Source organism: Nicotiana tabacum, chromosome 17, assembly GCF_000715075.1.
Source record: "Nicotiana tabacum cultivar K326 chromosome 17, ASM71507v2, whole genome shotgun sequence".
In the NCBI taxonomy this organism is placed as follows: Eukaryota; Viridiplantae; Streptophyta; class Magnoliopsida; order Solanales; family Solanaceae; genus Nicotiana; species Nicotiana tabacum.
In genome coordinates this window covers 15,044,030-15,116,118 of record NC_134096.1, presented here as the reverse complement: position 1 = coordinate 15,116,118, position 72,089 = coordinate 15,044,030, and the positions used below count along the sequence as shown (strand labels likewise).

Sequence of the window (72,089 nt, the reverse complement as noted above, 5' to 3'; positions counted from 1 at the left end):
GGGTAAAAGGCTAGTACGTAGTCGAGTGTTTCTCTTTGCCATACCAGTAGCTTAAGTATTATTATCGTATTTTCTTAACCTTAGATTTATACTATTACATGTTGTTTCTTTTGCTTATGTTGTCTTATTATCTTGTTATTGATACTGCTTCTCTATCATGACTTTTTTTCACTACTGTATTTCTTTTTAAAATTGCTATGACTGTACTTTGCTTGAGCTGGGGGTCTATCATAAACAGACTCTCTACCTTCGCAAGATAAGGGTAAGTCTACGTACAGACTACCCTCCCTAGACCTCATTTGTGGGATTATACTAGGTTGTTGTTGTTGTTGTTGTTGTTGTTGTTGTTATTATTGTTGTAGTAGTAGTTGGTTAGGTCAACTCCATGGTCAATCTGCCTAAAGCCTGTCTAGGCACAAGAAGAAGATGTGGGGGTGGGGGGCAAATACATATGCTTTGTTTACCCTGAGTTAGCGACAAATCCTCGAGGGTTATCATAAGAAAGAGAATATATCAACCAAATATTCTATACGAGCATATTTGGAAAGTCATCTTGTAATTGAATTTGGCTATAATGATACAGCCTTAAATTGCTTGTCAGGCTAAGTAATTATTTGTCCAACATAAACTTGGGTATAGTCAAGGAGAGCAATTATATTTTCAATTTTCAAGGGAGATATGATAATTATTGATAATTATATGGTGTATGACAAGGTGATTTTTCAAAATCACTTTTAAAATAATTTCATGTTTTACAAACTTTTTTTCCTATTTATTAATTTATAATATTTATTATAGAAATATGTTTTCTAAACTCATACATATTTGTTTGTTATTTAAACAATTAAACAAATCATGAACTTCATTATATTCACATGGGTGGGAAAACACCAATTATTCTTTATGATATCAATTATCAATTTATAGCTAGTAGATATATTTTTTAAAATTACTTTAAATACCAAGTAATAAATAAAATTTAATATCTCGATCTTACATGCATATATTTATATTTTTTAAATGTTAATGTTTATATACTAATCCATCTAAAAAAGTTTATTTATTTTAAGATAAAAGATCTAACTATGTACTAATTATACTTGTGCAACCAAATATGAGATATAAAATTATATTATAATTGTATGGGCCGAAAATTATCTTTGATATGAGTAAGCTGCGTCAATATTAAAAGAGCCTTCATAGGTTACCACACGTTATCAGTACGACTTCGACAAAGGCCTGCCCAAGGTCGAAGTGGTCCCTTAAGAGATGAAGGGTGAGGTCGACGAGTCAGTGAAGACCAAGGTCCAGAAGTCATCGTATATCAAGGTCGAGGTCGAACATCTTAGACAAAGTTATAACGGCTAATTTTAGGATAAGACACAAAAGAAAATATTGTAGTGAATATTCTCTGTACGTGTACTATTAGGGTTTTTAGGAATATGTTCCCTATAAATCGAAAGAGATATAATGATAGGGGACATAAGATATTCACTTGTAAGAAAACACATTGACTTTTTATATAAAATCTGGCTTTATTGCAAAGATAAAACAAATACCTTTTTTCTAAGATTCTTGCCTATACTTTTCCACTCGATCCAAGAACAGTCTAAACATTCGAAGGCTCGTCAATCATTCATCACTGTCAGAAGGAATATTCGCAAATCTCATCCTTTTTCAGGTGACTCAGACGTTCTTATTTACTTAAAAGCCATCCTTTGCTATTTATTGTTAGTTAATGTTATCCCCTTCTTTTTGTGTCATTGAATATTGTTAGTGTTGTCAATATTTACTGCCATTCATATAATATACATATTAATTTACTACAAGATTAGTTAACGTATCTTTTGGACATTAATATTGGCTAAGATTGACTCTATTTTATTAAATATAATTAGTTAAGCCCATATATAGCCGTTTGTGGGAACTTCTTAGATAATCTTTTAGTTTCCATTAGATTCACAACTCACGTGATTTGCTAACATAACAAACCACAAAGTTTTTCTCCTTCTCTGCACGTATAGAAATTTACATGGCAGGTAAACAAGGATATAGGCTTATTTGTTGATTGATTAACTTGTTTGAGGTAAGTATCTTGTCTAACTTTGTGAAAAACTACCCCTTAGGATTTTGGGTTGTTTGTACTATTTGAATGAGCACCAACGACCATTGTAGCACAACAAAACCAAATGGAAAAGGGGCCTCCACGTCCACAGGAGAAGGGACACCAATGGCCATGAAAAAGCTCCTCGAAGAATGGTTGACCGATACATTAATAAGTGTGCTCAACAAAGCTGCTCCATGCACGACCATAGAGACCACGAAAGCCCATATGGTACAGCAAGGAGACGAACATGGCGATCAACCAGACCCTCCAACGCCAGATATAACTCACAATATTACTGACAGTGCAGGTGACGGCGTCCTCGCCACTATTATGAAGAGAATGGAAGAAATGGAGAATGAGAACAAAACGCTCAGAGACCAAATGAAGGACACCAAGAACGAGTCGACAAGATACCAGGCAACCCTAAATCATTACCGAAGAGGGACGCCGGCAGGTTCATAGAGCAACCGTATAGCGAGGAAGCAGCCCCACATGCCATAACAAAGACCTTCAAAATGCTACCATATCTCAGGATATATGATGGAACAACCGACCCCGAAGATCACGTGATACCAAGGAACAAGTGCCCTCCATTTTGCTGAAGAAATTTGGCGAAACCCTCACCCGAGGGCATTAACATGGTATTCACAGCTATCTGGACATTCCATAGAGACCTTTGAAGAAATGGCCGATACGTTCGTGACGGCGCATGCCGGGGCCAAGAAAACTGATACAAGAGTAAATGACATCTTCTCCATCAAGCAATCCCTGGGAGAGGGACTAAGGGACTTCCTCGCTCGATTCAACATGGTAAGGATGGCCTTACCAAATGTATCTGAAGGGATGGCAGTCGTAGCCTTTCAGAACGTGCTGAGTAGGGAGGATTCAAGAGCGACTAGAAAGTTGCTGAGCCGGTTGATAAAGTACCCTCGACCACTTGGGACGAAATCCATAATTCCTATTGCGCCAAAGTCCGGGTAGATAATGACGACCTTAACGGGCCAACCCGATGGCTCATCTCGGTACAAGCCGAACCCAGGAGAGAACTAAGAGATAACATAAGGAGGGATCACCCAGTCTCACGGCCAAACAGGAAATGACATCAGCCTTACGTCAGGCTCCCCGCCCCTCCTTCCTTCTGCTATGATGATGGACCATCTAGGCCGAGGACGGGGATGGGGACTCACAGGAATGAGAGAGGTATGCCCCCTATTTTCTACTCACAATTTTTGTGCTTCACCTACAGAAATAGTCTATGCCATGGAGAAACTATGAACAAAGGTAAAGTGACCGCCAAAGATGAGGTCCGACCCAAATACCAAACAATCTGATTCCCTCTGCGAATTCCACCAAGAACGTGGGCATAAGACAGAAGATTGTATCTTCCTAAGGTAAGAGGTTATGAACATTTTGCAGCAAGAGCACCTCAAAGAACTGCTGAGAGACAAGGGAAGAAACACCTTCGCTAAAGGTCGAGAACATTAAGGCCCGTCAAAGCCGCCCTAGCCGGATCGCACCATGAATATGATTATTGGCGGCAACGACGATGCCTCCATCAATGGCATCAAGTTCACTGCCACCCACAAGCTCAAAAGATCGATCACCCACGAACGGTATGATGGACTCAAAGAAATTATCATCTTCGACGAGTCAGATACCGATGATTTGGCTTTCCCTCACAATGACGCTCTCGTCATTACATTACAAATTTTAGATATTGATGTCAAATGTATCATGGTAGACGATGGGAGTGAAGCGTGCATTATCCATCCCCGATTCCTCACCCAGATAAGATTCGAGGACAAGATAGTGCCACGCTGCATCACACTAATCGGTTTTAATAATGTAGTTGAATGGACATAACTCTAGAGACAACGTTCCATATCATGGACTAGGCCACCGCATACAATGCCATAGTAGGACGACCATGGATACATCCCATGAGAGTCGTCCCCTCCAGCCTATACCAAGTGATCAAGTTCCCAACACCTTGGGAAATATTCAGCATACGAGGAGAACATCGCACGTCCCAGGAATTCTACCGCATCGCCATGGATCACATGACAACCCAACAAAAGAAAGATAAGGAAAAAGAAGCATAGTAATCAACAGGGTCAAGTTCGACGCAAGAAGAGACCAAGGATGTCATCATGGACCCTGAAATGGTCGAAGCCGCGGACTCAACTATAGAAGACCTCGACCCCGTTCAATTAGATCCTAGTGACCATGGCAAAAAGGCCTACATCGGTTGCAAACTCCGAGAATTAGGTAAATTTAGTCAATTTTAATAACTAACGTAGATTTGTTTGCCTTCAGCCATGCAGATATGACAGGCATCCCCAAGGAGATCGCCACACACAAGTTAAATGTCTACCCATTCTATCCCCTTGTAAGGCAGGTCAGACAAAAGTTCAACCCCACTATCAATGATGCCGTCCACGAGGAGGTAGAAAAGCTATTAGAAAATGGCTCCATTAGGGAGTCGAAATACCCCAAGTGGATAGACAATGTGGTGATGGTCAAAAAGAAAAACGGGAAATAGAGGATATGTGTAGACTTCACAGACTTAAACAAAGCTTTCCCGAAAGATTCATTCTCGTTGCCACACATCGACCAGCTCATCGACGCAACAGCCGGGCACGAGCTGCTGAGTTTCCTGGATGCATACTCGGACTATAACCAGATACTCATGGAAGAAGAGGACCAGGAGAAAACCAGATTCATCACCCACAGAGGAACATATTGTTATAGGGTCATACTGTTTGGGTAGAAGAACGCAGAAGCCACCTATCAGAGATTGGTCATAAGAATGTTCAAAGACCAACTCAGCAAGACCATGGAGGTATATATCAACGACATGCTGGTTAAATCTGTAAGGGCAGAAGGCCATATTGACCACTTAACGAAAGCTTTTGACATACTAAGACAGTATGGGATGAAACTAAGCCCAGAGAAATGTGCATTTGGCATAGCCTCGAGAAAGTTTTTGGGTTTCTTAGTGTCACAACGAGGGATCAAAGTCAACCCGGACCAAATAAAGGCTATCGAAGGGATACCCAAACAACTGACTACTAAGAAGCATGTCCAAAGGTTGACTGGCTGAATTGCCGCCCTTTCAAGATTTATCTCGCGGTCGTCCGACAGATGTCACCGATTTTTTGGCATACTCAAAAAGGACAACGACCTCGAATGGATGCCCGAGCTCTGTGAGAACTTAAGGTGTATCTTTCGTCACCATCTCTGCTCTCAAATCCTGAACCCGGAGAACACCTCCTCGTCTACCTCGCCATCTCCGAAGTAGCGGTAAGTGTGGTCCTGGTGCGAGAAAATAAAGATACGCAATCTCCTATTTATTACATTAGTAAAACACTTGTCGATGTCGAGACGAGGTACCCACACCTTGAAAAACTGGCCCTGGCACTAGTCGTAGCTTTACAGAAGCTTAGACCCTATTTCCAGTGCCACCCTATCTCGGTCGTTACCAGTTTTCCTCTAAGAAGCATTTTACATAGACCCGAGTTTTCGGGGAAGTTGGCCACGTGGGCCATCGAGCTAAGCGAGCACGACATAACATATCAGCCATGGACAACGATAAAGTCACAAGTGCATGCCGACTTCGTCGCGGACTTCAGCGCAAAGATAATGCCTGAGATTGAGAAGGAAATCACTCAAGCTTCTATTCAAATACAAGACCTTTGGGTCCTATGCACCGACGACACATCCAGTGCTTCAGGATTCGGACTGGGACTCATACTCGAGGTCCCTATCGGAGAAATAATTTGCCAGTCCATAAGATGCCCGGATATGACTAACAACGAGGTCGAGTATGAGGCCGTAATTACAGGGTTGAGACTAGCACTCAAATACGGGGCGATGAGGCTGAAACTCCATTGTGATTCAAAGCTCGTAGTCAACCAAGTCATAGTGACATTCCAAATCAAAGAACAAAGGTTGCAAAAATATCAAACCGAGATCTGTAAGTTACTGCCTAATTTCGACGAATGTCTGCTCGACCAGATCCCGCGAGCTCAGAATGTCTAAGTGGACAGCCTCGTCAAATTAGCCGTAGCCACCAAAAGCATCACAACCGGGGATAAAAATGTAGTCCACCTCCTCAACTCGTCGTTAGACCAAATCGAGGTAAGATCTGTAAGTTTAACTTGGGACTAGTGCAATTGTATTATCACCTACTTGCAGAACGGCACACTCCCAAATGACAAAAAGGAAGCTAAAAACTAAGAATGCAAGCAACCAGATACAACCTCCTTCATAACGTCTTGTACAAAAGGACATACGGCGGCCCTCTAGCAAAGTGTTTGGGTCCAAATCAAGCCTAACGCGTTCTCGAAGAAGTCCATGAAGGCCACTACGACGCTCATTCTGGTAATCGAGCACTCGTTAGGTGCATCATACGAGCAGGATACTACTGGCCCACCATGAAAAAAGACGCTTAAGAATTTGTAAGGAAATGCGAACAATGTCAAAAATACGCCCCAATAACTCACCAAGCAGGCAAACATCTTCACTCGGTCACTTCCTTGTGGCTGTTTATCAAATGTGGAAAGGACATTGTGGGCCCTCTCCTGGCAGGGCAAGTTAATGTGCGATTTCTTTTAGTTTTAACTAACTAATTCTCTAAATGGGTGGAAGTAGGAGCGTTCGTCCAAATACGTGAACAATAGGTAATCGTCTTCATAAGGAAAAACATCACCTGCCGATTCGACCTACCCATGGAGATCGGCTGCGACAACGGACCCCAGTTCACAGGAAAGAAAATCGCTAAATTACTTGAAAAATGGCACATTAAGAGGATACTTTCAACCTCTTATCACCCGGCGGGCAACGGGCAGGCAGAATCCTCCAACAAGTCCATATTAAACATTATGAAGAAAAAACTCGAAAACGCCAAGGGATTATGGCCGGAAATACTCCCAGACGTATTGTGGGCGTATAGAACCACCCCAAAGACAAGCACAAGAGAGACACCCTATTCTATGATCTACAAAACCGAAGTAATTATACCAGTCGAGGTCGGAGAGCCCAGCCTAAGATACTCCCATGAAAGCGACACTAGCAATGATGAGAGTAGAAGGCAAGAGCTCGATGAGATCGATGAACGAATAGATATGGCATACATAAGAATGGTCGACCAAAAATAACAAGTGGAACGTTACTACAGTAAGAAGGCAAAGGTTTGGCTGCCCAAAGTTAGAGACTACGTACTCAAAGCCAAAACCTATGCAAGCAGAGATCCACGAGAAGGCAAACTGGGAACGAACTGGGACGGTCCGTACAAAATTATAGCCAAAGCAAACAAGGATTCGTTCCAACTAGATACAATGGAAGGAAAACAATTACCAAACAATTGGAGCATCAGCCACCTCAAATACTTCAACTTCTAAAAGGAAGGAGCGCCATACAAGTCGTACTCTTTTTCCCTCACTTGAGTTTTGTCCCATTAGGGTTTTCTCAAAGAGGGTTTTAACGAGGCGACGAAAGGGACACTTCGAGTCGAAGTATGCAACGAGCGGACTGATTTCTCTTTCATTGCCTGACTCCTCAAGACTCTCCAAGTCGAACAATAAAGAAACTAGATAGACTGGTACTGGGACTGGAACGCTAGCCAATGCCCAAAGTTGTAACTTTCTCCAATTATGTAATCAGATCAATAACGTCAAAGTAATAAAAACTCACGTTTATCAAAACAACCTTAACAAAAGGTTAAGTTCGACCGTCTCTTCGAACAATGCATATCGGCCCTCGGTCACAATTCAAAGAAAGGTTAAGTTCGACCCAGCTCAAACAAACACTTATCGGCCCTCAGCCGCACCTTAATAAAAGGTTAAGTTCGACCCAGCTTGAACAAACACTTATCGGACCTCGACCGCACCTTAATAAAAGGTTAAGTTTAACCCAGCTCGAACAAATGCCTATCGGCCGACGGTCGCATCTTAATAAAAGGCTAAGTTCGACCCAGTTTGAACAACGCCTATCGACCCTTGGCCCCAATTTAAGGAAAGGTTAAGTTCGACCCAGCTCGAACAAACACCTACGGCCCTTGGCCGCAACTTGACAAAAGGTCAAAAACGACCAAGTTCAAACAACACCTATCAGCCAAATCTAAATGAAGAGACATACTCAACCTATGTAAACAATAGGCTGATATGGCCCAAGATATTCATCCCCAAGTCTACGACTAGATAGAAGACAATAACAATAAAAAGAGCAGAAAGCATAACGAGCAAACAACAGAAGCAAAAATATACAAGTGCAGAAACAAATCACAGGAATGGAAGAAGGTACAAGAAACATCTTTAATATTTCACATATAAATAAAGAATTTTTTACAAAGGCTCTTGAATACATCGGAAAAAATACACAAAAAATTTTAAAGAAAAATTATTGGCCATCGCCATCATGGCCCTCTGCGCCCCCCTCATCAGCTTGATTTCTAACAACATCACCTCCCTGACTACCGATGCCCTCATCATCTCGGTCCCCAGCATCCTCTCCACCCTCGCCCTGAGGGTAAACGGTATCATACTGGGCATCCCCTTCAAGCCTATCTATGCTTGAGCCTTAACCCGGGCATCCTCAAGGGCCACCTAAAAACAGAGCCTGCCACATATAAGTCCCGAAACACACCTAGTCGGGCTTCGACGTGGATCCACTCCTCGTATAACTCCCGAGGGACACTGGGGAAATCAGAAGAATGCGATCACGCAAGTAATTGGGCCCTCTCAGCCTCTAGGGTAGTAACTCGGTCATGAAGGTCGGAGTTTTCCTTGTTCAGTTCTCGATCTTCTCATCGAGCCGGTCCTTCTTAGCCCTCGCCATTGACTGAGCATTTTCCCGCTCAGCCCGAAGAGTCTTATTCGCTAACTCTAGGATTTCCAACATCCTCTGACCGTTCAACCGAGAGGACTCCGCCTTCTCGAGCCCCTCCTGCTTCTCGGCAACTTCGCCGACTAGGGCCTCTGCCTGGGACCTGCACTCTTCTAGTTGGACTCACAACTGGACTACTTGGGCTTGAAGATCACTGCATTGGGCCTCTACACCCCTACTAACCTCGAGCTCCTCATCTTTACTCCTCAACGTCCCTTCAAGGAGGTTACACTTCTCTACAGCCTGCACCAGCTCTTCATCCCTCTTCTTCAAGTCTTCCCTCAAGGCCTGCACTTTGCCGCCCTCACGAAGCCGACTTCAGAGATCCCGATATTTACTGTGGTACTCAAGTATATTTCCCTTTCAGCTTTACAAAGATTTTTTTGCACCTTTTTTCCCTTTGGGCTTTAATTTCCAGAATTACCGTCTGCAAATCAAAGGAAAAATGTTAGAACTTAGAATGTTCTAAGACATTAGAAAAAGGTCGTGCATAAGTACTTACCCTGAGAGCAAGGCATGCATTGCTCTTTGACAGAGCACTAACATCTATCTTATTTAGGATCTTACCCTCGACATTGGAACAGAGAGGGAAAAGGGTAGAGACTACCTCCTCGGTGTTCAGCAACAAATCACGATCCATTGGGATCCTGATGGTCCTCGAACCCCCCTTCAATCTCACCTCGGGCAGGGTGATCCCCTCGTCGATCATTCTCAAGTCGTCCAAATCGACATCAGAACCTAACTCGTTGCCATCTTCAGCAATAGTTTTCTCTCTATCATCAGTAGGCGAAGAGGCATCCATGGTTGTATGAGAGGTTGAAGCCTCCTCTTGTCACGAAAGTGCATGGCTGCCGCCAACATCGACCTCTTCGATCTCCCTCCCTCGAAATATAAGGGCAAGCCTACATCAACTTCTACCAGCCTCGGGGCCTCGAGACTCGGATCAACATCATCATTTAGAAAAATTATTGTTGTCTCACGTAACGTGAAACCTCCTTCTGCGATGTCAACTGCCAAAGAGACTCTGCCACCCACATCCATGGACCTTCTTTTTCGAGGTTGAAGATCCCTGTCGTTGTGCGAGTGTTCATCTTCCTCGTCAACAAGTGAAAATAAGGGAGGAGCGGAAGTCGCGATAGCCGAAACATAGATAGGGGCGGGAAGTGGTGACAACTGGAATTGGGACAAAGGTAAAAATGGCAATGGCTAAGACAGGAGCGGAGATTGAAGGTGTAGTGGCCCTTCTCTTCCGGAATGAGGGTACGGGTCCCTCGACCTCCTCGCAGCCCGTCTGACCGAACCTAGAGAAAAATTGAGAAGGAATGGATCAGCATAAAGGACAGACATAGATGGCAGAAAAACAATGTCGACAACAGGGAAGAAGTTACCCGTCGAGGGAAGAGACAGTCTGAATTTCTGAGAAAAGCTCGACCAGTCACGTATTTATTAGGAAGGATTTTTCCGACCCAGTCGGCAATATGGGTCACCAATTGGAGAAGTCGTATAGTAGCTGCAGAAAAAGAAGAACTGATTAACCAATCTACAGCAGGAAAAATATTAAATAACACAAATAACACGAGCACTTACGGTTGGGGTTCCAGGCCTCAGGGAAGCTGGCGGCAATAGATACTACGACCTCGGTCCTAATAAAGAAATAATTGAACCACCAGAAGTGCTGACTAGCCTTGTCGTCTATCATCACTACCAAGCATTTCCCCCCACAGTGGTGAAGATTCAACAACATCCCTCGATAGAAATAAGGGGCGAAAAGGTGAATTAGGTGGCATACCGTAATCTCGATGTCGGCTAATTCGGCGAACTTCGCTAACATTTTAACTACCTTGAAAACGTAAGGGGCAAGTTACGTTGGACACACATTATAGTAGCGGCACAATTCTTCTATCAACGACGGTAAAGGGAACTAATAGCCGATTATGAATGGATATGCGTAAAAGGTGAAGAATCCGGGAATATGGACCCGCACTTCGTCGTCACTCATGGGGACCAATTTCACGTGATCAGGAAGGCTTAGCCTAGCCTTAATTTTGGCTAAACGCTCAACTGTCATTGTAGATCAAAACCTCTGAGTAACCACTTCTGGCGTCTTGTGGAAATCGAGTTTGGCGTTAGGGTACCGAGGTACAATCTCCTCTACAGTAAGAAGGGTTTCCTCCTCAACATCAACTGCAATGTCTTCCCCCTGATCAGGGAAAACGACGTCTAAAGGGATAGAATGATCTTCCATATGGATATCGGATGAGAAGTTAGACATTATTGTAGAGGAAGACAAAGAAGTAGAGAAAGCAACAGATAAGCAGTAAAATCCTACGAAGGATAAGAATGATTTTTGCTTAAGAAATAGAAGAAGTGTGGAAAAACTTCAAAATCAACGAGACCTCCCCTATTTATAAGATTTGGGGACACCAAAATTGAAACGGGTGGTCATGATTATCACAGAGATCGAAACAGCAGAACCAATCAAGGATCATACGAGAATAGATGCAATGCGTCGGGAATCAGAGTCATCATAACGCATGACGTCATGTCATCACCCATTCTCTTGGACCAGATGGCTCCAAGAAATTACACAGAAAATTTAAGGAATTTGAACAACGCGGCCCACAGAGAGCCAACTTGCTTACTCACTATAATGACTACGATCCGTATAGTCTGCTCGATAAGCTCGACCACGAACGACATTATCTGTTCATCGAACTCACCCGCGAGGACGACCTCAACAAGTGGAGGGACTAACTGTATGGGCCAAAAATTATCTTTGATATGAGTAAGCCGCATCAACATTAAGAGGGCCTTCATAGGTTGCCACGTGTTATCAATACGACTTTGACAAAGGCATGCCCAAGGTCGAAGTGGTCCCTTAAGAGATGAAGGGTGGGGTCGACGAGTTAGTGAAGACCAAGGTCCAGAAGTCATCGTAGATCAAGGTCTAGGTCGAACATCTTAGACATAGTTATAACGATTAGTTCTAGGATAAGATACAAAAGAGAATATTCTGGTGGATATTCTATGTACCTGTACTATTAAGGTTTTTAGGAATATGTTCCCTATAAATAGAAAAAGATATAATGATAGGGGACATAAGATATACACTTGTAAGAAAACACATTGACTTTCTGTATAGAATCTGGATTTATTGCAAAGATACAACAAATTCCTTTTTCCTAAGATTCTTGCCTAAACATTTCCACTCGATCCAAGAACAGTCTAAACATTCAAAGGATCATCAATCATTCATCATTGTCAGAAGGAATAACCACAGATCTTATCCCTTTTCGTGTGACTCACATGTTCTTATTTACTTAAATGTCATCCATTGCTATTTATTGTTAGTTAATGTTATCCCCTTCTTTTTGGGCCATTGAATATTGTTAGTGTTGTCAACATTTACTGCCATTCGGATAATATACATATTAACTTACTACAATATTAGTTAACGTATCTTTTGGACATTAATATTGGCTAAGATTGACTCTATTTTATTAAATATAATTGGTTAAGCCCAGATCTAAATTTTGGGTCAAACAATAATTACGTTATGCCAAACAAATAGGAGTATGATCATGGGCGGAGATAGAACATTACCTATAGGTTCGGTCGAACCCAGTATCTTTTGTCCAATTGTGTATTTATGTTAAAATAGCATGGGTTGGCCACTTTTTGAATTGGTCACTGAAAATAGCCACATATTAAAATATAATTGAAACATAGACATTTTTAATGTGGAAATAAAATTTGGTATTGTCCCAAACTTCAGAGCAGTATGTCATAACATGGTACTCGTGCCATGATTCCAACATCGGTTGCTCCACCACCCACTCAACCAGCTTGACGCGGGATCAGGTAGCCCGAGGTAGAGGTCAAATAGTTAAAGGTAGAGGTCAGTCAGTGAGAGGCCGTCCGGGAGGTGGAGGTCAGGTCGGTAGGGCTCAACCCCCATTGTTATGCATTTCCAGCTAGACTAAGGCGGAGTCGTCTGATATAGTTATTTCAGGTATTATCTTAGTCTATCATAGAGATGCTTCCATGTTGTTTGATCCGGGTTCTACATATTCTTATGTGTCTTCATATTTTGCTTCGCATTTGAGTATGCCTCGTGATTCCCTTGATGTTCTTGTTTCGGTTCTACACTAGTTGGGGATTCTATAGTAGTTGATTGGGTATATACGTCTTGTGTTATTACTATTAATGGTTTCGATATTGTAGTTGATCTTCTATTGATGGATATGGTGGATTTTGAGGTTATTATTGGTATGGATTGGTTGTCCCCGTATCATGTTATCTTGGATTGTCATGCTAATATTGTGACTTTAGCCATGCCAGTTTTTCCTAGATTGGAGTGGAGAGGGATTCTTGGTCACTCTACTAGCAAGGTGGTTTCATATTTGAAGGCTCGGCGTATGGTTGAGAAGGGATGTCTGGCATATTTGGTTTATATTATTGATTCTACTACAGAGGTTCCTTTTATGGATTCGGTTCCGGTTGTGAATGAGTTTCCCGAGGTATTTCCTACAGATTTGCCGGGTATGCCACCGAGTAGGGATATCAACTTTTACATTGACTTGTTTCTGAGCACTCGGCCCATTTCTATTCCACCGTACCGTATGGATCCTGCTGGGTTGAAAACATTGAAGGATTATTGCAAGATTTTCTTAACAAAGGATTCATTAGACCTAGTGTCTCGCCTTGGGGTATGCCAGTATTGTTTGTGAAGAAAAATGATGGATAATGAGGATGTGCATAGATTATCGGCAGTTGAACAAGGTCACTATTAAGAACAAGTATCTGTTGCCGAGGATTTATGACTTATTTGACCAGATTCAGGGTGCCAAGTTGTTTTCCAAGATTGTTGTGAGATCTGGCTACCATCAGGTAAAGATTAGGGCATCGATGTCCCTAAGACAACTTTTAGGACTCAATATGGCCATTACGAGTTCTTGGTGACGTCATTTGGCATGACTAATACTCCGACAGCCTTTATGGATTTGATGAACCAGGTATTCAAGCCTTATTTGGATTCCTTTATGATTGTGTTTATTGATAACATTATGGTTCACTCTCGTTGTAGAGAGGAGCATGAGCGGCACCTACAGATTGTACTTCAGACATTAAAGGATCGCCAGTTATATGCTAAGTTTTCGAAGTGTGAGTTCTGGTTAGACTCGGTTGTATTTTTGGGTCATGTTGTGCATTCGAGGGTATCAAGGTGGATCCTAAGAAGATTGAAGCAACTTAGAACTATCCTAGACCTACTTCAGCTACAGAGATTCGGAGCTTCTTGGACTTGGCAGGTTATTATCGCCGGTTCGTGGAGGGTTTTTTATCTATCTCATTCCCATTGACCAAGTTGACCCAGAAGGGTACTCTTTTCAAATGGTCCGACGAGTGTGAGGCGAGCTTTCATAAGCTCAAGACTGCATTGACTACAAGCCCAGTGTTGGTGTTACCCACAGGTTCAGGATCTTACATTGTGTATTGTGATGCATTGCGTATCGGACTTGGCGCGATATTGATGTATGGCAGTAGGGTGATTGCCTAGGCTTCTCGTTAGTTGAAGGTTCATGAGAGAAATTACCATATGTATGATTTGGAGTTGACAGCCATTGTTCACGCGCTCGATATTTGGATGCACTATCTATACGACATTCCATGTGAGGTCTATACTGACCATCAGAGTCTCCAACAAGCAGAATGACCTTAATTTGTGGCAATGAAGATGGTTAGAGTTACTAAAAGACTTTGATATTATCATATTATATCATCTAGGGAAGGCCAATATAGTGGCCGATGCCTTGAGTAGGAAGGCATAGAGGGTAGTTTGGAATTTTTACCGGTAGTGGGAAGGCCATTAGCCATGGATGTCCAGGATTTGGCCAACCGGTTCTTAAAGTTTGATGTTTCGGAGCCTAACCGGGTTCTTTCTTGTGTTGTAGGACAATCATCATTGTTGGAGCATATCAAGGCTTGCCAATTTGATTATCTTCACTTGTTGGTGTTGAAAGACATGATGCAGCAGGGTGGTTCTAAGGAGGTTGTGATTGGAGATGATGGTGTTATGCAGCTTTAGGACCGAATTTGTGTGAATATTGATGGGTTGAGAGAGTTTATCCTCGAGGAGGCTCATAGTTCACGATATTCCATTCACCAAGGTGTCACGAAGATGTATCGTGACTTGAAGCAACATTATTGGTGGCGGAAGATGAAGAAAGATATTATTGATTATGTCTCTCGGTGTTTGAATTGTCAACAAGTGAAGTATGAGCATCAGAAACAGGGTGGGCTGGCTCAGAGATTGAAGATACCAGAGTGGAAATTGGAGTATATCACTATGGACTTCGTGGTAGGCTTACCACGAACCTTGAGAAAATTTGACATTGTTTGGGTTATTGGGGACCGGTTGACTAAGTTCGCACACTTAATTCCAGTGATGACTTCCTATTCTTCAGAGCGATTGGCTAAACTTTACATCCGAGAGATTATCTACATGCACAACATGCAGTGTCAGTTGGGCACGCGGGTCGAGCTGAGTACCGCATTTCATCTTCAGACGGACGGACAATCTAAGCACACCATTCAAATTTTGGAAGACATGTTGCGGACATGCTTTAGGGATTTCGGGGGTCAGTGTAACCAGTTTTTACCTCTAGCAGAGTTAGCCTACAACACAACTATCAGTCGAGTATCCAAATGGCTCTGTATAAGGCCTTATATGGGAGGTGATGTCATTCTCCGGTTGGTTGGTTTGAGCCCGGTGAAGCTAGATTGTTGGGCACAAATTTGGTTTGTGATGCTTTGGAAGAGGTTAAGGTGATTCAGGAGCGACTTCGTACATCTCAGCTCAGGCAAAACAGTTATGCGGACCGGAAGGTTCGAAATGTGGCTTACATAGAAGATGAGAAGGTTCTACTCTGAGTATCGCCTATGAAGGGCGTGATTCGATTTGAGAAGAAGGGCAAAATGAGCCCGGAGTTTATTGGCCCGTCTGAGATTTTGGAGAGAGTTGGTGAGGTTGCTTATAGGCTTGCATTGCCTCCTAGCCTAGCAGGGGTACGTCCGACATTTTACATTTTTATGCTTCAGAAATACCATAAAGATAGGTCACATGTTTTAGATTTCAGCACGGTGCAATGTGATGAGAGTTTGACCTATGAGGAAGAGTCGGTGTCAATGTTAGACCGGCATGTTCGAAAGTTGAGATCTAAGAGTTTTCCTTCTGTGAAAGTGCATTGGAGAGGCCAGCCGATTGAGAAGGCTACATGGGAGTCCGATTTTGATATGAGGAATAGATACCCGTACCTTTTTGCCAGTCCATGTATATTTTTATGTCCGTTTGAGGACGAATGTTTCTTTTAGAGGTAGAGAATATGATGAGCCGATAGGTCGTTTTGAGTACTAGCTCTCATTTCTATATTATGAGATCTTTCATAGCTTTATTTAATGACATATGACTTGCGTACATGGTCCGTATCATTTTTCGAAAAGCTTACATGTGAAATTTTAAAGAAAATGTGATTTTTTGCTTTATAAACGACTTGAGTTGACCACGATCAATATTTTTGGTAAACGACCTCGAATCGGTATTTTGATAATTTTGGTAGGTTCGTATGATATTTTTGAACTTGTACGCATGTTTGGTTGGGGTCCCCCCTTGACCCGAGGCCGTTTTGGCACATTATGTGAAAATTTAGAAAATTGTGTTTCAAAGTTAAAATCTTGAGTTTTGATGATCAATTCTTGATATTTGATATTATTTTAATGATTGAGGTAGCGAGCTAGTTTGTATGATATTATTACACTTGTGTGAATGTTCGGATTGGAGCCCGAGGGGCTCGGTTGAGTTTCCGATATGTTTTGGCTAAGTTTAGAACTATTGTTGGGTTGTTGGTGTGCGTTGCTTGCATATGTCGCATTTACGAGGTACTTCTCGCAAATGCACATCATTTTGCGAGTAATTGATCGCATTTTCAAAGAGGGACTGAGCACTTTAAATTTGAGAAGTCTGAGCCATATATTTTATTGGTGGGATCATCGCATTTGCGACAATGGGACTGGTAGAGAAGCTTCGCATTTACGAAGCTTGGTTCGCATTTGCGATTGGGGGGGGGGGGGCCTTTGAAAATGTGAAGAATATGTTGCTTTTGCGACACTGTTTGGATGGGACACTAATTATATTTGCGATCAGTGTTTCGCTTTTGCGATGGTCAAGTTCGCAATTGCGACATCTGCAGCTGGGTAAAGGTTGGGAATTTTGAAACTTAACTCATTTTATACTATTTTTCAACCCTAAACTTCATAGAGGATATTTTTTAAGAGCAATTTCTTCTCAAATTCATTGGAACTTATTTTCAATCAATTTCAATTACTTTTTCATGAATTTTATCATCAAATCTATGAATTTCAAAATAGAAATTAGGGGGTTTGAGTAAAATTTAGGAATTTTGTAAAATTATGATTTAGACCTCGAATTGAGGTCAAATTTCAAAAAAAATCATATATCTGAGCTCGGGGGTGAATGGGTAATTGAGATTGGGTCCTAATCTTGGATTTCGACCACGTGAGCCCAGATTGACTTTTTGTTGACCTTTTCAATTATGTTGAAGATAGAACCTTTTTCATTTGTGAGGTAGTTTCTAAAGCTTGTTTTGAATTATTTGAACAATATTTGACTAGAGTCGATTGGTTTGGAGGCTTGTTCCAAAGAGAAAGTCGTGGTTGATTGTTGATTGTGTTCCGGAAAGAGCTAAGTGTCGTGATTAACCTTGACTTGAGGGAATTAGGAGTTGATTGGTCTATTTTCTATGTGATGTATGTGTGGGGACGGCGTATATGCAAGATGACGAGTGTATATGCATTGTAATGGGTTTAAACATGCGGGGTGGACTATTTAATTGCATGTTTTTAATTATATCATGCCTTCTTTTATTCCATGTTATTACTTTCATGCTTTAATTACTACATGCCTACACTTGTTAAATACATGTCTTCACATTCTACATGCCTCTATTTGCTACATGTTCCATGTATCCATGCCTTTATTTATTGTCCGCTTTTACATTTTCTATGCTCTATAAGTTATTAGATAGATGCCATTATTTGTCGCATGCCTTTACTTGTTCATTTGTATTTACTTGCTTTCTATTTCACTTTAAATTGTTATATTGGATTGTCTTAGAGAATTTATACATTTTGGTTCCTTTTTATGTACATTGTGAGATACGTCGTATGTGGATCGGGTTGTACGTCGTAATGATACTATATATTTGTGGATCGGGTTGCATGCTACAATGGTATTACATAGATGTATCGATCAGGTTGTACGCCGCTATGGTATTAGTATTATATATTTGGATCAGGTTGCACGCTGCAACGTAGAAGTTGTATTATGTTTAGTCTTGCCTGTTTGGTTTTCGTTACCATATTGTATTGTGAAATAAAGTAGTGATGATATTCTGAGGCCTTCTGTTATGTATTTCTTGTTTCGGTTATCATGTTAATTAGTTTTTTCTCTATTTCATTATTGATTTTCTACTTATACTCGCATAAGTTTTAGTGAGTGTCTTGTCTTAGCCTCGTCACTACTTCATCGAAGTTACAGAGTATATGGGGTCGGTTCTACTCATACTATACTACTGCACTTCTTGTGCAGATTCTGGTGTTGATTCCAGCTGAAAGTACAAGAGGGGTGAGTTGTAGCCTTTTTAAATCTCTAGTCGACTACTCTTTAGACCTAGTCGACTAACACGGAGACAACCTGCACAATACTATTAGTACTTCGATTTAAATAAATATTAATCTCAATAAACAGTAATGGTATATAATAAATATAGGAGCAATAAAGTAAATGATACCAGGAACTTTATATTGGTTCGGAACCAATGTGGTATCCTAATCCAGTCCCCTTGGGTTGCAAGGAGGCTATCTCTTTAGCTCTTTGTAATTTGGGTTGAGTACAGTTTGTATGATTTTCAACGTTCACCACCAACGTTTATAAGGTTGGTTTTCACTCGCTCACCAATAACGAACAAGAGTTGGTTTTTACTCGCTCACCAACAACGATCCTTTGGTTTTCACTCACTCACCAAGAAAATGAACAATGACACAACCTCCCAGGATGCACTGTCTCTCCAATATTTTTCTCTCTCTTCACTCTCTTGTGTACACAGTAAATCTACTAAAAGTGAATTACAATGCTTGTTAAGAGTAGAATAAAGAACTTATAATTGGGTAGACAATTGTATAGAAGGTTGTGTGGATCTTCTTCTCGGTTGCTCTTTAACTTATATTGTTGCCTCCAATATGACCGTTGCTGATTTTTCTCATTAATGCAGAATATATAATTCTTATATCATAGTCAATAATATGATGGATTTCCTTCTTCTTTGTGCTCCTTTAATCAGATTCGTCCTAATCTTGATTCTTTCCCATAAATAAATATTCTTTCCTTGTATAATAAATCCCACGCAATCTTTTTATTCCATCAATATTGCTTCTTCTTTTCTTCATAAATGTAAATTTCCTTTCCAAGCTTTGCTCCTCTTCCTTTATGGTCAATCTTGTACAACTTCATTATTTTCCTTCTTCTATCCTTGTCTCTAAATACTTTTGAATTTTAGCTCGATGCTTGCCTCTTGGCTAGTGGAAATAAAATCTCGCTTTGTCTCCTTCTTTACTTTCAAGATTGATTTGCAGTTTCCTTCTTTACATAAATCTTGGAAATATAATTTATTTCCATATCTATAAGTCTTGCCTTGAAATTGTAGTAAAACCTAGTACTTCTCTTTCAAACTCATAGTAGATATATCCAAAATTGAATAGGATATCTTCCTTCAAGAATAGATAATATTCTTCCCATTAATACTTGTGAACTCTTCTTCCGGCGATACAAGTATGGGTTCTTATATAGACAACCCAAGAGAATTTCAAGATCCTCTTCCTTTGACTTTGGATCTTGAGTATTGTCTTCAATATGAAGATCTCAATAACCATTTATTATCTCCACAACTATGAAAATAATTTTCTTTTGAACAGATCTCAATATATCTTTGAACTTCTATTATATTGGAAATATCTCTTTCTTGATCTTGAAAAATAATCTCTTTCCATAATATAGATTGTACTACATCCATAATATATTTTCTTTCCATAGAAAATATATTCTTCTTATATTAGAAATATTCCTTTCTTGATCTTGAAAAATAATCTCTTTCCATAATATAGATTGTACTATATTCATAATATATTTTCTTTCCATAGAGAATATATTCTCCCTTCGCCTTGTAGTATCTTTCTTGCACAAAATAATAGATTTTCTCCATGATTTTAACAACCTTTCTTTCAAGAAATTTAAGAACTTTTCTTCCATAATTTCCGTAGAGTCTTCTTCTGATATTGTAGTAAACCATTCAATATTTGAAATATGACTTTCAAATACTATTACTTTCATGACGCTTGGAGATTAAATATTTGAAAATAATCTTCCTTAATAAATTCATCACATGATATTCTCTTTCTCATATTTGTTTGGATCTTTACCAGCATCTTCTTTCTTGAATAAACCTGTGTAAGAATAAGATTACCAGTAGTAAATGTTCTTTGATTAATAATTATGTTGGTTTGTTATCATCAAAATCAATACGTGAAACTTTGAAGCTAACAATCTTCCCTTTTTTTGACGATAGCAAACCATTGATTACAAAATAAGAAAATTTAATCAAAGACTTAATTAAAGGCAGTAAGGGGATATGCTAGATAAACTGGTTACTTCCCTGAAGTAATCTTCTCGAAATGTAGATAGTACATCAAGTGAGAACTCCCCATCACTCTATGCATTCCTCAGTTATGCTCCCCCTGTCTCCATGCATTCCATCTGAAATTTCGGGCTTTTGTACACATTATTTTCTCCCCCTTTTGTCATCATCAAAAGGGTGAAATATGATATAAATTACTAGAACCAATAATAAAATATACGCTCAAAGCACCAGAGATTATTAACATAATTAAAAAAATCTATGTTCCAAGGATCTCTTAATTAGATAAATGCATAATCTATTAATTCATCCAGCTTAAAGTAAAACCAACAAAGGTACAATAAACACTAAGCAGTCAATACAAAGGTTTGATTCGGTTTGAAAATTTTTGAGTAACCAAATCATTGTAGACCACACAAAGCACCTCATTTTAGGTCAACCAATAAACAATTTCAAAATATTAAAATAAATTGTTAAACTTATAAAAATGTAGAGTATTACGACCTAATTTTGAATTTACTGAAAATAACTCTAACATGATCGAACCGCATAAATACTATCAGATACTTAAAATCACACAAATGATAAACACAAAAGAGGTAAGATGATAATAAGTTATTTTTACCAAAAGGATACATAAGGATACCATTATGATACCAATTTATTTTCTCAAAAGAGAAAGTGCTTCAATATCCTCAAGGCATGCTTCCATGTTACCTTACCTGAAGCAAGCCTCTAGAATAGTTCTTTTGAATGCTTGGATTTATGAGAGAACTTCCTTTTTTGCTTTGCATTATTGAGAGATTTGAAGAAAAATGTTAATTCTCACTTGTACTCTCAAAATTAATCACCTTGCAAACTCTATAAAATTCTTCTTGTTGTGAAACCTTGAGCTATAAGTTTACCACTGCTTCTCGATATCTTACAATTTCATCAAGCTCGATTTTTTAATATACTTGGTTGTACATTTGGTCGACTTTCATACTGTCTCTCTTTCGACTTTATTCAGCTATTCTTGTATTTCTAGAATACATCAGTCACCGCAATGCTCCTCATGGATTTGCTAGATCAGATTTTATGAATGTACCAATACCAATCTATATTCACACTTTTGCTCAAAGATACATTAGTGCAGTAAGATAAATTCATGTCCATGAGATTAGCTAGTAGCAAAGGCTAATGAAGATACTGTCAATCTTACCAACTTTTATCCTTTCCATGATATTGGATAGACATTTAACCAAAAGGATGAAATAATCAACAATTGACTTTTCTTCATATCATATCTCATATGAATTATTCTCCAATATATATTCAGAACATAACCCAATTGAAGTGAATAAACATTAATAGTAGAAATACATACCTTTTGTCTTCAACTTTTTGAGTATTGCCCAAAAATTTCATGTGCAGAAGTGACCTCAAGGTTGAATAAACTTCTTGGCTTGAATGAAGCATTAGTATTCATACCAGAAAAGCAAATATCACACATATTTTCACTTCAAGAATAATCTTAGTGATACCACTCACTTCTTTAGATCATACGTCGTATTTCCTTCATCCTCTGTTGAATATATAAGAACTTTGAAGTATCTTTAAGCATGTGTCTCGACCAGCCAATATGCAAACATCATTGATCCTTTTATGGCTGGACTTAGGAATTCCTGCAAAACAAATTAGTTTATTTTTGGTACCCAAACCTTTTTGGGTCCTTCATAGTTAGTAGCTTGTATAATTCGAGATACATGTAACTATTTGGGTCTCCAAATAAAATTTTATCTAACATGACTTTTGGCATAATTACATGCAAATGCCTTATGTCCAAAATTATCACATTAGTGACATGTAACAAATAAAGTAGAGTATTATCAGCAGCTACCTTAGTCGACTTGAAGCTTTCCTGAGTCGACTTGTTTAAAGTAGGGCGTCTACTGGTAGATCTCTTGTCAGTCAACTTGAAGTTATTAAGAAAATGAGCCCGCTTGTTCGGTCGATCAAAATAATGGCGGGAATATTTTTGCAAACTATTCATTTGTTTACGAAGTTCCATATTTTTTTCTTGAAGTAAGTCATTTTCAACCTCATATTCTTCGAGTAGAATATCCCACTCTTTCTTTTCCTTTTTCAACTTCTTATATTCTTTAAGTTGGGTCTCCCAGTTCTTGTTCTCCCATTTAGTCTTCTTGAGCTCATCAAGAATTTTTTTCATATCTTCTAAAGCTTGTTCTACGATATTTTGAAGTTCATTACATTTATCACAGTCATAGGATCTTACCTCACTTGTTTCACTTGGGACCATGAATCAGTTGCTTGTAGATTTCTCATGATCGTTGTCTGGTATATCTTCATTACTCCAGGCACCAAAAGATTTTCTTTTCTCACTTGTTTCACTTCGTGCCATAAAACAAAGGTTGGCAGCTCCATTATGATCTTAATCTGGTACATATTCATCACTCCATACGCTGGAAGGTTTTCTCTTTCGATCGCCCTTGGATAGTTTCCTTTTTAGTTCTGGATAGTTGACTTGAATGTGACTATAATTTCGCATTCGAAGCATTTTCTATCATTATTTTTCTTCTCACTTATTTTACTACCTTTTCTAGAACTTGATTTGCCTCTTCTATTATTTTTGCTTCTTTGCGTCGTGTTAGAGACAACTCTAGAAAATAATGCAATATCATCTTGATGTTTGTCTCATTCTTCTTCGTCTTCACTTTCAGACTCAACAATAGTTTATTTAGAAGCAACACTCTTTTTCTTCTTTTCATGTCCATGCCTTTTGATATGGGTTTGCTCAAAGGCTATAAGGTCTCCATGAAGTTCATCATATGATAATTTGTCGAAATCTCCGTATTCAAGAGCAACAACATTTGGTTGCCATAAATTAGGTAAACTTCTTAGAATTTTTTTGATTTGTTCACCACTTGAATATGGTCTTCCAAAGGATTTTAGATCTCCAACTATTTTACTAAATCGGTCAAACATGTCTTCAATGGATTCATCATCCTTCATTTGAAACAACTCATAATCACGAATCAGAGGATTTATACATATATCTTTTACTTTACCGGTACCTTTATAGGTAACTTTAACTTTATCCAATATTTCTTTGGTTGTGTCACAACTTGATATTTTCTCAAATTCTTCTCTGCTTATAGCATTGTATAATAGGTTTTTTTCCTTTGAATTTGTCCGTACAATCGTCATATGCTCATCAGTATAATCATCAATATCAAGGGTTTCAGTAGATACCTGTCGTTTTGGTTTCTTTTCTGGTTTGGACTGTAGGAAAGGAAAGTCACCCTTCTTGATGACGCTTCATACTTTGACATCATAAAATTTGATGAAAGCTTACACTCAAACTTTCCAGTGAGTGTAATACTGTCCGTTGAAGTATGGTGGTCTTAATGTAGAAGTCCCCTCTTGGTGTAAGACTACGATAACTGTGTGTGCTAACATAATATTTTCTCACTTGCTGTGAAGCAAAAGTAAAAATGTAAGACCTGCTCTGATACCAATTGAAAGTACAAGTGAGGGGGTGAATTGTAACCTTTTTAAATTTCTAGCCGACTACTCTTCAGACCTAGTCGACTAACACGGAGACAACCTGCACAATACTGTTAGTACTTCTGTTTAAACAAATACTAATATCAATAAACAGTAATGATATATAATAAAATATGGGAGGAATAAAGTAAATGACACCAGAAATTTTATACTGGTTTAGAACCAATGTGGTATCCTAATCAAGTCTCCTTGGGTTGCAAGGAGGTTACCTCTTTAGCTCTTTGTAATTTGGGTTGAGTACAGTTTGTGTGATTTTCATCGTTCACCACCAACGTTTACAAGGTTGGTTTTCACTCGCTCACCAACAATGAACAAGGGGTTGGTTTTTACTCGCTCACTAACAACGACCCTTTGGTTTTCACTCGCTCACCAAAGAAACGAACAATGACACAACCTCTCAGGACACGCTGCCTCTCCAACATTTTTTTTGTCTCTCTTTTCTCTTTTGTGTTCACAGTAAATCTACTAAAAGTGAATTACAATGCTTGTTAAGAGTAGAATAAAGAATTTGTAGTTGGGTAGACAACTGTATAGAAGATTGAGTGGATCTTCTTCCCGGTTGCTCTTCAATTTATATTGTTGCCTCCAATATGACCGTTGCTAATTTTCCTGCAGAATATATAATCCTTATATTATGGTCAATGTGATATATGATGGATTTCCTTCTTAAGGAAATCTTCTTTGTGTTCCTTTAATTAGATTCTTCCTAATCTTGATTTTTTTCCCACAAATAAATATTCTTTCCTTGTATAGTAAATCCTAGGCAATCTTTTTATTCCATCCATATCGCTTATTCTTTTCTTCATAAATGTAAATTTCCTTTCCAAGCTTTGCTCCTCTTCCTTTATGGCCAATCTTGTACAACTTCATTATTTTCCTTCTTCTATCCTTGTCTCTAAATACTTTTGAATTTGAGCTTGATGCTTGCCTCTTGACTTGTGAAAATAAAATCTCGCTTTATTTCCCTCTTTCCTTTCAAGATTGATTTGCAAATTCCTTTCTTTACATAGATCTTGGAAATATAATTTATTTCCATATCAAAAGCTTGTAGTGACTTGGCAAATCTTTTTAATAGTCTTAGTGTCATGACCCAAATTTCCCTCCGTAGGGTATCGTGATGGCTAATAATTTGTGGAATAACTGAATATAAAACTAAACTCAAATCTCAACACATGAAATATAAATACGATCTATGATTCGATTAATTTACAACTCCCAAAATTTAGTAGAAATAAGTCGCAAACTTCTAAGAGAAAATATTAAGTGTCTCGATACATCAGAGTTTAAAGAGAATAAGGAAAACAACATAAAAGGGATAGATAGGGACTTCGAGATCTGCGGACGCTGGCAGATATACCTTGAAGTCTCCATGTACGGTCTAGCTCACTAGTATCTGGCCTGGTAGGAAGAACCTGGATCTGCACAAAAAGAAGTACAAAAGTGTCACGACCCAAAACTAACCCCTGTCATGATGGCGCTTATCGTGGAACTAGGCAAGCCGACTCATTTCCAAACAAATCGATATTTTCATTTTAAAGATAATTTCAAGGTTATTTAACATAAAAACCTTCGTAAAGGAGTTCCAATCAAAATAAAAGTGCGGAAAAGAATAAGCCCGACATCGGGGTGTCACTATTCATGAGCATCTACTGCAATCTGTCTAACAATATCAAGGCTAACTCAGCGTGGAAAATAGATAAATACAACTAGAGGAAGATAAGAGGGAGAAGAGCAGGGGCTGCGATCGCCAAACAGCTACCTTGCTATCTCCAATAAAATCTGCAACCAGAACACTCAATAACCGCTACCGTGTCCAGCTACACCTGAATCTGCACACAAGGTGCAGGGAGTAATGTGAGTACGCCAACTCAGTAAATAACAATAATAAATAAAGACCAAGCAGCAGTGACGAGCAATAAAGCATATAACATTTATATCATGAAATCTCAGTAAAGTACAACATGCTTTAAAAACCAGTGTTTGAATCAATCATCTCGTTTAAACCCAATTCCAGTAAAAATCATTTAAAGATATTTTTCCAACAGTTTTTCAAACAAAGGCTCAATGCAAAAGTGAGCAAAAATGATGGAATCATAAACAGCCCATCGGGAAAAATATCACTCATATACAGCCCCTCGGGCAAACCTCACTGTCACTCGTGCCACTCGGGCATACCTCGCAATCACTCTTGCCACTCGGACATACCTCACAATCCCTCATGCCTCCCAGTCACTCAGCACTCGGCACTCGCACTCAGTAGGTACTTGCGCTCACTGGGGGTGTGTACAGACTACGGAGGGACTTCTTCAGCCCAAGCGCTATAATCTGCACGGACAACTCACGTGCTATAATAATAAAGTATGCTGCAGGCGGGTAGCCCCGATCCATACTCATCCTCGCAATCAGGCCCTCGACCAATATTAACATACTGCGGCGTGTAACCCAATCCCATAAATATTCTAACAAATCAGGCCCTCGGCCTCACTCAGTCACAAACCTCTCAAGCCACTCGAGCATTTCAGTAAAATAGGGCATTCGGCCCAAAACATTTATATGCATCAAAATAAAGTCATAAAACTGAGTTATGCGGTAAACAAGTACAAACATGACTGAGTATAGGTTGTAAATCGAAAACAATGAGAGGATAGTAAGAGAAAGCCCCTAAGGGTCCAAACAGTACTGGCGCAAGGCCCAAACAAGGCATTCAGCCCAATTTACAAAAAATCTTTCTAAAACATATAAGTATCATATAGTTTCAACAAAGTATGCAACTTTACAGTTGCTACGGGACGGACCAAGTCACAATCCCCAACAGTGCACGCCCACACGCCCATCACCTAGCATGTGCGTCACTAAAAATAGTAGAATGATACAAAAATCTAGGGTTTCGTACCCTCATGACTAGATTTACAATCGTTACTTACCTCAAACCGTGAAATTCTTATTCTGCAATGTCCTTTCCTCGTGAATTGGTCTCCAAACGCCTCGAATCTGGTCATAATTAATTCGTTTCAGTCAATAAAATTCATTGGAATTAATTCCATAAGAAAATAATGATCTTTCATAAAAATCCGAAAATTAGCTCAAAAATCGCCCGTGGGGCCCACGTCTCGGAACTCGATAAAAGTTACAAAATCCGAAAACCCATTCAACCACGAATCTAACCATACCAATTTTACCAAAATTCGACCCCAACTCGACCCTCAAATCTTTATTTAAACCAAGAGGGTTTTCAAATTTTTCCAACTCAATTCACCAATTAAATGATAAAAACAACCATGGATTCGGGTAATTTAACCAATATTGAGTTAAGTACACTTACCCTGTTGTTTCCTCTGAAAATCACCCAAAATCGTCTCAAATCCGAGCTCCAAATCATCAAAAACTGAAACTCACTGCCCAGGCTTTTCTTCTTCGCGAACGCGGTCAGTGCCTCGCGTTCGTGAAGCACAAAACAGCTCCCGTCCAAATTCCTCTTTCGCGAACGCGACATCACCCTAGCATTCGCGAAGCACAAAATGACTCTGCCTCAATGCCTTCTACGCGAACGCGTTCAACCCATCGCGAACGCGATGCTTTGTTCCCCCTCACTACGCGAATGCGACACCTCCCTGTGTGAACGCGTAGACCAATTGCCAGCCTCTCAGTTCCTCTTCGCGAATGCGAGGATCCACTCACGAACGTGATGAAGGAAACCAGATGTTGCATCAGAAAAATTCCAGCAGAGATCCAAGTCCAAAAATCCTACCTGTTAACCATCCGAAACTCACCCGAGCCCCTCGGGACCTCAACCAAATATACCAACAAGTCCTAAAACATCATACGGACTTGGTTGAACCCTCAAATCACCTCAAACAACGCTAAAACCATGAACTACACCCCAATTCAAGCCTAATGAACTTTGAAATTTCTACAAACGACTCCGGAACCTATTAAATCACGTCCGATTGACCTCAATTTTTGTACACAAGTCAAAAATGACATAGCAGAGGTATTCCAATTTTCAGAATTGGATTCCGACCCCGATATCAAAAAGTCAACCCCCCGGTCAAACTTCTCAAAAAATAAACTTTCGATATTTCAAGCCTAATTCTTCTACGAACCTCCAAATAATATTCCGGACACGCTACTGAGCCCAAAATCACCATACGGAGCAATTGGAATTATCAGAATTCGAATTCGAGGTCGTTTACACATAGGTCCATATCCGGTCCACTTTTCTAACTTAATTTTTTCAATTATGGGACTAAGTGTCTCATTTCACTCAGAGTTCCTTCCGGACCCGAACCAACTAACCCGATACAACATAATATAGCTGAATAACACAAAAGAAGTAAAAATGGGAAAAACGGGGCTATAACTCTCGAAACGACCGGTCGGGTCGTTACAAAAAGTGTAGTATGAGTACACTACAACGGAACCCAGTAAGTGTCAAGCCTCAGTAGAGTAGTGACGAGGTTAGGGCCCTATTGGAATAAAAGGTAATGAGGTAGAAAAAATAATAATACAATGAAGTGACTAAGAAATAAATAACGAGAAATTTCAGAAAGGAAACAACACAGCAAATAGGGGAAAACAATAGGGGCGCTCCCGAGGTATTGCCTCATAGTCCCAAATGTAAATGCACAATAGAGGGATCTCCCGAGGTACCTCCTCATAGTCCCAAAAGTAAATATGCAATGGGGAATCCTCCCGAGGTACTGCCTCATAGTCCCAAAAGTAAATACACAACTCATAACCTACAGAACAACGAATTTACAGTAAGGAATCATACAGTTAGAGACTGAATACAAGATCACAAAAGCAAGTAATTCAACTAAGCATGTTGCACGAATTTCAAGTAAAGGTTAAGACACGTAGACAAGCGATACTAGGCTAAATATGACACATGCTAAGGCAATTTAGTTAAGGAATTTAAAAGAAGACTACTCAGCAAGAACCAGAATTTCCATAATTAGCTCATGTACGCACTCGTCACCTCGCGTACATGGCGCTCACATTTCAAAAACTGTTACAACAGTACCAGATCCTAAGGATATTTCCCTCACACAAGGTTAGACAAGTCACTTGCCTCAAATCTCGCTCAATCAATCGATAAGGATGCCTTTCCCTCGACTTTCCAACTCTAAACGACCCAAATCTAGCCAAAAGCAATTACATACCATGAATACAACTACAATAAACTAATTTAAATAATAAATCTACGACTTTAACAAAGAATCAAAATCGCCCCAAAAGATCGACCCGGGCCCACGTCTCGAAATCGGGTAAAAGTCACAAAATACGAACACCCATTCGATATCGAGTTCACCCATACAAAAATTACTCAAATTCGATACAAAATTCTCGATCAAAACCTCAAAATTCGGCCTAAAGATTTTTCCACCCTTTTCACAATTTTAACAACCCAAATCCTTAATTAAAGGAAGAATAAATGATATCTTAGTGTAAATTAATCAAAAACAAGTCAAGAATCCTTACCCAAATATTTTCTCTGAAAAACCCTCAAACTTTCGCCTCAATCCGAACTCTCTAGGTTCACAAATGGAGAATGAAATTAAACCCTCGGAATTGGCCCTTTTCTGCCCATCGAAATCGCTTATGCGAGCCCACAGCCTCATCTGCGGCTCCGCACCTGTGGAATTTCCATCGCAGGTGCGGTTCTAACTTAGTCCAGGCATGTCCACACCTGTTGACCCAAATGCGCATCTGTGCTTCCGCTTCTGGGGCCAAGGAATGCTTCTGCGCACGCGCTCCTGCGGACCGCTTCTTCCATCAACAGGCCTCCCAGGCCTTTCCGCTTATGCGCTCATTCCTCCGCAGAAGCGACTCCGCTTTTGCGGTCTTCACATCGCACCTGCGACCACTGGCCGTCCTCATCATTTTTGCATATGCGATCGTCCGCTCACTTCTGCGAGCTCGCACCTGCGATCAAAGCTCCGCAGGTGCGGTTACACCAGTAGAGCCTAGTCTTCAGCAATCTCATAACTTCAACTTTTGATCCGTTAATCATCCGGAATCCACCCTAGGCCCTAGGGACCTCAACCAAACATGCCAACAAGTCCTAAAACACCATACAAACTTAGTCGAGCCTTTAAATCACATCAAACAGCGCTAAAAATATGAATTGCGCATCGATTCAAGCCTATTAAACTTTAAAACTTCAATATCCGATGCCGAAACCTATCAAATCAAGCCCGATTTGCTTCAAATTTTGCAAACAAGTCATAATTGACATTACGAACCTACTTCAACTTCTAGAATCGGAATCCGATCCCGATATCAAAAAGTCCACCCCCAGTCAAACTTTTCAAAAATTATCCAATTTTCCAACTTTCGCCAATTGACGCTAAAATGATCTACGGACCTCCAATTTAACATACGAACACGTTTCCAAGACCAAAATCACCCTACAGAGCTATTGGAACCGACGAAACTCCATTTCGGAGCCGTCTTCGCACAATTCAAGCTACGATCAATTTCTACGACTCAAACTTCCATTTTAGGGACTATGTGCCCCTTTTCACTCTGAAACCAAAAAAAAATCCTCCCGGAAAGTTACGTAACCACAAAATGAAATAAAGGGAGAAATAATTAGGGGTTCAGGACTAATACTCTCAAAACGACCAGCCGAGTCGTTACACTTACCTTAAAATTGTAGTAAAACCCAAGACTTCTCTTTCAAACTCGTAGTGGATATATCCAAAATTGAATAGGATATTGATCACGCCCAACTATGCCTTGTAAAAAGGACTAAGCGGTTGCTGCAAATATAACCCGGTTCAAGTTCGGAGTCGAATCCCATAGGGAACTACCTATTTACTACAACTTTAAATAATGCTAATGATAAGCTCAGACAACTTCCGAGTGCAAGAGTTTTATGAATAATCAGTGGAATTTATTTAGCTAAGGAAAAATGACAATAAAATTAGCAATAATCAAGACTAAAATTGAATTCAAGGGTAAAAAGATCGAGGGCTATTGATTTTTTCAATTGCCGGATTAATTCTTAATTCTTTAGCTATAATATCGCCGTAATACTCTATGAGGATTATGAGTTCCGGGCTACCATAATTACCTCTCGATCAATTACAATAATTTACTAGAAATATTCTCTCGAACTACTCTGGTTAACAATTTATGCAACTCAGAATTATTCCACCAAAGCTTCGTTATTTCTAACCCCACTTTTAAATTCAAGAAAATAATCTCTTAACTTACCCAAAAGTAGTGTTGTTCAACAACAATCTAACAAAGTTTTATTTCTCAAGCAACACAAGATAACTAGACATGATTAATCAATGTCCCTTTCAATTAACCACAATACAATACATAATTAACCCTGCTTGTTTGGCTTTCGTCCGCCCATCTGCGGCCACGGATTCGACCGCAGATTTCCACTGTCTCACTACCTTAAGTTTGTGGACCAATTCGCGGCCCACTTCGCGGCCGCACACCTGGAGGGGTCGTCTCGCTTGCTTTTCTCGCTTTGATTGGCCTTTCACACTCCATGTTGACTCCAAAACACTCGTTAGCTCCCTTCTAGCTTGGAGTAGCTCCTGCAAAACATCAAATTCTTAATTAGAGCATTTTGTTATCTTTTAGCATTTAAATATCAATAAAGTGAGGCTAAATTAGAGTGTAAGTAGTGTCTAAATTGCATAATTATAGCCTACTATCAACATCCCACACTTAAACCATTGCTCGTCCCCGAGTAATCAAACCACACTCTAAGAGGCCTAACTTCACTGAGCGACTTCCTTACTTGTCACACAAAGAATATTTCACATAAATTGAAGACATTAGTGCAACATCTACACCTCAAGAGTTGACTCCTCCTAGCCATGCAATGTTCCTAACCGGCTTACTTACTTTAATTCATAAGTCCAGACTTACCACTCCTTCATGAATCAAGTGCCTGCTCACAACAAAAGAGACTCATTTCACAATTAGTAAAATTCACACACATTGAGGAACTTTAAAAGGAACAGAATTCACTCACCCTCAGAAATGACATTCTTGTGCCACAGAAAATGCACCATAGGCTTGCCCGTAGTGTACGACTCTACTAATTGAGCTCGCTCAGTCTAGGATCAAGTAGGACTTTATTTGGATGTAATGTAGGCTACATGTTGGGTAGGATATATTTGAATATGATAGTGACTACACCTCCCTAAGCACTTTAATACATTTATTTTACAATCAAATCCACACCTAAGTTAAACTAATATTTTCATCTTTAACACCACATATACCACCCATACACTTCTTCTTTGAGCACCATCACCTTAAAAGCCACCAAAGAATTATTACCAATCAACATGATACGCTATTAACAATGTTCTTTTTTTTTCACAAGTGGCTTTTCCAACAAGATATACCTTTCTCCTTATTTCCCTAGTTCCACTCAAAAGTTCCACCAACTACCCCACACTTTATCCTTTGTAAATCCATAGTATCTCAAGTGCTTACGAGAGGTAAAGGGTTAAAAAAGATGGTCAATTCAAATAAGGGATAGGGCTTGTAATGTGGTTGCCAAGGAAACAAGATTACAGGCTCAACGGGGTTAACTATGGTACATAGCAAATAGGTGGGTGGAGTATGTATATATATGGTTTAACAAAGAAATGCCTATATCACTTCCCAGACTAAACAAGACAACCATTTCGCTTTGCAGACACACAGGGCAAGTTCTAGGCGATAAATGTCGTGCACGGAATATAACAAGCCTCACACACATATGGCACATGATTCATTCCAGATTAGATCACCAAACACTCAGATCAGGGTACTTAAGCCAAATTAAGAACATACATTTTAAGGCCTTCTTACAAGAGTCAACAAATGAGCCTAAGCGTTACACTAAAGTAACCGCTATATTCAAGGCATTATGAAATTACGGGATCCTATTCTAATTCTGCCCATAGCCTATAAGTTCCTAACTAAAAATAAAAAGCGAACTACACCCAGTTCAAACAAAACCCTTGGAAAAGAAACGTGGTTTGAAGAAAAACCAATGGGGATTTGATACACTACTACAAAAGAAATCTTTTTGGTTTTTTTTTTCCATCCCTTAAGAAACCCATCGAATGATATCCATCATTAGGCCAAGTTGAAATTGATTTATACAAATAAACTACGAAACTATCTATATACGACCTACAACAAAGTATCCCCCACCCCACACTTCAAAAGATGGCATGTCCCCATGTCATACAAAGTAAAGTAGTGTGAGGTAAAGGAACTTACCTTGGATCAGTCTTGATCGGAGACAGTACCAGGGTCGAGATGACATGCTCTTCGCACCGCACGCAGCCAGCCCATGATTTTCTTTTCTGACTTCGCATTTTAGGTGGCCAAAGCATCAACTCTAGTCCCCAATTCCATGATGGAAGTGCGCAGTCCTACCATGTTTTGTTCTAGGGTTGTCATTCGCATGCTCCGTCTGCCCTGGGATGGTCCTTCAGCAACTGCAGCTTGTTCCTGTGGGGGTGAGGCATGTTGAACCTCCTCCTTCCCTTCATCGCCCTCTTCCGACGTATTAGAATCCTCACTATGAGTTGCCCCTGGTGTCATCGGGTCTTTCCCGATGGTCACTTTGTCTGCCCAGAACTTTGCTTATTTTTTTACCATGCCATCCGCATTTGGGTTCTCAGGCACCCTTGCTGCCTGGCATAATCTATTGATCAGAGAGGGGAAAAAGAACCCATACCTCTTTTGTGGTGAACGGACGAACATCTCAGACTGAATAACCTTGGCCACATCGAAGTCATGGCCATTCACAAAGCACCATATCAAGGCAGCCCTTGGACCATTTACCTTTATGGTGTTGTGGGACGGCAGCAAGCGACTGTTGATGATGTACAACCAATACTTTCCTTCAAAAGTGAGTGAGGAAAAGTGTAGCTTCGATCCCGGCACAACCCACACTACCTCTTTGTCTGGTGCACAGATTGTTCTGAAAAACATGTTCCATGTGATGGGTTCTCTCCTATAAGTATCATAGAAATACTCCTCCCCATTGAATTCAGGCAATCGATACACTCTTTTGATGACTTCTATCGAGGCATCCACCCTCGTGTGTCGCACAGAGCATATTCTATCCTCATGTTCGGGGTAGTTGGCATAGAACTCCCTAACAAGCATCAAGTTACCCTCCCCGGCTCTTCGAAAAAGTTGTCCAATCTGCACTTGATCAACTCCCGATACATATTAGGGCACTCATCCTGGAGGGACGCCCTGCCAATACCCCTTTCCGGTACAGGTTTTTTAGTGGCCTTCAAACTGAAATGGTCTTGGGCAGCTCTGGAGACAAACCTGGTACGATCAAACTGAGTTGCACTGGCCAGTTCCCGTCCCCGAGATGAGCCTCCATGACCACTTGATGAGGCCCCGGTAGCGCGTCTCTTCCTTGAAGGTTGCATGTTATCTGGACAATAAAAACTACTATCAGTGGAGAGAGGAATATGCGTCCCAATGGCGGTTACTCAGACTTCACTCACACAATTGGTCACAATTTATATTGAACACTCATTAAGGCAGATCAACAAACAGGTAGTGTGCATATGTTCTCCCAAGTCACCCAAAGACCCAATTGGACTACCATTCCTCACAAACCCAACAATGGCTTCCCTCAAATCAACCAATTCAAATAGCCTCCATATACCACATATAAAACACAATCCAAATTCCAGACAAAAGTACCTATGATTTTACTACCCTATACAGCAAAGGAAAAAAAAAATACTAAGAAAGAGGAATAAAATCATGTACTTACTTAGAGATCTTGAGAAGAACGGAGGTAGGAGAGTGGTTTAGTGGAGAAGAGAAGGAAGGAGAAGAGTCTTGTGTTGAAAGAAAAATATGGGGGAGAGGAGGGGTTTGGGTACTTGAAGTTAGGGAGGAAAGAAGGGAAGTAGGAAGGGAAGTGGGGGTTGGGGGCGTTTAAGTTAGGGAAAAATAAGGGGGGATAAAAAACAAATTACTAAAAAATAAGAAGAAACTTACCTCGACACGCCCAAAATCCGCGATTCAATCTGCGAATTCTGGGCAGAGGGAGAACAAAAATCTGCGCCCCAATCCGCGGTCTAATCCGCGGCCACGCACGGGGGACAGAACACATGCCAAAATCTGCGGTCCAATTCGCAGCCGCGGATCTCCGTCTCTGGCCAATATTTGTCTTTGCCGCATTTTTACCTATTCTCGGGTTAATTTCAACCCCAAAATCCTTCCGATGCGCATAATTTTTGCCATGTACATTAGTAGATTGGTCAAAGTCAATCAAAATCAATTACAACAACCAAAGTAAGAAAATAATGGGTTACTTCCCAAAAAGTGCCTAAGTTTACGTCGCGACCCGATGATTTACAACAAACCAAGGGTTTCCTCCTAGGAAGCACCTGATTTAACGTCGCGGCACGACACATGCTTTCATTATCACTCCTCGTTCGCGTACTGGGGCTCTTCCAAAGTTATCACCACTCTATCCCCTTTCTCTTCGACCATTCCAAGGTAATGTTTCAGCCTTTTCCCATTTACTGTAAACTTGTTTGTCCCATCTTCGGATTCAATCTCTACAGCTCCACTTGAGAGCACTTGCACCACTCTAAAGGGTCCTGACCCTCGGGACTTCAACTTACCCGGAAACAATCTCAATCTTGAGTTGTATAACAACACTATATCTCCGGGCTTGAAGTTCCGATCTAGGATGTGCTTATCATGGATCATTTTCATCTTTTCTTTGTATAATCTAGCATTCTCAAATACATGGAACCTGAATTCCTCGAGCTCATGTAACTCAGTGACTCTGCTAGTGCCTGCGGTCTCTATATCCAGATTCAACTATCGCAGTGCCCAAAGTGCTTTATGTTCGAGCTCTACCGTAATGTGGCATGCCTTTCCAAACACCAACTTGTACGGTGACATACCAATTGAAGTTTTGAATTCCGTGTAGTACGCCCATAATGCATCATCCAGCTTCTTCGCCTAATCAGTCTTTGTTGCATTCACTGTCTTTGTCAGGACACTTTTAATTTCTCTATTGGATACTTCAACTTGCCCGCTCGTCTATGGGTGGTATGTTGTGGCTACTTTATGGCGAACTCCATACTTTTCAAACAGACGTGTGAACGCTCTATTGCAAAAATGGGTTCCACTATCATTGATTATAGCTCTCGGGGTGCCAAAACATGTGAAGATGTTTTTCTTTAGGAAACTTGTTACCCCTTTTACATCATTGGTTGGGAGAGCCACCGCTTCGACCTACTTGGAGACATAATCAACCACTACCAATATATATTTGTTACCATACGAGCTGACAAACAGCCCCATAAAGTTGATCCCCCACATGTCAAAAACCTCGACCTCTTGAATTGTGGTCATCGGCATCTCGTGACGGCGAGATATGTTGTCTGTCCTTTGGCATTCATTGCAACTTTTGACCCAAGCATGGGCATTCTTGAACAGGGTAGGCCAATACAATCCCGATTCCAACACTTTTGTTGTTGTTCGGATTCCTCCAAAGTGTCCACCATATGGTGAAGCATGGCAAGCCTGCAAAACATAAAGTTGATCTTTCTCGGGGATACACCTCCGAATCATGTTATCTACACATATTTTAAACAATAGAGGTTCGTCCCAATAATAGGCTCGACAATCACGAAAGAACTTTTTCTTTTGAATTGAGGAGAGTTCATAAGGTACAATACCGCTTGCTAAATAGTTAGCAATATTAGCGTACCATGGCGTCTCCTCCATTGTCACATCAAGTAACTGTTCATCCGAGAATGTCTTTGGTATATCTTCAACCTCAATTCTCTTTTCAGCTTCTTCCAATCTTGAGAGGTGGTCTGCCACTTGATTGTCCGTCCCCTTTCTGTCATGGATTTCCAGATCGAATTCTTGTAGCAACAGAACCCAGCGAATCAAGCGTGGCTTTGACTCCTTCTTTGCAATCAAGTACCTAATTGTTGCATGGTCAGTATAAATAATAACTTTTGAACCAATTAAGTACGACCTGAATTTGTCGAAGGCAAACACCACAGTCAGCATTTCCTTTTCCGTTACAGTGTAATTGAGTTGTGCACCGCTGAGCGTCCTGCTTGCATAGTAAATCGGGTGCATCATTTTGTCTTTGTGTTGCCCAAGACTGCTCCTATAGCATAATCACTGGCGCCGCACATGAGCTCGAATGGTTTCTCCCAGTTGGGTGCCACTATGATGGGTGCAGTCACCAATCTCTTCTTCAGCTCCTCAAAAACTAACCTGCAATCATTAGAAAACACAAAGGGCTTATTCTTTTCAAGCAGCTTACATAAGGGGTTAGCAATTTTGGAAAAATCTTTAATGAATCGCCTATAGAACCCGGCGTGTCCAAGGAAACTTCTCACTTCCTTTATCGAAGTTGGTGGTGGCAGCTTCTCAATCACATCAACCTTAGCATGGTCGACTTCAATGCCCTTGCTGGACACTCGATGCCCCAATACTATTCCTTCTTATACCATAAAATGACACTTTTTCCAATTCAGCACCAGATTTGTCTCTGCACATCTTTTGAGCACTCTTCTTAAGTTGTGAAGACAATATTCAAATGAATCCCCTACCATGGAGAAATCATCCATAAACACCTCCATAATATCCTCCACCATGTCAGTGAAAATGGCTAACATGCACCGCTGGAATGTAGCCGATGCATTGCAAAGTCCAAAAAGGCATTCTTCGAAAGGCAAAGATGCCATATGGACAAGTGAAGGATGTTTTATGTCTGTCTTCCGGGGCTATTGAGATCTGGTTATACCCCGAGTATCCATCCAAGAAACAGAAGTGGGACCGCCCAGCTAACCTATCCAATATTTGGTCAATGAAAGGTAATGGGAAATGGTCCTTTCGAGTGGATGTGTTCAGTTTCCGATAGTCTATGAAAATCCGCCACCCCGTGACTGTATGAGTTGAGATCAAATTGTTATTCTCATTTTGTACGTCCGTCATTCCTCTCTTTTTCGGCACACATTGGACAGGACTGACCCATTGCTATCAGAGATGGGGAAGATGATACCCGTATCCAGCTACTTGATCACTTCCTTCTTTACTACTTCCTTCATATTTGGGTTCAGTCGTCGTTGATGCTCCCTGGAAGGTTTGTGCCCCTCTTCCAGAAGAATCTTATGCATGCAAAAGGCTGGGTTGATACCCTTTATGTCTGCCATGGTCCAACCAATGGCAGTCTTACATTCTTGCAATACCTGCAATAGTTGCTCTACCTGCACTGCTAGCAAACCAGATGATATAATAATAGGCAAAGTAGAATTAGGCCCCAAGAAAGTGTACCTGAGGTGGGCTGGAAGCGGTTTCAAGTCCAGCTGTGGTGGCTCCTCTATTGATGGTTTTGCAGGTGGTATTGCTCTCTCTTCTAAGCGTAGGGGCTCGAACTGAGGTTCCCTTTTCCATAATCCTTGACCTTCGAGAGCCATGACCCACTCTGCCAACCCTTCACCGTCCATCTCTTCCAAATTCATCAAGCACGCTTCTAGTGGATCCTTGACATTAAGGGTCTCATCCTCTTCTTATAGTATCACATCCACGGCCTCCACTAGTGAGCAGTTTGCAAATTCACTGGGTCTCCTCATGGATTGTTTAACGTTGAATATTATTTCTTCATTGTTCAACCTAATTTTTAACTCTCTAGTCTTACAATCAATTAATGCTATCCCAGTGGCTAAGAATGGCCTTCCCAGAATGATGGGTATCTCTTTATCCACCTGACAGTCAAGAATAACAAAGTATGCAGAAAATACAAATTTCCCCACTTGCACAAGCACATCATCAAGAATTCTTGTCGGTCTTTTGACTAGGCAATCGGCCAGCTGCAACAACATTGAGGTCGGTCTAGCTCTGCCAATGCCCAGTTTTGTATATTTCCATGGGCATCAAGTTTATGCTGGCTCCCAAGTCACACAATGCTTTAGCAAAAGCATAACTCCCAATAGTGCATGGGATAGTGAAACTACTGGATCAGACATCTTTTGGGCCATAGGTCTTGTCACTACCGCGCTGCAGGTCTGTGTTAGAGTTACAGTGGACATGTCCTGGAAGTCAAATTTCTGCGACATCAGGTCCTTCATTATTTTTGCATACCCTGGCATTTCCCTTAAAGCATCCATCAGTGGAATATTTAATTGAATCTGTCGAAGCATTTCCATGAATTTCCTGTATTGATCATCTTTCTTTTGTTTTGCCAATCTCAGAGGGAATGGTGCAGGAGTCAACCTCTGTCCACTACTTGATGTCTTTTCTTTGTTGGAAGCTTCTGGCACAAGAGGTGCCACATGTTCTGAGACTTGTTCACCGTCCTTCTCCTTACCCTTGTCAACCTATGCTTGTTCAATTACAACCTCGGTGAGCTATGCTGACTCAGCTGCCTCTAATGTAACTGGCGTAGTTGGCATAGTCTCTCTCGTAAATTGAGCAACTTCTTGCTCTCTGTCTAAATCTCTTCCATTCCTGAGACTCACTGCCATTAGCTTATTTAGGTTCTGTTCCTTGGGGTTAATATTTGTATCTGCAGGCAATGTTCCTTGGGGGAGATTGTTCAAGGCCATAGACAGTTGTCCCAGTTGAGTTTCAACGCCTTTGATTGCTGAATCATGAGCTGCTAACTTTTCTTGCATCTTACCATTTGTTCCAATGAGTTGTTGCAGCATACCCCTGATTTCTACCATGTTGTTGTCCTGTTGTTGATGAGGTGGTTGGTAGGCCATCTATTGTTGGTGCTCCTGATTATAGCCCTGCTACCTTTGATAAGGCACAACTTGACCTTGTGGTTGTGCGCCTCCAGAATTGGGGTTGTGTTGTGGCAGGTTAGGTCTGTACTGTTGGTTTGGTGCTGGTCCCCATTGTTTCCCACCTTGCCTCTGACCTCCAAAATTATTGACATAATTCATGTCTTCTCTGAAGCCCTGATTGTCATTCTCTCCACTCCACAAGCACACATATGACTGGTTTATGCAAGAAGTGCACAATCCTCCATTCGTTGTATCAACAATGTGCACTTGCTTTATACCCATCTCATTAATTTTCTTTGTCAGTATGCTCATATGAGTCATGAGAGTGGCTATGTTCTCTGCATGGGAATTGTCTGGGTCAAGAGCAACAGAATGCACTATTGGTTTAAGTGTTGTACCTCTAGCCATCCAGCCTGAATTTCGAGCCATCTTGTCAAGAAAAATCTTGCACTCTGTGAATGTCTTGCTCAAAAATGCACCCCCAGCTGAAGCATCTACATTGGCCTTCAAACTATCTGCTAAACCCATATAGAATCTCTATCCCAGCATCTGATCTGGAATGCCATGGTGTGGACACTTCACTAGTATACCCTTGAACCTCTCCCAGGTTTCTTGCAAGGTCTCAGTTGGTTTCTGCCTGAACTGCAATATCTCATCAATAGTCTTGTTGGGAGGATAAAACTTGTTTAAGAACTGTTTGACTAATTTTTCCCAAGTAGCAATGGAGTTTATTGTGAGCGAATTCAACCAAGTTTGAGCCTCTCCAGTCACAGAGAATGGAAACAGTAATAGCTTGATGGCTTCAGGAGTCACATTCGGCTGTCTTTGGGTCATACATATTGATAGAAAATTCTTCAGATGTTGTTGTGGGTCTTCAATGTATGACCCAGAGAATAGTCCCTTATTTTGCAACAGATGCAGCATGTTATTGGTGATCTGGAATGTCTCCGCTTGTATCTAAGGTAGAGCAATGGCCGTGGCTAAGTTATCAGCAGTTGGTTGTGCCTAATCATAAAGAGCAGCTTCTGGCACAAGAGGTGCCACCACTCCATTGTTTGGGTCAACCTGATTATTCCGATTGTTTTCGTTGACATTTTCCACGTTGTCCATTTCAATTTCGAGTGTGTGTTTTTGTTGTAACTGTTTGTTCTTCTTGTTGGCTCGATTTAATATCCTGAATGCTTTCTCGGGGTCTGAGAGTCCTTCAAAAAGTTCACCAGTCCTCGAAGAGCTTCTAGGCATACACCTGAGTCACAGGAGAATTCAAACGTGAGAATTTCAATGGAAAATTTTAAACACCATAAGAAATTGATCTAAACTAAGAATCCCAGCAATTCTTCTAAGTTGTAATAAATAACACCGTTAGCTCCCCGACAACGGCGCCAAAATTTGATCACGCCCAACTATGCCTTGTAAAAAGAACTAAGTGGTCGCTGCAAATATAACCCAGTTCAAGTCCGGAGTCGAATCCCACAGGGGACTAACCTATTTATTATAATTTTAAATAATGCTAATGATAAGCTCTGAAAACTTCTGGGTGCAAGAGTTTTATGAATAGTCAGTGAAATTTATTTAGCTAAGGAAAAATGACAATAAAATTAGCAATAATCAAGACTAAAATTGAATTCAAGGGTAAAAGGATCTAGGGCTATTGATTTCCTCAATTGCCGGATTAATCCTTAACTCTTTAGCTATAATCTCGCTGTAATACTCTATGAGGATTATGAGTTCTGGGCTACCGTAATTACCCCTTGATCAATTACGATAATTTACTAGAAGCATTCTCTCGAACTACTCTAGTTAACAATTTATGCAACTCAGAATTATCCCACCAAAGCTTCGTTATTTCTAACTCCACTTTTAAATTCAAGTAATTAATCTCTTAACTTACCCAAAAGAGGTGTTGTTTAACAATAATCTAACCAAGTGTTCTTTCTCAAGCAATACAAGGTAACTAGACATAATTAATCAAGGTCCCTTTCAATTAACCACTATACAATACGTAGTTGAACAATCATAGAACAAACACGACTCAATTATAACAAAATAGAGTCAAGACTTCATCCAACAATTGGTTCCATCAACCCGAGGTAATAGATTTAGCTACTCATACTAATGGAAAATAAATCACTAAAATAATTCATAATCAATAAATAGAAGTATGAAGAAGAAGATGAAAACTCTTAGGAAATTATCCGTCTTCTCTCCCTTGTTCTTGCCTCTAAAATCTTCTAAAAACAGCTATCATTTACTTCTGGGCGAGTTTAGTTTCATATAGGTTTAGGTTAGTCGCCTAAGAAATTACATAATTAACCCTGCGCATTTGGCTTTCGTCCGCCCATTCGCAGCCGCAGATTCGACCACGGATCCGGCCGCGGATTTTCACTGTCTCACTGCCTTGAGTTCGCGGACCAATTCGCAGCCCACTTCGCGGCCGCGCACCTGGAAGGGTCGTCTCGCTTGCTTTTTTCGCTCCTTTTCGACCGGGCTAACCTTCGATTGGCCTTTCACACTCCATGTTGACTCCTAAACACTCGTTAGCTCCCTCCTAGTTTGGAGTAGCTCCTGCAAAGCATCAAATTCTTAATTAGAGCATTTTGTTATCTTTTAGCATTCAAAAATCAATAAAGTGTGGCTAAATTAGAGTGTAAGTAGTGTCTAAATTGCATAATTATAGCCTACTATCAGATATCTTCCTTCAAGAATAGATAATATTCTTCCCATTAATACTTGTGAACTCTTCTTCCGGCTATACAAGCATGAGCTCTTATGTAGACAACCCAAGATAATTTCAATATTCTCTTCCTTTGACTTTGGATCTTGAGTATTGTCTTCAATATGAAGATCTCAATAACCATTTATTATCTCTACAACTATGAAAATAATTTTCTTTTGAACAGATCTCAATATATTTTTGAACTTCTATTATATTGAAAATATCCCTTTCTTGATTTTGAATAATAATCTCTTTCCATAATATAAATTGTACTACATCCATAATATATTTTTTTTCCATAGAAAATATATTCTTCTTATATGGAAAATATTCCTTTCTTGATCTTGAAAAATAATCTCTTTCCATATTATAGATTGTACTATATTCATAATATATTTTCTTTTCATAAAGAATAGGCCTTGTAGTATCTTTTCCATATAGTATCTTCCTTGCAAAAATTAATAGATTTTCTCTAGGATTTTAGCAACCTTCCTTTCAAGATATTTAAGAACTTTTCTTCCATAATTTTTGTAGAGTTTTCTTATGATATTGTAGTAAATCATTCAATATTTGAAATATGACTTTCAAATATTATTCCTTCCATGACACTTGGAGATTAAATCTCTGAAAATAATCTTCCTTGATAAATTCATCACATGATATTCTCTTTTTCATATTTGTTTGGATCTTTACCAACATCTTCTTTCTTGAATAAACCTGCGCAAGAATAAGATTACTACTAGTAAATGTTCTTTGATTAATAATTATGTTGGTTTGTTATCATCAAAATCAATACGTGAAACTTTGAAGTTAACATCAGCGGCGCGTAGTGGAGATTGCTCTGATCTGTCCATCCAGAAGACTTGAGGTAGAGCTGCACAACGTTCGCAGACCCTGAAGCCCTCTTCTTATCTATATTATTGTTTACTTTGTATCAAACAATTGTATTTCATTTCAAACTCCGTTTGTAGTATTTTAGCCGCTCATGTACTCGTGATACCAGTTTTGGCATTAAACTCAACAACGATGTTTATGGATTTTATATATATTCCAAGTATTTCAGTCTTATTTTCTTAATAATTTTGCTTTTAAAATTGTTAAATTGGTTAATTGTTTAGCTAATATTGGCTTGTCTAGAAAGTGGATGTTAGGTGCCATCACGGCCCGTGGTTGAAATTTGGGCCGTGACAACTATATTAAAAGCACGAAAGCTTTTAACGAAATATAGTTTGCCTTTATTGAACAAAGCAGCAATGTTAGTTATTTTCCTAATATGTAGGAATAGTCATTATTTTTTTAATATTTAGGGACAATCATTTAATTATTTGCCTAATATTTAGGACTTGATATGGAAAATCATATAATTATGTTCTTTCAATTCTTCCGGTTCTAAAAGTCCTTCACTGTCAAATCCCTTTAAACTTAGAAGTATTTTATAAGTTTCCGAGTATTATCTGTTTGTTGTAAAAAAGATTATTTAGGAGCCTTCTTTGTCAATTTCTTATTCCACTTTTACGTTTACGAACTCTTTTTTTTTTTTTTTGGTTAAAAAGTTTTAGGTCTAGTATTGCTTATTTTCTTTTTCTTTTTCAAAATTCCTTTTCATCGTGTAATTATGTAATTTGATTTTACAAAATGAGTTACAATAATTTATTCTTTTTCTAATCTGTTGGCAATAATTCATTATTATTAATTAAAAAAATAAAATAACTTGCATTTTACTATTGAAAAAGATTATTATTATCTATCAATTTGCTAATCTTGTTTGAGTCTTCTAAAATGAATTTGTGAATAACTTTTTTTTTAAAATTAAAACAATTCTTAAGTTTTTAAGGATTATATGTGATTACTGAAATAGGAAAAGAAACATGATAATTTATGAATTTAAAGTGATTGAATTAAAAAATTGATTTTTTTCTTTTGGTTGAATATATTGACTGATAATTGAGAACGTGTATGAAGATTCATCATTTTAGGGAATATTAACTTTTATTTTATCATTCAAATATGATATTTTAATATTTATATCTTACTATTTTTTAAAATAAAAATATTTAAGCCAACTAATCCTTAATAACAAGCGCATTGTTATGAAAATAATTATATTGTGGATGTTCATTTATTACTCCGCTATAGATAATCTTCCTGAAGAAGATTATCCATTTAGCACTTTGTTGAGGTTTATCTACAAGCAGCTGATGCAGGCAGGTTGCAAGCAGCTCAATGAAATGATTTGCAGCAGCTTCTTATTAAACAGGCAGGTTGCAAGCAGCTCATGCAGACAGCTTACAAGCAGCTAAAGAAAAGCCTTGCAGCTGCTTCCTAAAAAGCCTCGCAGCTGCTTCCTTTCTTCTATAAATAGAGGAGTTTTCAGTTCATTATGTACAGAAGTTTGAAGTTGAATAATAGATCAGTTTCTCTCTATACTTGTCTTTACTTTACAGTCTTTATTTTATAACACGTTATCAGCACGACTCTGCCATCCCGAGCAAATACTTTGAAAGTATCAAAGGTATGAACTTTCTTTTTCTAAATAATGTCAAATCTTTCTAAACTTGAGTTTGTAGCCCTGGATATATCGGGCAAAAGCTACATGTCTTGGGTGCTTGATGCCGAAATTCATCTTGATGCGATGGGTCTGGCAGACACCATCAAAGATAAAAATCAGGCATCAAACCAAGACCGTGCCAAAGCAATGATATTCCTACGCCATCACCTTGATGAGGGCCTGAAAATGGAATATCTTACTGTTAAAGATCCAGTCATACTGTGGAGTAATTTGAAAGATAGATATGACCACCTGAAGATGGTCGTTCTTCCACAGGCACGTTATGATTGGACTCATCTAAGGCTACAAGATTTTAAATCTATCAGTGAGTATAATTCTGCTATGTTCAGAATTATTTCCCAATTGAAACTATGTGGTGATAATATTACTGATCATGATATGTTGGAGAAAACTTTCACCACTTTTCATGCCTCGAATATGCTCCTGCAGCAGCAATATCGAGAGATGGGATTCAAAAAGTATTCTGAACTTATCTCACATCTTCTTGTAGCCGAGCAACATAATGGGCTATTAATGAAAAACCATGAAAGCCGACCTACTGGTTCTTGTCCATTCCCTGAAGTGAATGAGACGAACTTCCACCAAGCTAAACGTGGAAGGGGACGTGGCCCCAGTCGTGGTCATGGCCGTGGTCGGGGAGGAAACTCTAATCGTGGTAATAATAATGCACCAAAGAACCCTCCTCACCACCAGCAGTGGAAAAGGAAGGAACAAAAGCATGAAGCGGTGCAAGCAGCAAAGCCAGAAAATGCATGCTATAGATGTGGAGGAAAAGGGCACTGGTCACGTACATGTCGTACGCCAAAGCACCTGGTTGAGCTGTATCAAGCCTCCCTGAAGAAGACAGAGAAAAATGCTGAAGCAAATTTTATTTCTGAAGATAATTTAGACTTCATGCATTTGGATGTAGCTGATTACTTTGCACTCCCAGAAGGAGAAACAAGTCATGTGATCGGTAGTGAATCTGTAGAGATGTAAATATTTTAATTTCTGTTATTTGTAGTAGATAGTATAGTTATGTAATTGTTGTACATAAATAAAAGTTATAATGTTTACTATCATATTTATTTTGTTTATGTCATTTTGAAGAATATGGATAATCCTCAAATTATGTTTGGATCAAAGACCAATCATGAAGATATTTGTGTAGTTGATAGTGGAACAACTCATGCCATATTCAAAGATCAGAAATACTTTTCTTATTTGCATAAGGAAAAAGCAAATGTTTCTACAATTTCTGGTAATATAAGTTTGATTGAAGGCTCCGGAAGAGCTATTGTATTTCTGTCTAAGGGAATAAAACTTATTATCGACAATGCATTGTACTCCTCCAAGTCCCGAAGAAACTTGTTGAGTTTTATAGATATCCGCCGAAATGGGTATCATGTTGAGACAATAGATGAAATGAACGTGGAATATCTTTGTATTACAAAGAATATTTCTGGCCAGAAATGCATTGTAGAAAAGTTACCAACTTTATCTTCTGGCTTATATTATTCAAAGATTAGTACAGTTGAATCACACTCTATCGTAAACCAGAAGTTTACTGATTCAAATACTTTTGTGCTTTGGCATGGCCGTTTGGGCCATCCTGGATCAATAATGATGAGACGAATTACTGAAAATTCGAGTGGGCATCCATTAAAGAACCTGAAGATTCTTACAAATAATGAATTTTCTTGTGATGCTTGTTATCAAGGCAAAATGATCACTAGACCATCACCAATGAAGGTTGGTATTGAGTCCCCTGCCTTTTTAGAACGTATACATGGGGATATATGTAGACCTATTCACCCACCAAGTGGGTTGTTTAGATATTTTATGGTCCTAATAGATGCATCTTCAAGATGGTCTCATGTGTGCCTATTATCATCTCGCAACCTGGCGTTTGCAAAGTTATTAGCCCAAATAATTCGATTAAGGGCACAATTCCCAGATTATCCTATAAAGGCTATTCGCCTTGATAATGCTGGAGAATTCTCATCTCAAGCTTTTGATGATTATTGTCTATCAGTTGGGATAAAAGTTGAACATCCGGTAGCTTATGTTCATACTCAAAATGGCCTTGCAGAGTCATTTATTAAACGACTGCAATTGATAGCAAGACCACTACTTATGAAAACAAAATTGCCCACTACTGTTTGGGGCCATGCTATCTTGCACGCAGCATCACTTATCCGTCTCAGACCAACACATTATAATAAATATTCTCCGTCACAATTAGTTTTTGGTCATGAACCAAATATTGCCCATCTACGAATTTTTGGATGTGCTGTATATGTGCCAGTAGCACCACCACAGCGCAGTAAGATGGGCCCCCAAAGAAGGTTAGGAATATATATTGGGTTTGAATCACCCTCTATTATTCACTATCTTGAACCATTGACGGGAGATTTATTTACTGCTCGATTTGCAGATTGTCGATTTGATGAAACAAATTTCCCACAATTAGGGGGAGAGAAAAAGGAAATCAAAAGAGAAATTGTGTGGAAAGTTTCATCATTATCTCACTTTGACCCACGTACCCCTATATGTAATCAGGAGGTCCAGAAGATCATCAATTTACAGAATATAGCAAACCAAATGCCAGACGCATTTACTGATTTAAAAAGGATAACTAAGTCACATATCCCTGCAGAGAATGTGCCTATCCGAATTGATGTCCCAGCAGGACCATCTATTAGCACGAGAGCTAGTGAACCTAAAGCACGCCTGAAGCGTGGTAGGCCTATGGGTTCTAAGGATCGAAATCCTAGAAAAAGAAAATCGACAAATGATCAAAATGATATTATGAAAGGATCTCCTGAAGAGACCCAAGATCTGATTAGTTATGAGATTCCTGAAGAAATCAATAAACCTGAGGCTCAAGTGAGCGAGGAACTTTTAATAAGTTCTACTGGTGATGGGATTAATTTAAATCGATCTGAAATAGTGGTGGATAATATTTTTGCATATAATGTTGCACTTAACATTATGCAAGATAGTGAGGATTTTGAACCCCGATCTGTCGAAGAATGTCAACAAAGATCTGATTGGCCAAAATGGCAAGGGGCAATTCAATCAGAATTGAACGCACTTGCTAAAAGAGAGGTCTTTGGACCAGTAGTCCAAACACCTGCTGGTATAAAACCAGTTGGTCATAAATGGGTTTTTGTGCGAAAAAGGAATGAGCAAAATGAAGTTGAAAGATACAAGGCTCGCCTTGTCGCACAAGGATTCTCACAACGACCTGGAGTCGATTATGAAGAAACATATTCACCCGTTATGGATGCCATAACATTTCGATATCTCATCAGTTTAGCCTTACGTGAAAGGCTTGAAATACATATGATGGATGTGGTTACAGCTTATCTGTACGGGTCACTTGATAATGAGATTTACATGAAAATCCCTGAAGGATTTAAAATGCCTGAAGCATATTCAAAATCTCGGGAAATGTACTCAATCAAATTACAAAGATCTTTGTACGGTTTAAAGCAATCTGGGCGCATGTGGTATAATCGCCTCAGTGAATATTTGCTGAAAGAGGGTTACATAAATGATGTTATTTGTCCATGTATTTTTATAAAGAAAATGGCTTCAGAATTTGTTATACTTGCTGTTTATGTTGATGACATAAATCTTGTTGGAACTCCAGAAGAGCTCCAAAAGGCAATTGAATATCTTAAGAAAGAATTTGAGATGAAAGATCTTGGAAAGACAAAACTTTGTCTTGGACTGCAAATTGAATATTTAGCAAATGGGATCTTTATGCATCAATCTGCCTATACAGAAAGGGTCTTAAAACGCTTTTACATGGACAAAGCGCACCCATTGAGTACACCAATGGTTGTTCGATCACTTGAAGTGAATAAGGACCCGTTCCGACCTCCAGAAGAGGATGAGGAACTCCTGGGTCCTGAAACACCCTATCTCAGTGCAATTGGTGCACTTATGTATCTTGCTAATGCTACAAGGCCTGACATAGCATTTTCTGTTAATTTACTAGCAAGATATAGCTCTTCTCCTACACAGAGACATTGGAACGGGATTAAGCATATATTGCGATATTTAAAGGGAACTATTGATATGGGTTTGTTTTATGCTAACAAAGATAGTGCAGATCTTGTTGGTTATGCAGATACAGGTTATTTATCTGATCCCCATAAAGCTCGATCTCAAACCGGGTACGTATTTACATGTGGAGGAACTGTCATATCATGGCGCTCCACAAAGCAGTCAATTGTTGCTACTTCTTCAAATCATGCTGAGATAATAGCTATTCATGAAGCAAGTAGGGAATGCGTATGGTTGAGATCAATGATTCATTTTATTCGGGAAAAATGTGGTTTGGAATGTGAAAAAAGACCCACAATTTTATACGAAGACAATGCTGCATGCATAGCCCAATTGAAGGGGGGATTTATAAAAGGAGATAGAACAAAGAATATTTCACCAAAATTATTCTACACACACGATCTTCAGAAAAATGGTGACATTGATGTGCAACAAATCCGTTCAAGTGACAAACCGGCAGATTTATTCACTAAATCTTTACCAACTTCAACTTTTGAGAAGATGGTATACAAGATTGGAATGCGGAGACTCAAATATTTGAAACAAGGTTTTCATCAGGGGAGTAAAATACGCAATGTACTCTTTTTTCCTTACTAAGGTTTTTTCCCATAGGGTTTTCCTTATAAGGTTTTTAATGAGGCAGCTAGCAATGCGTATTACTAAATATGTGTACTCTTTTTCCTTCACTAGGATTTTTTCCCACAGGGTTTTTTCCTAATAAGGTTTTAACGAGGCACAATACCTTTTAATGAACATCCAAGGGGGAGTGTTATGAAAATAATTATATTATGGATGTTCATTTATTACTCCGCTATAGATAATCTTCCTGAAGAAGATTATCCATTTAGCACTTTGTTGAGGTTTATCTACAAGCAGCTCAATGAAATGATTTGCAGCAGCTTCTTATTAAACAGGCAGGTTGCAAGCAGCTCATGCAGACAGCTTACAAGCAGCTAAAGAAAAGCCTTGCAGCTGCTTCCTAAAAAGCCTCGCAGCTGCTTCCTTTCTTCTATAAATAGAGGAGTTTTCAGTTTATTATGTACAGAAGTTTGAAGTTAAATAATAGATCAGTTTCTCTCTATACTTGTCTTTACTTTACAGTCTTTATTTTATAACACGCATGTAATATAGTAGCAAAAGGAGAAAGGGGAAAAAAAGGACTATAGGATTTATAGGACCGTCCTCGTAGCCTCTCTCGGACTGTTATGTTATTCTAGTGCATTCTTACAGCAACAACACATCCTTCTACATTCTTCTCAGTCTAAACCGAACACAAAGAAACAATGGCCAGAAAATTTTTCGTCGGTGGCAACTGGAAATGCGTATGCCTTTTGCTTATATCTCTTTGTTTTGTTCCTTCATCTTCTGTTATTCGTTTGCTTTAAAAAGAAAAATTTAAGTTGTTCTCCTGCTGCACGATTATCAAATCATGCTTTGTATTTTCGAGCTATACCTATAATAAACTGATTCAACACGTTAGGTTTTCAATTGCTCAATACTTCACTTGATGGGCGTGTAAACCTAGAACTGCATTTGGCATTCTGAATTGAGATTTTCGCATGAAGAATAAAATTTATTTCTTGGGGATTTCAGTTGCTGCTAGTATTCCAAGGTGTTGTTGTTGAAATAACTTTTGTATTTTGGTAACAGAGAGAGGACTTTTTAACCTCATTTAAAAGCTTACACTGTTAGAGAGCGCGCAAGTCTAAGTACTCAATTATATTATTGTGTCTCAACAACTGTGTCATGGTAAGAGAAATTGAAGAAGCTAGAGCTGTTAAGCTTTCTAGTGTATCTGGTCGAGAAAATTACGGTGGTTGAATGCCTTTACGGGTTTGGCCAAACTCATTAGCTTTTACTTAAACGGTATATTATTTGTATTAAGAAATTTATTAAATATGTACAAATATTATTAGAACCCAGTAATTAGCACTTGAAGTCATCGCTCAAAAATTTAGAACTCTTAAAGTTGAAATGGTGGCTCCGCTTTTGCTTGTATATGTGGATGTGAACAACATAGAAGGGCTTAGAGGACAGTGGTTTAATGCTTCTGGCTAAATGCCTGAGAGGGGCAGAGTGGGCATATGCCGTACATAACATTCCCTTTTCATTTCTGCAAAGAGGCTGTTTCCACGGCTCGAGGCCGTGATCTACAGGTTACCAAATGGTCACCCTGCTGTTGCGCCAAGGCTTGCCCTCAACATAAGTGAAACATTCTTATAGTTTTCACCCAACTTAGGAAACATATTTGACTAAGTTTGAGATTAATTAATTTAGTTTCGTTGTATAGTAATAAATTTCAAATGATGACTAAACTTAGTGGATTTTGGTTCTGTGAAAGTTGCTATGCAGATTTTTATACGATAAGGTTGTTTGGTTGATGAAATTGAGACCTTCTGTATATTATCATCAAAGTATAATTGAGTGATCTCCTTTTTTATATTGGTAAAAAGATATACTCCATTCTTTTTCGTTTTTTCTTTCTAAGATTTAGATTCTTTTGAAATCTTTATGTACAATTATTTGTAGTTGCAAGTTGTAACCATTTATTTGACAAGGTAGCCTAGTGAAAGGGCTTTCCACCTCCAAACATGAGGATATGGGTTGGAGTTAATAAGGGAGCACCGAAGAGAAGTTCTCTTTTGGGCTCCCAGGTAGGGATTGTGGTTTACCATATATAGAAAGAAAAAAAAAGAATCTAAATCCATTTATTTGAAATTTAATACTCATAAGCAATATGTAATGATAATGCTTGTTAGAAGATAAGTCTATGGAATAATAGCCAAAAATTATAGGTAACTAATTGAATTAAACATCATTATGTTTCTAACATTTAGTTATAGTCCATTGAAGATGTGTTTATATAATTTTTACTATTTTTAGCTTCGAATGATAAGTTAATTTTTTCTGACTTGTAAATCTTCATAGATGTCAAACATATTTCTAACTAAGTAGCATGGATGGCTGCACAAGCATCAAGTCAGACGATAACACTAAATATTTGACAATTAAGGGCTCTGACTTTAATCTACCCAAAAAAGTGACAGTGTTTTCGATGTTAAAGGCAATAGTGGAGGGAATATTAGAATAATGTTTAGTAAAAGTACATAAAGCGCCTTATTAAGAATGTAGTGCATGTTGCTCGTCATATCATTTTAAGACTTTATTGAATAAAGTGTAGAGATCAATTTATTCTTTAAAAAGAGGTTAGGAAGTTGTGTCTGGTGAATGTCCAAGAGTTTCTTTAGTGTCCAATTGGGTTGAATCAGTTGTCTAATTTTAAAAGAAATAATCGCAGCGAAGGAAGTAGGATATGTATATGAACACCATTTCAAGTATTCTTTTATTGGTGTCGGATTTGAGTAACTCGATATGCAGTTGTGTTCCATTTTTATACCTGTCTAGTCACATAAAGTTTTAGGGGTTACAATCCTTTTCAAAAAAAAATAAAAAAATTAGGCGTTAAATTAAAAAGTTCCGTCAAATTAAATATATCACGGGATACAAAGTTTGTGAAAGGATTATGTAGCTTCTATATGTGCATCATGATTTTTTCCAAGGGCACTGACCTGATGATTCACAAAGACAAGCTGAGATTAATTAATTCAAGTCGTTCTTTGTGATTGAGGATATAATTTCTTCCTTACTTCTTTATTAGTGAATATTGCTCTTTGTTTAAATTAAAATATATTTGCAGAATGGAACGGTGGAGGAAGTGAAAAAAATTGTGACCACATTGAGTGAAGCAGAAGTTCCTTCTGAAGATGTTGTTGGTAAGTTTCTGGCCCTAAGCTGCCAATAAAGTAGAGAAGGAAAAAGAATTGGTTATGGATGCAATTTGAATTGCTTCTGAATTTGTAATTCCAAATTGACACTGAAGTTCCCTCTCAACTCATTCCTGCGCACTTAGAATGTTCATATCAGGTTACCATGTATGATTTAGCTTTGAACAGATCTACTATTTGCCTTTCATTACGTTGGGGCTGCTTCTTGTATTTCAGTTGTTATTCTCTCTTTGTATACATTTGTTTTAGGCCTTTGAAATTTATGTCTTAATGTTTTCAATAAAGTAATATTTTTACCCTATCTGAATGAATGAAAAATGATTTTCTTTTATACTTTTCCACTGTTTCTCTTGGTTGGAAGTCTACTCTCTAGTTTCTTGGTTTTCCTAAGTCTTACACTATTGCTACATTTGGATTGCTTTTCCTGCAGAGGTTGTGATCAGTCCTCCATTTCTATTTCTTCCGTTAGTCAAAACCTTGTTGCGTCCTGATTTCTCCGTTGCTGCACAGAACTGTTGGGTTAGGAAAGGAGGTGCATTTACTGGTGAGGTTAGGTATGCTCACTGATATCTCTGGTAATATCTGATGAATTTCTCTGGTAATATCTGATAAAGTTGCAATTTGGAATTTATACAAGCATACTGAGCAGAAATGAGCATAATTCCCTCTAACCAATTGTCGGTTATACTACTTGGTCAGATATTCCTGGACTTCTGTGAAACTTGTTTTTTCTGCTACTAATATACCCTTCAGTTTCCTACTTATCTATTTTTGGTATGTTCTCAAGCTTCTTTCTTTTTTAGAAATAAGTAATATCTCTTTCTTACTATGCCCTGGGAAAACAAACTAGAATGTTCGAAAAATTGGACGCACTGGCATATACATATCAGGAGTTTTCAATTCTTTTTTCTGTAAAAGTATCTCTTACTTGGTTGAATTGTTGAATGCTTTTTTAGTGAGTATTCTTGATCTGGTCAACTTTAAGGTTAATTTTATTTGTTTAGTTTTTTGCTTTGATTTAACTATTACGACATTATGCTAACACTATTCTCTGCTTCCATAGTGCTGAGATGTTGGTCAACTTGGGCATTCCCTGGGTAATCCTTGGCCACTCTGAGAGAAGGCTTTTACTGAATGAATCAAATGATGTAAGCTATGATATGGAAACATGTAAAGTTTCCCGGCGTCTTTGTAATTAATGAATATGCACTGTTTTCTCTTTGTATTCTTGCTTTGAGTATAGCATTTACTTTTTTGTTTGCTGCAGTTTGTGGGTGATAAAGTTGCATATGCACTTTCTCAAGGCTTAAAAGTGATTGCTTGTGTTGGGGAGACTCTTGAGCAGCGAGAATCAGGAGCTACAATGGCTGTAGTTGCGGCGCAAACAAAAGCAATTGCAGGTATGTCCTTGATAGTCCCTGTGAAGTGGGAAGTAAAAAGCTTTATTTATGTGAACATTATTATTACAGCACTATAAATAACTTCTTGATCAGTGCCTCTCAGGGGTTAGCTCAATTTACAAAGATTGGGGGGCTTTTGTCTTAGGTCACAGGTTCGAGCCCTGTCGAACTAACTCTGGTATTTAAGTGGAGAAGAGTAGAGGGGTGGGCCCATCATTCTCAAGTTCCAAAGGCTGCGGGGCCCAGTGGTTCTACTCCAGACGGATTTCTTGGTCATAAAAAAAATCTTGATCGGTGATGATGTTTGATTGGAGCATTGTCATTCATTATGTTGTGGTATACTGTTTATTCAACCTACTTTTTGAACTTTAAGAAACTCTTGGTTTTCTTATTTCCACCCGAAATGGGATCATAAAGTAAGTTGGGTGCTTCTCGAAGGGATGACCGAGTGGTTGAGGTGTAGGAGTAACAACTTGGAGATCCAAGGTTCGAATCTCAGCTACAACAATCAGTGTGTGTGCAGACTTGGTGGGCAAGTGTAGGCGACAACTGTGTTGTAGTTGTAGGCTGTAGCAGGCTGCCTACTAGATTTGTCGATGTGCATGCATGCTGGTCTGGGCACCCTAATAAGAAGGGAAAAAAAGAAGAAGAAATGGCTGCTCCCCAGAGCATGCCAAAGTTCTTCCTTATAAAAAGAATCTTCTGCTGTGAAGCAAATCATATAACAAATTATGACAATCTCAAACAGCCTGTCGATTACAAATACTTCCACCTCCCATAAGCAAGACATTCACTGCATGCCACTACTGCTGCTGTGGCAACATCATTGTAAGCGCTGCTTCAGTGCTAATTCTGCTGTTACGTACCAGGTTTCTTCCAAACTGCTAGCAGGAAGAAACTTCTCACCCCACTTTTAAGTTGGATATAGATGTAGGCACACCAAGTTAAGTGAAGTGTTTGAAAGTGTCTGGAAAGCTTGAATGATGGGCAGTTAATTATGCTTCTACTAAACCTATTAAGTTCTGGGTGTCATCATCTGTTATATAGACTACTTTTAATTCTTCGTGTGGGAAAAAACCGAAATACATGCCTCCAGGGGCGGAGCTAGAGTGTAGCCAGCGGATTCGGCCGGATCTAGTAGCTTTGGTTCGAACCCTGTATTTGTTTTAAAAAAATCTAATTCAATGCATAAATTATTAATTTAGAACTCAGTAACTCAAAAAGATTAGAATTCCGAACCCATAAGATTGAAATCTTGGCTCCGCCTCTGCATGCCGCCTCATTATGTTTTGAAACTTGCATGTACTATTTGCTCAGGGATTTGGCTAATGTCTCTTCTCTGATCTTGAAAACCTGCAAATCCCCTTGCAGTTAAGTAGAGTGAAAATTTAGCGATATTATGTGAATCTCGATAAAAGAGTGTAAAAAGGTACTTTATTTTTTTAATGTCAAACAATAACAGAAAGCGCATGGGTTGTCCTCACAATAGCTCAACGGTAATAGAAGAGTGTATTATCATGTGGTAATTTGCATAGTTTCCTAAATCGGAAGGAAGCAAGCTTAGACAATGTATGGGGGTGTATCTGAATTTTATCTTTATTTCATTTATGTGAACGATAATGGCGACCATCTTTTTCGCAGAAAGAATACCACACTGGTCCAATATTGTTTTGGCTTATGAGCCAGTGTGGGCCATTGGAACAGGAAAGGTTGCTACTCCAGCTCAGGCTCAGGAAGTACGTGGATTCTTTCTTAGCTATTCAATTACTGATTATGTATGCTTTTATGTATTTGTGACGTTTTGCCACTCTGGTAAAAGTTAGACGAGATGTATGAAGCAGGGAGAGAATTAATGAAAACGAGCTGTGGCTGATACCCGAAGCATACATTTACAGTATGATCACCTAATTTAATTTTTCAATATTTTCAACTGTTGAAGTCACAGTATTAAGTACTACTTTAGATTGGACCCCTATTATTCCTCTTGCATTAGCTCCTTACTCCTTATAAGGAAGGAGTTGTAGACACGGCATTTTGCTGGAAATCTTATACTTACAGTCAGTGGCGGAGGCAGGATATCTGCGAAGGGGGTTCAAAAAGAAAAAAGTTAAAATAGATTGTAGCTGGTGGGAATTGAACCTATGACCTTACAAAGGTTTTGAACCCCCTTGACCACTAAGCTACACTTTTGTGATGTGCCAAGGGGATTCAAAACATAATATATAGAGGTAAAAAACAGATTTTGCCTTATATATACCGTGTAATTTTTCGACGAAGGGGGTTCGGGTGAATCCCTTCCGCCCCCTAAATCCGCCCCTGCTTACAGTGGGGCAAGCCTCTGCCTGCTGAAGCAGATCTCGGCCAATTAGAGGCCATGTCGAGCTCGGAGGTTCATATGTCTCATTCATGAGCTTAGAAACATTGGTTTTCAGTACTTTTTTCAAGAAGTTTTAGACACCTAGGTGACATGAATGCACAATATGATGTTTACCTCCAAGTTAGTTCCGTCTTTTCCATTTAGCTTTGGCAATCTAGGTAAAATCTGTTGCTGGGTTCTTAAGTTATTGATCTTTTCGTTCTATGCCAGCACATTTAACTACAAAAAGGTGCATATCTCTCTGCCAGGTTCATTCTGAATTAAGGAAATGGCTTCATGTTAATGTTGACGCAGCAGTTGCTGCTTCCACTAGAATCATCTATGGAGGTATGTAAAAACATGCCTGTTCTTAGTTTTCCGCCTCATATATTGGCAGAATGTGAAGTGGGATGGGATTATCTTTTTTTTGTTGTCATGTGAATTTTAGAAGTAAAATAGGATTGTGTAAAGTAATAGCTTGCTTTTGTGGAAGAGATACTTCCTGATATTTATATCTGTTAGATGCTGCAACGAATTGTGCACAACCTTCCGTATTTGTCCTCCCCTCCCCTCCCAAAAAAAAAGGTGCACAACTTCGTCAAATAAATATCTGAAAAATATATATTTTACCAATACAAAGATATTCTTGAAAAAAAAAAAAGAAGAGGTGGTGGCATTTGTGTCACTAAGTGTCAGAAAGGAGGTGGTGGTATTTGTTCTCACCTTTCTCTGCGTACTGGATTCAGTCAAAGTCAAATTACCATGGGGCTACTATTTGTGACTGCTTCTGGGAACTTTATCCCCTTGGACGTGCATTGTGCAGGAAGGCACCGTCAGTTGAGATAAGAAAATAAACATAGTTTCTCATAAACTGACTTGATCTTATTGGTCTCAAAAATAGAACTGATTTAATTGATTTATTAGCATGTAATTTACTAGGTGGGGACTTATTTCTGTTTCAGTATATGATACTAATTGTGCATCGTTGCAAGAGAACTTGTTTTTATGTAATTTAACAATCCTTTTGCTAGATTAATTTACATGAACTTAAATACGACATTCTTCCAAGAGAGAAAGTGAGATGAAAATCCAGTGTTAATTTTTCTCATTTTACTAAAATAATCTGCAGGTTCTGTAAATGGAGCTAACTGCAAAGAGTTGGCAGCACAACCTGATGTGGATGGTTTTTTGGTTGGTGGAGCTTCACTAAAGGTTTGTCTCAGCATTCCTTTTTCATTGTTTTGGTGCAGGCTTATGTGGTTTTTAACTTAAAATCTCTTTTACATCACAGCCTGAATTTATTGATATCATCAAGTCCGCAACAGTGAAAACAAGTGCTTAGTTGAATCAGGTATTGCTACAAGGATCCCTCTTTTCTCAGATTGCGTTGTACATTTATGGTAAATAAGCTTCAAGAATACATGTTAGGCATAAGGATTTCCTTCAACATAAATAAGGTGCTCTTTGCTACGTTCCTGCTTTTATCCGCTTGATGTTGAATCGTTGTTTCTTTGTTTATTTATTCAACTATGTTATTTCAATATGCCTGCTTTAATTTGTTTGATGTTCAATAGGATAACTCTTGAAATAACACTGAAGATGCATTGATCCTGAATCTTTCTTTGGAGAAATCATTGTCATTGAAAAAGCATTAATAGAATATAGAGTGGAATATATGGTCCCAATCATGAAATACTAGGGAATATAGGAGTTTGAAAATATCTCTTGGTCAAGATATGCCTGCTTCTTGGAGACTGACTTTTTATAAGTTATTCCTTTTGCTCTTCCGTAACATCTCTCTGTTTAGGTAGGGTTGTCAAATGGTAATCTTCGAGGTTATAGTAACTCTATGCAATGGCTCAGAAAGCACAAAGGGACCTCAGCTTATGGCCTCTAGCCTATGACCTACCTACCATCCTCTTAAAAACCAAAAATCCCTGAAAATTAATATAGTGCACTTAACGGCCAAATGGGCCAAACGGGCTAAACGGGCCAGGACCGTTTGGCCCGATTTTAGTGGGCCTAGGCCGGTCTCGTAGGCCGGTCCTATGATTTGGGCCCGCCAGGCCCGGACCATTTAGCCCGCCAGGGACCGGCCCGGAACCAGACCGGTCCCTTAACGGGCCAAACGGTCCCAACGGCTATTTTTATAAATACGTTTGACCTCTGGAAAAAGAATAACGATAATGATGCTGAAGAAATGGTCATGCATGCCATGGATTTAAAAGATCACAATGTCCATGCCATGTATACTATATATACATCTTATATCGATATACTATATATACATCTTATATACTATATATATTCGATATTAAATATTGAATATTAAAATTTAGGTCACAATTCTATAATAAAATTTATAAAGCATTGTCTTAGATATTTTTTTTAACATCCTTTTGTCTCTAATATTTATTTAATTTAATTTTTTTTAAAATATATATTGGCCCACTTAGCCCGGGACCAAACGGTCCCGGTCCCTACAAAAAGCCCGTTTAATCCGGGACCGTTGGCCCGTTTAATTTGGGACGGGTCCGGGACCGTTTAGTTCCGGGATAAACGACCCGTTTAGGTCCGGGATCGGCCCACTTGCCAGCCTTATTCCCAGGGATGCTATTTAAAGATTAATTGTATTCAGGACAATTCAAAATATTTTTTTCCTGAAAAATTGAATTCAGACACACTAACTAATTCCTAAATAGCAGTCTAAAGTCGTTTTCTACCTTAATGCATCACCACTTCACTCTTTTCACTAAATTAAAGCTCTAAGGGGCCACTTAGGACCTGAGATATCCCTAACAATAGCTACAAGTCTTTTCACTCTTTGTAGCCTCTCGATGTTTAGGCCAGAAAGAGACAAGCAGTCCATACTTCTCGACTTGCATACCAACTTTCGATTTTCTTGGAGTAACGGTAAAATTATTTTCATATAACCTATAGGTTACAGGTTTAAGCGATGAAATTAGTCATTAATGCTTGTGTTAGGATAGACAACTTATATTACATTCTTGAGGTACGAGGTGCGGTCCTTCCTTGGACCCTACTTTATTTTTTTGTTTAAAGCAAATTGTTGATTATGTTATGTAAGCTCAAAAACCAGATAGGTAAAATGAGGCACACCCATCAAATGAGAATAAATAAACCAATATTGTATATGAATGGGTTTCTGGTATGGGAGGGGGTATGTCTTAGGCAAGGCAGCATGTGACTCTGGTTGGGCTTCTGCAAATTGCCAGCAGCCAGTGCATGTATCAAATATCCTGCTACAGCCGTTGGAAATCAGAATATAAGCCAATAATTGAATTAAATATTTATATACGAATAGTGGAAAATTCTTTTATACCATCAACTTACTTAAAAGTTGCGTATAGATAACTATTATAATGAACATGAATTATTTATTTGCAAATGGTATTTACACCAAATAAATGAATGAATATACGTATTTGTTTAGAAGTAAATATTGCTTAACAGTGGTTAATTAATATTCATTCGGACTTCACTTTACCTCATAATTATGAGAAGTTAATATAATTTGATATGAACACGGGTTAGTATTTTTTTATCTCGTTCCTCGAGCCATGCTTATGAGAAATCAAAATAATTTGATATGAACATCGAATACGAATAAGTATTTTTGATTTTGTCCCCGGAGCCAGTGTAGTCATGAGTCAACCAATATCTCCAAAATTGACGAACTAAGTCAACATGTGCAGGTCGTTGTTCCTACCCCTATTAAGAGTCATCTTAGTGATTGTTTTGATCATTGAACTGTTTTATATATTATTGATATTAGGTTTTTACTTAAAATACTCTATCTCGAACTTTATTTTTATTCCTTTGTACTAGTTGGTTCACATATTGTATTCGTTAAAAACTTCTAGAAGTCCTAAAAGGCAGTCTTGTACATGATTGTACCCTTTAATTGATATGCAAACAAAAGATTGGTCAAATTGATATCCGATCCAAAAATTATTCAAAATATTATGCTTGTTAAGTCTACTATATTCTCTTTTTAATTCATAAAGCTAGACTACTACTACTACTATTATACAAAGCTGGCAAAACGAAATAATTAGGGAATATTGACAATCTAACCACCCTTTGACTTACACCGCTTCATTACTCCTTTTTCAGTCTTAAACAATCTGTACTATAGGAAAAATATGAATCTATATATTAATGGGTTAGATAATTCATCTTTTTCGTTTGTGCCAATGCAAAAGAAAGGAAAAAGAGTTTAAATATAGCCCTCTCTAGTATGATTCTTAAGTTTACTCTCCATATATACATATCTTTATACATATCCTTGTCGTTAGCAAAGGGTCTCGTACGCAGTGGCGGAAGCTCCGCTAAATGGGTTCAAAAAAGAAAAAAGTAAAAAGATTGTAGCTAGTGAGAACTGAACCAATAACCTTACTAAGGTTTTGAACCAATTTGACCACTAGGCTATATTTTTGGGCTATGTCATGGAGATTCAAAACTTAATATATAGAGGTAAAAAATAGATTTTGCATTATATAATATTTCGACGAAATGGATGAATCCCCTTCCGGTCCCCTAAATCCGACTGTGCTCGTACATATTTTCCGTTGACTTAAACGACATGGATTGGTTGAATTTTTCACATCTCTACTTTTGATTCGACACCTCTACTTCGGATATGGATTAAAATTTCCCTAACTCCGTTAGGATCAAAACCAAGTATTCCCTCCGTTTCATATTATTAGCCGTGGTTACTAATGGACGTTTGGACATAAGAATTGTAAAATTTAAAATAAAAGTGAAAAAAAAAATTCAAGTGAAAATGATATTTGAAAATTAAAATATATTTGGACATGAATATAATTTTGGGTTGTTTTTGAAGTTTTGTGAGTAATCTGAGTGAAAATTTTGAAAAATAACTTTTTGGAGTTTTTCAAAATTTCGAAAACTTCCAAAATGCATGTTCAAGTGAAAATTGAAAATTTTATGAATAAATGCTGATTTCGAAAAAAAATGAAAATATTTTGAAAATAAAAAATTTTCTTATGTCCAAACGAGCTCTAAAAATAGTTGTCTCAAATTATTTGTCACTTTAGAAGTTCAAGACAAAATTAATTATCTTTTTTCCTTTTTTACCCTTAGTAATAATTATTTTGAAAACTACAAATACCTCAATTATGGATAACTTTGTTCAAATACCAATGAAGAAAGATTAAATATTAAGACATGAATAAGGGTAAAGTAGTCAAAATCTCATCCTAATTATTTTTTATTAAGGGGCGTGTAGAAGAGAATTATGATAGATAATATGAGACGGATGGAGTACTATTGTATGAGATACTTTGTTAACGACAAGGGTATGAATAACTCCAAAGTGTAATGAGGGTAATCGATCATAGTAGATGAATTTTTAACACTTTTCCCTAAATAGGAAAATATCAGACCTCACTTGTGGGATTCTACTGAGTTGTTGTTGTCCCTAAATAGGAAAATAGACTCTCTTTGTCTCAGTTTATTTGTCATAATTTTCTTTTTAGTCTGTGCTAAAAAGAATATCATACTTCCTTATTTAGAAATAATTTAACTTTAGATTCCTACTATACTCTTAATGAGATGATTTATAACCCCCACAAAAATTTATAGCTTGTTAATTTTACACTACAAGTATCAACGGTCTTTATTTCTTCTTAAACTTCATATCGAATCAAATACCGCCTATATATTATAAATTTGAACGGAGGGAGTAAGCTGCTTAATACTCATCTATGAACATTTTTCCTTCGTCTGTGCCATCTAGGTAGCCTTTCTTCAAGTATGCCAAGGGCGACTCTAAGGTTTTGGGCAGTGAGGCCATTGCTTTAGGCCCCTAAATTTTAAAGGCCCCCAAATTTATTTTAAATTCTTATTATTATTGTTACTATTATATAATTTATATAAATAATTAGAATAAAAAAAAGTGTTATAGTATAGTTTTTGTTACTTGATTGAGGTTGTTTTATACAGTAAATTTATAAATTATGATAATTTTTTCCTCATTAATTAGTGTATATGACAAGAGTGAGTTACTCTAGTGGTGAGCACCCCCCACTTCCAACCAAGAGATTGTGAGTTCGAGTCACCCCAAGAGCAAGGTGGAGAGTTCTTGGAGGGAGGGAGTCGAGGGTTTATCGGAAACAACCTCTCTACTCCAGAGTAGGGGTAAGGTCTGTGTACAAACTACTCTCCTCAAATCCCACTAATGAGATTATATTGAAATTAAGAGCCTCCAAATATGATTTCGCCTTAAGCCCCAAGATCTGTTAAGCCGCCCTGAAGTATGCTGCATGTTTTTGTGCCAAGATTTTTATATAACTTGTGGCTAAACCAAACCACCCCGTGACAATAAGGTTCTGTGGGGTTGAGAATCTTTTGATTCATGAAGCCAAAAAAGGAAGAATGTCACGAAATTTCTTTGGTTTGGGTCACTCCACATGACATGACACATGAGACGACTTACAGCTTGTTTGAACTGGTGTTACGTATCGTTTTATAATGTATCGTATTGTATTGTATTGTATTGTTTGATGAATATACTATTTGGATAGATTATATTGTTTGTCATCGTTTCATGATGTCAAGCACCAACAATATGAAGATAAACTTGTAATATTACTAAGAAAAAATATGATACATAGTAAAATTAACATATAAAAGTATGATTATTTAATAATAAGGAAGGGCAAGATGAGAGAAAAAAGCAAGATAATGACACCATCATACCAAATTCGTCGTTTCATAAAGTGACATTCTCCGTCGTTACGTAACGGCGAATTTAATGATTCGATACAATAAAATTTAAGTAACAATCAAAACAAACATTATATTTAAAGTAACAATGCAATACAATATATAACAACCATCCAAACAAGCTGTTAAGAAAGTCTTCAAAGGATAGAAAGCCAAAAACACATGTTTTCCTAAATATTTTAAGACAAATACAAATATTAAATCAAAATTATTAGGTTTGGCCAAAATGGAATTTCACTTCGAGTTGACAATGCATCAGTGGGAAATTAATGGCTATTGTCTCGTCAAAAAATACATCATGTCCATGACTTTGTGTCTCCCAAAAAAGCCCACTGCCTGATTCACACGCTTCTTAGCTGGTGTTTTAGAAGTAAACTTTTATTTAGAAGTTAGTCAAGGAAGTAAGTGATCGTGAAACACGAAGGATCAATATTTAATCCATGCACGCATAGACAAATTCTGAATCTAGAGTTTTGTAGATTCAAAATGTTATCGTATATCTATATTTATATCTGTATCTATATTATATTAAAACCCCGAAAACTCTTAGTGAAATTTTGTTTGTATTTTTACCCTTTAAAAATAGATTATGTATTAGTTGTAATTGTAATTTAATTATTCTCCTAATATTTATGACTTCAAAATCAATTAAATTTTGGTTTATATATATATATATATATATATATATATATATATATATATATATATATATATATATATATATATGAAAACTCCTAAATTTTAGGAATTTAAAACCAAATAAAAATTTACTTATAAATCCTTTCCTTACTTAAAATGTGTAAAGTAATTATAATTTTGTTCTTATGTGTATTGTATATAAACGTGTTAGAAATTTTAGATCTAATTTTAAGTCTTCAAAAATTGAAAATTACTGTAATATGTAAACCAAACTTACAACATACTAGGGCGAGTATGAAAATATATGTAAATAAGTTTAATATCTGTAAGTTTAGGTTTTGAAAATAATAGTAGTATTTTAATTTAATGTAATAAGTACTATAATGTACTTTAAGTTAAGAATATGTTGAATACATATTGTAAATTTATACACATAGTATATCACAAATTCAATTAGATTTCTCGATAAGTAAAACATAGATAAGATAAGTTTATATATTAAAATTAATAGAAATAAATCATATGCATTTATTCATAAGTAATTTAAGGTAGTTTTTAAAAGAGCTAAAAGAAAACATAGAGAATGAAGGTATAAATTGATATCCCTTATTGGATTAGCTATACATAATCAATAATATTCTTTTTCAATATAAATTTATACATTTATTTTAATTTAAAAATAATTTTTATATGATTTTTTAAATAAATTATACTTATTTAAATAGGTTACACGCGTACTAATATATTTTTAAACTTACAGAACCCACTCAATTGCATGAACTTTTTTAAAAGTTACCAACTCTTCACCCTTGTCTTTAATTTGTGGTTTAAGGTGCCTTAAACTAAACATTTCCTATTAACCATTCAAATGACATATCACAGATGCATTGCTCTTCAACCTGAGGTGAATTGAGGATTTAAACACTATAAATTTAATATTTAATGCTCTTAACAGTGAACTCAGTTTATTTTTAAAGTTATAGGTTCTTATTTACTATTTGTTATAATTTTAATAAATTTTTACGCGTAAATTTATTCTTTGCATCGAAAGTTATGAGTTCAATTGAACCCGATGATACAATGTTATATCCGCCCCTGGCTTAAAATATATATATTTTTAAAGAGATTGTAGTGTGCGGGTTAGTTTTCACAGACCTGCTACCTTCTACCAACACATTTATCCACCAATGCTTGGATACATAATAAAAAGGTACCTAATAGAATTTAGTATATCTTTCTCTTGACTCCCCAAACATTCACCTACATCGGTTACCTTATTAGTGGCATCACAACTTTGACACTTTTTATCTCGTAATGGAAATAATTTCACTACAAAAGATTTGCTTATTTTGTGCCTTTTATAGAAAGCAAGTCTGTCTCATATCTTTGCAATATGAAATTGTTGCATATATTTTCCATTTTAACTCCCCGAAAAAAATATTATACGTAAAGATGAAACTCAAAGACAAATAATTAACAAATAGGAGTACATATAAGGGTTTATTTGATCCTAATTTTATCTCTGGTTCAACAATAATTTTCGGTTTTTAATCCAAATATAGCATACGAATTCAGCCGTTAAATTAAGAAAAAATAAAAGAGAAAACTAGTTGAATACATTAAACGGCGAATGGCCAAATATACTCATGTACTTTCGAAAATAGTTTAAGAATACCCCTCGTTATACTATTGGGTTATCTATATCCCTGCAGTCATACTTTGAGTTCAAATATACCCCTAATTTAAACGGAGGGACACGTGTCATCGCCCTGTTGGCTAATTCTAAAAATTTTCTAATTAATTAAAAAGACTCATTACCTATACCCGAAAAATAATTTTCTAAAGTAATTTTTTTTTGTAAAAACTGGAAAAAACTGATTTTTTTTCACTAAAAACTGATAAAAACGAAAATATTTTTTTTTTTCAGTTTTTACAAAAAATCTGCTTTAAAAAAACTGAAAAATATTTTCTAAAACAATATTTTTATAAAAACTGGAAAAAAAAATTAAAAAGTAATTTTCTAAAGCAATTAAAAACTGAAAAAAAACTAAAATCTTTTTATCTAAAAACTGAAAAAAAAGAAAATATTTATTTTTTCAGTTTTTAGTAAAAAAACATTCAGTTTTTTCAGTTTTTACAAAAATATTGCTTTAGAAAATTATTTTTTAGTTTTTTTTTAAATTTTTACAAAAATATTGTTTTAGAAAATATTTTTCATTTTTTTAAAAGCAGTTTTTTGTAAAAACTGGAAGCAAAAAAATATTTTCGTTTTTTTTTCAGTTTTTAGTAAAACAAATTCAGTTTTTTTTAGTTCTTACCAAAAAAAAAATTGCTTTAGAAAATTACTTTTCGGGTATGGGTAATGGGTCTTTTTAATTAATTAGGAAATATTTAGAATTTGTTAACAAGACGATGATATGTGTCTCTCCGTTTAAATGAGGGGTATATTTGAACACAAAGTATGACTGAAGGTGTATAGATAATCCAATAATATAACGATAAGTATTTTTAAATCATTTTCGAAAGTAGGTATATATTCGGCCTTTGCCTTACATTTAATGCAATAAAAGTTTTCAGCTAACGTGTCAACTTGGCAGAACACATGCATGTGATAGCAGCGTGTAACAAATTATTTTCCTTCTGTTCTTTCTCTATTTCTCCTTTAAAATAATACTACTTGTGAATGAAAATAATATTCCGGGTTGCTCTAATGGTGAGCACCCTCCAATTCCAATCAAGAGGTTGTGAGTTCGAGTCACTCCAAGAGCAAGACGGGGAGTTCTTGAAGGGAGGGAGCCGAGGGTCTATACCCTCCCAAAATCCTACTAGTGAGATTATACTGGGTTGTTGATGTTGTATTTCTTAATAAAAAAATGGAAATATATATATATATATATATATATATATATATATATATATATATATATATATTTATTTATTTTTTTTTTGTGTGTGTATGTTATATACAAAAAATATATAAATTTTGTATAATTTTCGGCTACCAGATATAAATAGTTTCAATCGCGAGCTAAAAGTGATCTTTTTCCGTAGAAAATTATCCTTTTTAAAATATATTTTTTGTTTTTTACGTTGTGTTTAGTACTACCCGTATTTATGCTCCAACTAATTTGTATTCGTGTTGGATAAGGTCCATTAAAAAGAAAGCCGCTCTCCATTGTAATTTCTTTCATTATCAAAGCTCGAACCCGAAAAATTTAATTAAGAATAAAAAATTATATCCATCTATAAAAATTATTTATGTATCTTTTGGTGCAAAAAACAACATGAATGCAATATCAGCATAACATAAAATGCAATATCAGCATAACATAAGTCAATGGAGGAGGACTTTCTCCATCCACATGTATTGCATTCAATTTTCTTAGTTGTACAAAAGTCAAACTGATAAAAAATACAGGAATTTTTATAAAATTAGATGGAATAAGTCCCCAAAATTTTCACTTTTTGAAGAATTATTTATTTTCAGATAGTATTTGTAATTGCTATAACCCCACTTATTAATGCAACAGAAAATTATCAAAAACTGAGAACCAACCATTATATTTAGTTTTTCTTTTAATAATAATGATGTTCAATTCAACTTGCGCACACTTTATTATTTCTTAATACATATTTGCTATCTCACATTTACACAAGATGAGATAACTCTCACCAGCAAGTCAACTAACCGTTATAGTAATTAATTTAAAAGAAAATAATGTGATCCATACATACTTATTTTTGAAGGAGAGTCTTGGCGTAACTGGTAAAATTGATGTCATGTGATCAGGAGATCAGGGGTTCGAACCGTAAAAACAACATCTTGCAAAAATATAGGGTAAGACTGCATACAATAGACCCTTGTGATCCGGTCATTCCCCGAATCACGCGCATAGCGGGAACTTAGTGCACCGGACTGCTTTTTTTTTATACATACTTATTTTGTACTATATATAAATCGTGTAAAAGTATCTAGCAACTTGCCACAGGTATCTTAGTTTTGGCAAATATAAAAAACAAAACGTGACCCTCTCTTTTGGACTTTCTGGATTTGGACTTTACCTTTCCAAGTTGTAACCAATATATCCCCATTAATTATATGTTTTTTATTTAAAAGAAAAAATTCATTACCTTTAACATGCTTATTTTACTTCTTTTAAAATTTGATTAACAACTGTGTTTTGGTACGAAATTCGGGCTTTAAGAGCCAATAATATCTCATGCATATGAAGTCATTTATTAGATTAGACAGGTAAGAGGTTTGTACTTGTGTTATTGTGTAAAATGAAAGATTTGGGAATTTAATAATGGCATAATAATCCTTGGGGTGGCCAAGTTAATTGAGCATGAGATTTCCCAAATGAGAGTTTTAGGATTCGAAACTCACTTGTATACCTCTTTGGTCGAGCCCGTCCTGTGGGCTTACCTAATACGATTTACTCTCCTGTATAATTTGCGAGTTATTATACAGAAGCAGAATTTACCATGTGCGCACTCGAAGGGTAACAGTTGACGGTTTCCTTATTAACAAAAAAAATGGCATAATAATACGTGTTTAACACGCCTAATCTTGTATTATTTTTTTTAATACTCACAGCCGATGCTTATAATACATATGAAATGTGTCTTCTACAAATACTTTTATGTTCAGTGAACTATGTTTAATCAATGTATATGAAATATTAATATAATTAGGTGTAAATATTGAGTGTGAATAAATTTTTCCGAGGAAAGGATTATCTGCTTTAATTGGCTAAATAGAGAACTCTCACCGAAAATTGATGGAGATTGTTCAGTCCGTAGGAAGGTGTTTGCGTAGATAAAGTGCTAAGCAATGAGAAATAATAATTTAAATATCTTGCTAATGCAATTATTTTGTTAAAATTCGAAACAACCCAATGTTATGTGTTTGTTCTAATTTGTTTTTACCGTATTTGATTTTTCTGTTTCTCGAAGGAAGGGAAACATATTTATCATAATTGATTTTTTCTTTTACGAAAAGAAAAATATAAATTTTGCATATTTGGCTATTCATTTTTCTTGGAGGAAAAGATTTTAGACTTTTATAAATTGAGGATTTTTCCGTATTATTTAGTAGCATTCACAATGTAGTTCCTAAGGGGTTTGAGACTCTTGTCTAGGGAGAGAATTTATATCTTTTGTGAGGTTGTTCTCTCCATATTTTGTGTTCTCATTTAAATCGTGAATTGCTAATCCCCGCACGTGGATGTAGACCAATTGATCTAATTAAGTTAAATGTTTATATCTCTTTTGATATATTTCTGTTTTGTTATATGATTTATCGTCGTTTAATATTTATTTTACTAATTTTAGCATGACATCTAATTATATCTTAATACATGATCTATGTACACCCTACCTACAAATGTCCTACTACTTAAGACATCTCACTTTGCTCTAAAATCCTACAATTAAAATATTAATGATTAGTTAATGTAAACTTTATAATAAAGTTGTCAGACTATATGCTACGTTATACGTTAACAAAATTTGTTAACTAATTTGACTGAAAGCAACACATATTTCCAATTAAATAAATATAAGTGATTGTCCGTTTTATTATTATTTATTATATGCAAAGCTATCTTCTAGGTTGAAAATGGGGTTGAGCTCCCAACGACACCACTACCAAAAGAAAAGAAATTTATGTTGACGGGACCTGACTAATATGTGAAGTCAAATAATTTTATTTTTCTTTTTGTTCCTTTTCTCCTTTATTAATTACATGTTGGTGTTTCTTTAACCTGTTTTTCTTTTTTCTTGAACCTTTTTAGAGTATTCGAGAGTTCAGGTCGGAGAAGATCCAGATTAAATTAACGGGTTTAGGTATCAATATACATCAATTCTTGTTTTGTGTTTGGTAATTAGTTAAATTTTATTATCAAGTGAGTAATTATAATCTAAGAGAGAAAAAAAAATGTTCCATGGTTGGACATGCATCCCAACTAGGACTACTTATCTGGCGGGTCGGACGAATATTTACGCTTAACGATTTGACTTATCGGTTATTGGATTGTAAATGTATTGTCCGTTAGTCACTTGATTCGGGCGAATTGGTATCAAATTAGCGATTATCAGTCGGTTTGTTGGTTAAATCAAATAGACAATAAAAATTACATAAGTAAACAAGACAGTTAACAATAGATAGACGATCCAATCACAATCACACTCCAAGTAGGCTAATGAAGCCCATATTGTTAATGGCATTTTCTTCTTCTTTAATTCTTTTGCAATAAGCAAGCTAAAATACGAACTAGGGATCCTTAACTATTAATAGAAGTTCGGTTAACATAAATTATGGATATAGTTTTACTCAGTTACCAAATTAAATTATTCATGTTTACCCTCAAAATCGAATAACAATTAAATTTGTTAGTGGTTTAAAGGATATGCGGATTAACTTGATACAAAACGATAAATTAAGTTCCAATTGAAATAAATAACGATAAATTAACTGCAAACCACATGAATTGGATGATTTCAGCTTAGGAAAGCAAGTCAGCCTTGAGTTGAATGCACTTTTATTGACACAAATACCAAAAGATAAGAATTCTAAGAATCAATAGTAATGTGTTGCTTACGAGTATATGTTACAATGAATCTCGTGAATTGTTAAGTCTCATTTATATATTAGGGTAGACCTACCTTTTAAGATATTATCTTATTGTTCTATAAAAGGCAAATTACTAATATTGTCTTCCTTTCTTTGCATCTTTCTTCTGGATTTTATGGTGTTCCTATTTATCCTATGATTGTTGTTGTGATACTAATATTGTCTCCCTTTTTGCCCTTTTGTCTTTTTGTTTTTTTTTAGCCGAGGGTCTTTTAGAAACAGCCTCTCTACTCCTTCGAGGTAGGGGTAAGGTCTGTGTACACACTACCCTCCCCAGACCCCATTAGTGGGATTTTACTGGGTTGTTGTTGTTGTTGTTGTTGTTGTTCTATAAAAGACAAAAGTCCATGATTTGCTCACCATTGGTCCCTTTTTGACTCGTTCTGTGATTTCTGCCATAATGATTGGTTAATGGAGAGAATTATGGATCCCTGTCGGATGAGTTGGCAAAGCTTTCTTCGATACCATTAGAAACAGGATCGGTTACGCCTTTGGTAAACTCGAGGGCAAATCTGATGGTTTCGATGGCTAACTTTGACAATGATTTGGGTTCGATCATAATCACCATGTGCCGATCTTGGCTGATGGTATTAGACGTCAGATCAATCTTCGAGCTCGACTTCACCCGATCAGAGATATTTTGACCCTAGCCTAATCAGGGAGTTCGGAAGCTCGATCGAATATCGAGCTCGGTTTTACTCGTATACAGATAGTCCCCTTATTTTTCGGAGAGTAGATGACGAGGAACGACATGAGCTTTAGATTCTCACTTCGATATATCATGACGTAAGTGACAAAAACATGTCGTCAAATCCCCTTGTTTTTTGGAGAGTAAATGACGAGAAATGATACGAGCTTCCGATTCTCACACCGATAAACAATGACGACGAATTTATGACGTAAGTGATAAGAATAGTTGAAATGTCCCATCGGTCCAGTCTTCAAGGCATTAAATGTGTGTCAGTTAACGGTCGGCCGCTACAAGATGCGAACCGTCGTTTTGAGAAAACTATAAATACCCTTTCATCCATTCATTAGAACTTTTTCATTCAAATATTTG

General features: G+C 37.6%; 2 protein-coding genes and 1 non-coding gene across 3 annotated transcripts; 2 read left to right on the top strand and 1 right to left on the bottom strand.

Annotated features, from left to right (window-relative positions):
• Positions 1–23,490: 23,490 nt before the first annotated feature.
• LOC142171707 (uncharacterized) lies at positions 23,491–23,964 on the bottom strand. Its single transcript, XM_075235398.1, has one exon. It carries the CDS (start codon positions 23,962–23,964, stop codon positions 23,491–23,493), a length of 474 nt encoding a protein of 157 aa, XP_075091499.1.
• A 16,698-nt stretch (positions 23,965–40,662) lies between these two features.
• On the top strand, positions 40,663–40,768 carry LOC142172240 (small nucleolar RNA R71). The gene has a single exon (XR_012701614.1). It is a non-coding gene; the product is annotated as a small nucleolar RNA R71 (small nucleolar RNA).
• A 9,816-nt stretch (positions 40,769–50,584) lies between these two features.
• Positions 50,585–58,526, top strand: LOC107795534 (triosephosphate isomerase, cytosolic). The gene is made up of 9 exons (XM_075234056.1): positions 50,585–50,766; positions 53,142–53,217; positions 53,660–53,783; positions 54,293–54,377; positions 54,497–54,629; positions 56,271–56,365; positions 57,255–57,333; positions 58,115–58,197; positions 58,277–58,526. The coding sequence occupies exons 1-9, from the start codon at positions 50,728–50,730 to the stop codon at positions 58,325–58,327; spliced, it is 765 nt and encodes a 254-aa protein (XP_075090157.1). The 5' UTR covers positions 50,585–50,727; the 3' UTR covers positions 58,328–58,526.
• The last annotated feature ends 13,563 nt before the right edge of the window (positions 58,527–72,089 follow it).

Coding starts and splice junctions, on each gene's coding strand:
- LOC107795534 (XM_075234056.1), top strand. CDS start 50,728: ATGGCCAGAAAATTTTTCGTCGGTGGCAACTGGAAATGC. Junction 50,767..53,141: donor TCGGTGGCAACTGGAAATGC/GTATGCCTTTTG, acceptor ATATATTTGCAG/AATGGAACGGTGGAGGAAGT. Junction 56,366..57,254: donor CTCCAGCTCAGGCTCAGGAA/GTACGTGGATTC, acceptor TCTCTCTGCCAG/GTTCATTCTGAATTAAGGAA.
- LOC142171707 (XM_075235398.1), bottom strand. CDS start 23,964: ATGACGATTGTACGGACAAATTCAAAGGAAAAAAACCTATTATACAAT.